Source organism: Jaculus jaculus, chromosome 6 (genome assembly GCF_020740685.1).
Source record: "Jaculus jaculus isolate mJacJac1 chromosome 6, mJacJac1.mat.Y.cur, whole genome shotgun sequence".
Classification (NCBI taxonomy): Eukaryota; Metazoa; Chordata; class Mammalia; order Rodentia; family Dipodidae; genus Jaculus; species Jaculus jaculus.
The window spans coordinates 15,611,035-15,683,123 of record NC_059107.1 but is presented as its reverse complement, the minus strand read 5'-3'; the positions used below and the strand labels follow the sequence as shown (position 1 = coordinate 15,683,123).

The window sequence follows — 72,089 nt, the reverse complement described above, 5'->3', positions numbered from 1 at the left end:
CATGCTCGCATACTGAGACCCCTCCCTGTGCGCAAAGCAGGCAGAAGGGGCTCATCTGCATTTACCTTCATGCAGGCCTGGGCTCTGCAGAGGAGGCAGAGGGGCATCCTGGCAGCCTGCCCACTACATGGTACACGGCCTCTCCACCAGTGGATGCCGGGGGGGGGGGGCTATGGGCCACAGGGCTCCACAGCTGCTAGCTCCCTCTCTCCCTTCATGAGGAGCATAGACCTCTCCCTTCTCCCCAGCCCACCTGGCACCTTCCCCAGGTGCTGGCAGAAGTTGCATAACCAGATCACCAAAGGAAACAGGCACTGGGGAACTAAGTGTTCTGCCGGTGGCCTTGGATTTAGAGGAGAAGGAAAGTCAGAGGGCAAATTATGTGCAAGCCATGGTATTCAGTGAGCCTTCTCCTTTCTACACCCAATGCATGCAGGTAAAATGCATGAAGCTAAAATGGCTGTGAGTGAGCTGGAGGGATGAGTTAGTGGTTAAGGTGCTTGCCTGCAAAGCCTAAGGACCCAGGTTTGATTCACAAGGTAGTGCATATGTCTAGTGTTTGTTTACAGTAGTTAGAAGCCCTTGTTTACCCATTCTCTCTCTCTCTCTCTCTCTCTCTTTATTTTTTTAAATTTTGTTTATTTTTATTTCTTTGACACAGAGAGAGAGAGAGAGAGAGAGAGAGAATGGGCGCGCCAGGGCCTCCAGCCACTGCAAATGAACTCCAGATGCCTGCGCCCCCTTGTGCTTCTGGCTAATGTGGGTCCTGGGGAATCGAGCCTTGAATGGGGGTTCCTAGGCTTCACAGACAAGGGCTTAACCGCTAAGCCATCTCTCCAGCTCTCTCTCTCTCTCTCTATCTCTCTCTCTCTCTCTCTCTCTTATCTCAAAAATAAATAAATAAAATAATGGGCTGGAGAGATGGCTTAGCGGTTAAGCCCTTGTCTGTGAAGCCTAAGGACCCCAGTTTGAGGCTCAATTCCCCAGGACCCACGTTAGCCAGATGCACAAGGGGGCGCACGCATCTGGAGTTCATTTGCAGTGGCTGGAGGCCCTGGCACGCCCATCCTCTCTCTCTCTCTATCTGCCTCTTTCTCTCTATGCCTGTCACTCTCAAATAAATAAATAAATAAAAATAAACAAAAATTTTTAAAAAAAAATAAATTAAATAAAATAAGATCAAATAAAAATGGAGAAGAATGCAACCTCCTGGGAAGGGCCCAGCAGTCAATATGCGTACTTGGTCTTGACACAAGGAGACCTGGCTGCCATCTTTCCATCTGAAGCTGGGCTTAGTTCTTGGAAGCCTAAGGTAGGAGGATGGTCATAAGTTCAAGGTCAGTCTGAACTACAGAATGTGTTTCTAGTCAACCTGGTGTAGGGTGAGATCTCACCTCAAAACTAAATAAGTCTTTCCACCCTGAAGTAGTCTCATAATCACTTTGTGCCTCAGTTTCCTCATCTCAAACAATTATGCAGAGTGCCACTGCCTGCCAGGGATCCTCTGATAGACAAGATAAGGCTCACAGTACCCAGGACAAGCAGAATGAATGTTCATTGTGGTTGATGTTTCTCGAGGCTCAGGCCAAATAAACCCATCTCTTCTTCCCTCCTGCCAGTCCTGACTCGAAGCCATGGTTTGTCATCTTCCAGGCACGCAGCAGTAACAGCTCTCTGAAAAGACAGCCCCCAGAGCAATGCCTGATTTCAGAGACGCATGGGATAACAGTCTTCAGAACCCTGTAGAAAATTCTCTCCATGTGTGCTGCTCCTTCCCCACCTCACTTCTCTCTCATTATTAGAGGCTAACTATCAGTAGTCCTGACTATTTTGAGCTTTGAAGCAGAGACCGTTTGCCCAAATGGAAATCTTAACTAAAGTCTCAACATACACAGGGGTGAGGGAGAAGGTATGCAAAGGAGCCTTAGTTGTATCTAATGACCTAGTTCTTTACAAACAGAACATATATAATATAGTATAACAGTGTAATTCCTGCATGCTTAGAAAATGAGTTGTAAAGTCCCATGTGAGAAGCAGACAAAATCAGGACTTCTCTGGCTAAAGCATTCTACCCACTCTTTTCCCTTTTCACGACCAAGAGCCTCTCAACAACCCCAAAGCACTGCAAAGTAGTTCAAGAGCTTCTAGTTTTATGGATGAGGAATATGAAGGCAGAATTTAGTGCCTTCCCAAGCACTCAGAACCTCAATAATGTCATGGCTCAGCCTTGAATCTAGGCTCCCAATTAGTCCATTCCTTTTATATTGGGTCATAATTCCCAGAATTTTGTCATTAAAATGACCAGACTAGGGCTGGAGAGATGGCTCAGCAGTTAAGGTGCTTGCCTGGAAAACCTAAGGACCCTGGTTCAATTCCCTAGTACCCACATAGAACCAGAAGCACAAAGTAGTGCATGTGTCTGGAATTTGTTTGAAGTATTTAGAGGCCCTGGTATGCCCATCCCCTCTTTCTTTATCTCCTTGCAAATAAATAAATAAAATATTAAAAATATTTTATTAATACTTATTCATAAAATATTTAAAATATTTTATTTATTTGCAAGAGACAGAAAGAGGGGGGGGGAATGGAGGGAGAGAATGGGGCATGCCAGGGCCTCCAGCCACTGAAAATGAACTCCAGACACATGTGCCACCTTGTGCATCTGGCTTTATGTGGGTCCTGGGGAATTGAACCTGGGTCCTTTTTCTTTGTAGGCAAGTTCCTTAACTGCTAAGCCATCTATCCAGCCCCATAAAATATTTTTTAAATGACCAGTCTATCACTCAAGTTGGATAGCACATTGCAGTGTAATATCACCCATAAGCACCTTAGTACCAGCTAGTTGCTCATATTGTTGTTCATTTCCTTGGATCCTGGTATTTAGAACCTAGAAAGCATGCCCTGCTGCACACTGTGGGAGGGTGGAAAAGAACCAGCAGGTACATGACCCTGCAAGCCTCGGAGAGTCGGGGTGTGAGCTGTCACCATTCAACTACAAGTCTTCCAGTGACTTTGGGTTAATTAGATAAAGTTATACCTGCTACAGGCAGGCACAACCCCAAGCCAGGGCCTGTGGCTTGGTGACAGAACAGCATGCTAGAAAAAACAAAAAGCCTCTTTCTGTCTCAGTGCAAAGAAATAAATGCAATTTTTAAAAATTAGAAGAAAAAAAAAAAGCTTGAACAACAAGGCATCATGATGGTGCTGGCAGGAAGTTTTTGCAGAACAGATCAATCCAGCAAGTCAATTCAGTAACATCATCCAGATCCTCGATTCTTTTCAACTTCCTTCTCCAGCAGCCTTCATAGGTTGACTTTTGCCCCACAAGGGGACTGTTGCACCTCCAAACAGCACACCCTTGTATCACCATGCACAAAGATTGGAAAGGCAGCTTTCTCCTAAAATTGATTATTTTTTAGACCAGAGAAGATAGTTTTTCCCAGCATTTTGTGGGACAGGTCCATGAGAGGGAGTACATCCCTGATACTGAAAACCTAAAACAGGGGTAGTCATGAGCCCTAGGGGTGTAACATCTGCTGCTGTCTGGCTAAATGTATATACTATGCTCATCAAACTGCCCAGTAAGCACTTCTCTTTTTTTTTTGTTTTTTGTTTTTTTGTTTTTTTGTTTTTTTGTTTTTTGAGGTAGGGTCTCACTCTAGCCGAGGCTGACCTGGAATTCACTATGGAGTCTCAGGGTGGCCTTGAACTCACGGCGATCCTCCTACCTCCACCTCCTGAGTGCTGGGATTAAAGGCGTGCACCACTACACCCGACTAGTAAGCACTTCTCTTAATGTTCATACCTATATATTAATGCTACTCTCACTTTTGGTAGAGAATCTTCTCTTTTCAGATGGCAGTGACCTTGGGATGACTCAGAAGACACCATGGTGCTGGAAAGAAGTGACAGAGGAATGCTCAGCACTGCAATATCTCTATCACACCTTCCAAGGCTCAGGGTCCATTGCAGAAGAGGTGGCGGAAAGAACATAAGAGCCAAAGGAAGGGAAGGACTCCTCACAACGTGCTCCTCCAGACCCAAAATGGCCTGGATATCCATGACCTCACCGTGCCTGACACTACCTACACGAGACCATCATAATGGGAGGAAAAGATGATGACATCAAAATAAAAGAGAGACTGATGGAAAGGAGCAGGGGGTATGATAGAGAATGGAGTTTCAAAGGGGAAGGTTGGGGGAGGGAGGGCATTACCATGGGATATTGTTTATAATCGTGGAAGTTGTTCAAAAAATAATAATTATAAAAAATAAGGCAAGAGTAGGGGGCAAGGATGGTCTAGGGGGGTGGGGTCGTATCATTTTGGACTAGAAAATGCTGGTGGGGACAGAAACAAGTGGACTATTTTGAAGTAGAGTAACAGGATTGACAAGGCATGAGGGATGATGGTGAATAACCAAGAATGAAGTGAAGCCAGGCGTGGTGGCCCACGCCTTTAATCCCAGCGCTCAGGAGGCTGAGGTAGGAGGATCCTGAGAGCTCGAGGCCACCATGAGACTACAGAGTGAATTCTAGGTCAACCTGGACTGGAGTGAGACCCTACCTAGAAAACCAAAAAAAAGAATGAAATTCATTCATTAAACTTGACTGTTAGCACTCACCAAGGACTGAGCTAGACACTAACATTTCCTCGGCCAAAACAGCAATATCCCCATTGATAAGAAACTTAGAGACTTCTGACATGGTCAGTAAGGCCATTGGTGGTACCATACGTTGCAAGAAGACAAGCAGGCTTGAGGGGAGAAGGGAACAGAGATGAGAGAACAGATGATGAGCTCTGCTTTGTATCTGTGGATAGATTTCTAGAGAAACCAATGCTAAGATGCTCCCAGAATGGGATATATGGGTCCAGAGATTGGGAATGAGGTTTGGACTAGTGGTAGGGACAGGGGATCGCCAGAATATACAAGAAAATGACCCGTGAGTCAGGTGATACCTGTGGGACAGGAGTTGGATATGGGATGCTGCGAGTAGCGTCCAATGGTAGAGTGCACTCTCAGCATGCACGAGAACACACCCTGAGTGAGAGGCTGACTGAAAACGGACTGTCTTCTCCAAGTCATACTGGTACCCAGAAGCCCTCGGGGTGCTCAATAAAGCTAATTGAATGATGGAATGATACAAGAAGACAAATGAACAAAACCCAGTGGACAATCCTCGCTGACTGCCTGTTATAACAGGGAGGAAAGGTTTGCCCTCCTTTTCTGAAGGATTCCAATGCCTGTGACTCACCCCTAATTTTCCCTTGGGTCAGTTGCTATATTTCAAAGTGGGTCCACTCCCTGAATAACTAACGCGCTTCCTTGAGAGGGCCCGCGAGTCGGAGGGTTGGCATTTCCAAACTAGCGGACTGTGTATTTCCCAACTCTGTAGGCGAATGGTCAGTAACAGAACAGGATAGAGCAGCCACACACGTGCAGCTGACATGTCTCCATTCCCGGAAACGATGTCTGGGGCATGGAGAGAAATTCATCACAGGCAACCATTTTCAAATCCCATAAGAACTCTTGGGAATTGGCAGCCAAGAGGCATAAGCTGTTGAGCGCTGGCTGGGAATATGCTGATGTGAGACTGTAGAGGCTCCGCGCGCTCCGCCCTCTAATGGCTGCGCGACATAAGGTGAGTTACTTTCCTGCTTCACCCCATCAATTCTCTCGTCTGTGAATTGAAAGCAATAACAACACTTACTGTAAACGGCTGGGATCAAGAGATAACACAGCGCCTTGAGAGCTATAAGTTCATCTTACATGTGACCCTTGTATTTGTTTCCTATGGGCTCCTCGTATTGTCTTGAACAATAAAAGTGCACCATCTCCCAGTTTAGGGAGCAGAAATCTGAGGTCAAAATGTCTGCCAGGCTGGACCCTTAGGAGGGCTGAGGGCAAAGCTGCGTCGTCCCTCTCCCTTTTTTCTTGAGATTTTGTTGGCAGTCCCCATGTGCCTCAGCTTCTCTTGCATCACTCCTCTCTCAGCCTCCATCTTCGTACACATCTCCCCAGGCAACTCCCTAGGCATGATTCCCACTTCTAATGAAGACAGTGGTGATACTGGACTAAGGGCACACCCTGCTGACTTAAAATCCCACCTTTTTAAAATTTTATTTTATTTAATTATACATGTTAGAGACAGAGAAAGGCAGATAGAGGGAATGGGTGCACCAGGGCTTCCAGCCACTGCAAATGAACTCCAGATGCATGCGCTACCATCTGGCTTTACATGGGTGCTAGAGAATGAAACTTGGGTCCTTTGGCTTTGCAGACAAGTGCGCCAATCACTAAGCTATCTCTCAGGCCTTAGAAACTCATCTTCACCAATTACATCTGTGGTAACCCTATTTTCAGAACATTTGGAAATACTGGATGGTGCAAATTTCAACTTCTGAATTTTAAGAGGATGCATCCCAATCCATATGACTATAACTTTTTTTTTCTTTAAGCTAGGGTCTTGCTCTAGCCAAAGCTGACCTGGAATTCACTATGTAGTCTCAAGGGGGCCTTGAACTCACAGCAATCCTCCTACTTCTGCCTCCCTAGGGCTGGGATTAAAGGCATGTGCCACAATGCCTGGTGAGTGTGACTTTTTTTTAAATAAAATTTAAGAAAAATGACAATCAGATTTATTTGATAATACCAGTATAGGGCTGGAGAGATGGCTTAGTGGTTAAGGCACTTGCCTACAAAGAAAAAGGACCCAGGTTCAATTCCCCAGAACCAATGTAAGCCAGATGCACAAGGTGGCACATGCATCTGGAGTTCATTTGCAGTGGCTGGAGACCCTGGAATGCTCATTCGCTCATAAATAAATAAAAAATACAATAATTCCAGTATACATTTTATTTTTTAAGTGTTTTTTAAATTTTTTGTTTATTTTTATTTATTAACTTGAGAATGACAGATAGAGAAAGAGGCAGATAGAGAGAGAGAAAGAGAATGGGTGCGCCAGGGCCTCCAGCCTCTGCAAACAAACTCCAGATGTGTGCGCCCCCTTGTGCATCTGGCTTACTTGGGTCCTGGGGAATTGAGCCACCAACCAGGGTCCTTAGGCTTCACAGGCAAGTGCTTAACCACTAAGCCATCTCTCCAGCCCTACCTATACATTTTAAATAACCCATTGATTTGAGACATCTCTTGTAAATAAATTCCATGAAATACATTTTTAAAAGGTATAAGCCTATGAATACAGGCAAAACATGACAACCGTTTTTTTGGGACTCATCTTTACCAATACCTCTAAAACACCTGTAAAAGATGTTATTAAGTGTAGCTAGGGTAGATTTTTATTGTCTTGAGGCAAGTTAGCCTGGAACTCAGGCCAGCTGCCTCTTCCTTTTAAGTGACAGAACCATGACACTTAACAGGATTTTATTTTCATAATCTCTTAAAATACCTGTCAAATTATGAGCCATCACATCAGGTAGAATTTTGTTATTCCCTATGTAGGTTGAAGTTGACCTACAATATAAACTCAGTAATTATATTTATGATATCATGTAACAAATTATGGTCTGCTCATATAAAATTTCAGCTCACTGTAGGCTTCAGTTAAATCTGACTTTTACAGACAAAAACCAAAAATAACCTTGAAATAAACTGAATGCCAACAAAAAACTTTAGGAGCGATCTGTCGGACTATTTGGATTAGGAAAGCCATACTGTAATTTATCACACATAATAAAGAAGCCAAAAGGATCTATAAATAATATCTTATTTGTTTAAAGTCTAAACAAAAGAGAGAATATCAAGTATAGTTACTAATGAGTTGGTTTTAATCATTAAGTAATTTGGAAAACATCAATTAAAATCATGTACTTATTTTTACCAAGCAGTTTACAAGCCATGTGGTTTTTTAAACGTGGGGTTAGGCTATTTCATTTAAACTTTCCTATTGTGTCACTACACCCTCTGAGGGGCCTATGTTACATATCTGTCATTCAGGTTCCCATAGTACCAAGAAGGCAATGAGTTAAATCAGGAGGAAAGAAAAAAAAAGGCTGAAGTTTTTTTCACTTGCCACAGGCCACACCTACAGGCAAAGCTCCTGACTTGGCAGGTGGCTCACCCTCTGGACTGGAGTGGTGGGCAGTTTCTGACCCTTATCTTTATTGTATTCCCAATGAGTGCGGCTGCAGGCAAATTTGGGGATGGAGCTGAGCCATTCTGACCCCATTTCAAAGCTCCCAACCAAGTGTCTTATAATGGAAAAAAATCCTAGATGCCATTCCACCCAGCCACCTTTGGTTCCAGAGCCTCCATGTGGCCACAAGGCCTCTCGCCCTCAGCTCAACAGAACAAGCTCCCAAGCTCCTAGTTCAGCCTTGCAAAGCTTAGCTGGGGCTTTCAGAAGCTCTACCAAGTGCATGTCCTTACAAGGTGAAGTTCAGGCAGCACACATGTCCACCCGGGCTTGCTATCCCAGCATGGTGGAGAGAAGCAGTAGAAATGACCCCCCACCGGAGTGCTCACAGCAGGAAAACATGCATCCCATTTCCCCCGCATGATAACTCTCTTTCTCGAGATAGTCCCTATATAGGCCACCAATATGTAACAGGGATGCTCAGGGTTCAGGAAAGCCCTTGAACCCTAAATTTGTATCTACTTCTCATCAAAGAATTGACTAAGAAAAGGCTGAAAAGGCCTGGCCTGGTGGCATATGCCTTTAATTCCTCCAGCCAGAGGTAGGAGGATTGCCATGGCCACCCTCAGACTACATGGTGAATTCCAGGTCAGGCGGACTAGAATGAGACCCTTCCTTTAACCCCCCCCTCCAGAAAAGGGCTGGAGAGATAGCTTAGTGGTTAAGCACTTGTCTTTGAAGCCTAAGGACCCCAGTTTGAGGCTCCATTCCCCAGGACCCACGTTAGCCAGATGCACAAGGGGATGCATGTGTCTGGAGTTCGTTTGCAGTGGCTGGAGGCCCTGGCATGCCCATTCTCTCTCTCTCTCTCTCCCTCCCTCTCTCTCTCTTTCTCTCTCTATCTGCCTCTTCCTCTCTCTGTCAGTCATTCTCAAATAAATAAATAAATAATTGAAATGGGGCTGGAAAGATGGCTTAGTGGTTAAGCGCTTGCCTGTAAAGCCTAAGGACCCCTGTTCGAGGCTCGATTCCCCAGGACCCACGTTAGCCAGATGCACAAGGGGGCACACACATCTGGAGTTCATTTGCAGTGGCTGAAGGCCCCATTCTCTCTCTCTCTGCCTCTTTCTCTCTCTGTCTGTTGCTCTCAAATAGATAAAAATAAATAAATAAAATAAATATTTAAAAAAAGAGTACTGGGCTGGAGAGATGGCTTAGCGGTTAAGCGCTTGCCTGTGAAGCCTAAGGACCCTGGTTCAAGGCTCGGTTCCCCAGGTCCCACGTTAGCCAGATGCACAAGGGGGCGCACGCGTCTGGAGTTCGTTTGCAGAGGCTGGAAGCCCTGGCGTGCCCATTCTCTCTCTCCCCCTCTATCTGTCTTTCTCTCTGTGTCTGTCGCTCTCAAATAAATAAATAAATAAATAAATAAAATTTTTTAAAAAAGAGTACTTTAAAAAAAATAAATAGGGCTGGAGAGATGGCTTAGCGGTTAAGCGCTTGCCTGTGAAGCCTAAGGACCCCGGTTCGAGGCTCGGTTCCCCAGGTCCCACGTTAGCCAGATGCACAAGGGGGTGCACGCGTCTGGAGTTCGTTTGCAGAGGCTGGAAGCCCTGGCGCGCCCATTCTCTCTCTCTCCCTCTATCTGTCTTTCTCTCTGTGTCTGTCGCTCTCAAATAAATAAATAAATAAAAATTAAAAAATAAATAAATAAATAAATAAATAGCTGGGCGTGGTGGCGCACGCCTTTAATCCCAGCACTCGGGAGGCAGAGGTAGGAGGATCACCATGAGTTCAAGGCCACCCTGAGACTACAGAGTGAATTCCAGGTCAGCCAGATCCAGAGAGAGACCCTACCTCGAAAAACCAAATAAATAAATGAATAATAAACAAAAAAATTTTTAAAGGCTGAGAAGGATAATTATTATATTTGTTGAGGGAAGTACTGGGCCAAGGAAAGACACCATATGGGTAGAGATCCCACGTGCAGGGCCTGGGAAAACCATCGAAAGAAAAGAGGAAATAAAAGTTCAAAGAGTTCTTGCTCTGTGGGGAACTGGAGGGATAAAGAGTCCACGTGGAGAGTAAGGCCTAAGAGGTTCTCCCCTGGGCTCAGCTCAGCTGAGGGAAAACTCACCACCAGCTGGAAGTTCCCAAGTTATCAGGCAGCTCAAAACCACTTTTTTTAAAACATGTATTTATTTATTTGAGAGAGAGGTGAACAGAAAGAGAGGGAGTGTAGGCATGCCAAAGCCTTCTGCCATGGTAAATGACCTCTAGATGCATACACCACTTTGTGTGCGTGACTTGAGGTGGGGAATCAAACCCAGGTCGTTAAGCTTCACAGGCAAGCTACTTAAGCACTTAGCCATCTCTTCAACCCTGCATCCACTTCTTAAATGCATCCTGCTTTTCGCGTCATAGCACATTCATTCATGTAGCTTAGGTTACCTTCACAAAGGAACAGTAAAAGTGCACAGCACTGTGAGAGAGGCAGGTGAGAGGGAGAGAGGGAGGGAGAGAATGGGCACACAGGGGCCTCCAGCCACTGCAAATGAACTCCAAACGCATAGGCCACCTTGTACAGCTGGCTTTACGTGGGTAGAGGGGAGTCAAACCCTGGTCCTTAGGCTTTTCAAGCAAGTACCCAACTGCTGAGCCATCTCTCCAGCCCTCCTTGCCTTTCTTGATCATGCATAGTCTTGGCACTTTTCAAGAAGAGTGACCAGTTATTTTGCAAACTGTCTCTCAATTAGATTTTCCTGAGGTTCCCTCATGACTACATCCAGTTCTGCTTTTACTGTTTTGTTTAGTTTTGACCAAGAGCCCCATGCCAGTCATCTTGTGCCTTCTTTGTGAACCCTGTCAGACGGTACAAAGCCAGTGCGCGTGGGTACCGGTGATGTTCACTTAGATCATGTGATTTAGCTGGCATCTTCTGGGGTTCTCCACTGTGCCATTACTATTCTTCCCTATGGTGACATACGTTGAGACTAGGATAGACCCTATGACTGTCATGTTTTTGTCACTAGTTTTGGCATGATGTGGACGATACTTGTTTGCAAAACATCATTTGCCTAAGGGCAATTTTCCATTTTCATCATTCTTTCTACATATAGTAATTTGAATTCAAGTGTCTAAAAAAAAGGAATGGTCTATTTTTCTTGTGTTCTTATACTAGACCCTTCTTAACTGTTGATGTTATCAGACCCAATCATGTTGGCACCCCAGGGAACTTTGGTATCCTGATCCTTGAGTCATCCCACTCACGAAGTATCCTCCATGCTCCTACATAAAGGAAAAAATAAAAAACTCCTTTATTTTGCATTTAAACCTCATGAGTTCAGTTCCCATAATAGAATCTTTGAGGCACCAGAGTGCCAAATGCTTCCCAGGGCTAAGAGGATGTTTAAATTATTCAAGAGAACTGTTTTTATACAATTTGGATGTACACATAAAAATTAATGCTAATTAGATACAATTTCCATCTATTCATTAAAACAAATCCCAAGGCATTCCAGATATCCTTAGTTAGCCTAATGTTATTCTAGGCACTTAAAAACAAAATGACTGTTCATATATATATATATATATATATATATATATATATATATATATATATATATATAAAACAGGAGCGGTGTTTTATAAAAACACATATTTGTACTAGCAATAGGTACACCTCACCCCTCTTTTCCAGCTTTTTCCCGGTCCCTCAGGCATTCACTGAGCAACCATTCTACTGTGTGACAGCCCCTTCTCCAAATGCTGGGGCCACAAGAGCAAGCAAGAGACCCAAACCCTTACCCTCTGCAGCTCCCAGTTCCATGGAAGAAGACAGACCCCAAAGAAAAGAACAGATCCTACCCATGGCAGCTGCTCTGGAGGGACCTGAAGGTGAGACAGGGAAGGCCATTACATAGAGCTCAGGCAGGGAGAGCCTCAGATGAAGCACAGGAGGCCACATTGGGAAAAGGAACTGAGAGAAGTGAGGGGAAGTACTGTGGCTCTATTGAGGGAGAACAGGTCAGGAAAATAAAGAGGGGGTCTAAGGTTCTGTTGTAGGGCAGCAAGGGACGGTACTTGCTAGTAAGAAGGGTTGGCTGTGTGTCTGTCCCTCAAATTGCTACCTGTACTGTATAGACACAGCCTTCTTTTGCTAAGCCTGCAGCTTGTAGAGCTTTCTGATCTATCTCTCTTTCTCCATTTGGTTTGTTTGTTTGTTTTGTTTTTTTCGAGGTAGGGTCTTGCTCCAGCCCAGGTTGACCTGGAATTCACTATGTAGTCTCAGGGTAGCCTTGAACTTACAGTATCCTCCTACCTCTGCCTCCCAAGTACCACAATTAAAAGCATAAGCCACCATGCCCAGGTTGATTTGTGTGTGTGTGTGTGTGTGTGTGTGTGTGTGTGTGTGTGTGTGTAGTTTTGAGCATATTTCCTCATCTAAAAAGGCAATAAGTGTATCTTATATAGTTAGAGATAGGTGATGAGAGATAAGTATTAATATTATTATTGTTACATAAATAAAGTCTTCCTTCTTCCCTCCATACTTTTTTCTTGTATATAGGTTCACTGGTGGCTCCAAACAACCTTTTATCCTTCTGCCTCACATTCAGATCTGGACAAGTCTCTAAAAAACTCTAGTGTGCTTTCCTGTGAACCTAATGGTGGGGAAAGATCAACCACATACACCACAGAGGGACTAGGCAGATAGTTTTAGGGTTCAGGTAGTTAGACAGAGAATAGGCCCCTAAGGGAGGAACGTTATGCCATACCTTCACCATGCCTACCCTAGCCTGCCACCTGCCTGAGTTGCAGGACTCAAAGTCTGCTCATCTCATCTAATCAAACCTCCTCTCCCTCTCCCTCTCCCTCTCCCTCTCCCTCTCCCTCTCCCTCTCCCTCTCCCTCTCCCTCTCCCTCTCCCTCTCCCTCTCCCTCTCCCTCTCCCTCTCCCTCTCCCTCTCCCTCTCCCTCTCCCTCTCCCTCTTCCTCTCCCTCTCTCTCTCTAGTTGCACCCCACTCAGGTATGGGTGGACCGCTTCTCTGGATCTAGGCCAATTGGCTGAGACAGCCAAAGCAGGTTGTACCCATCTCAGTATTTTCTAAAGCACTGAGTCCAACTATCTTACTTAGGCTTACAGAGGGAAGCTGCTTCTCCTCACACAGAGCGAAACTGCTTCTCCACACACAGGGAAAACTGCTTCTCCACACACAGGGAAAACTGCTTCTCCTCACACACAGGGAAACTGCTTCTCCTCACACAGGGAAAACTGCTTCTCCTCACACACAGGGAAACTGCTTCTCCTCACACAGGGAAACTGCTTCTCCTCACACAGGGAAAACTGCTTCTCCTCACACAGGGAAAACTGCTTCTCCTCACACAGGGAAAACTGCTTCTCCTCACACAGGGAAAACTGCTTCTCCTCACACAGGGAAAACTGCTTCTCCTCACACAGGGAAAACTGCTTCTCCTCACACAGGAAAACTGCTTCTCCTCACACAGGGAAAACTGCTTCTCCTCACACACAGGGAAAACTGCTTCTCCTCACACAGGGAAAACTGCTTCTCCTCACACAGGGAAAACTCCTTCTCCTCACACAGGGAAAACTGCTTCTCCTCACACAGGGAAACTGCTTCTCCTCACACAGGGAAAACTGCTTCTCCTCACACAGGGAAAACTCCTTCTCCTCACACAGGGAAAACTGCTTCTCCTCACACAGGGAAACTGCTTCTCCTCACACAGGGAAAACTGCTTCTCCTCACACAGGGAAACTGCTTCTCCTCACACAGGGAAAACTGCTTCTCCTCACACAGGGAAACTGCTTCTCCTCACACAGGGAAACTGCTTCTCCTCACACAGAGGAAAACTGCTTCTCCTCACACAGGGAAAACTGCTTCTCCTCACACAGGGAAAACTGCTTCTCCTCACACAGAGGGAAACTGCTTCTGTATCTGGCTCTTGAGCTGCTCACAACTCCATGCCTGGGTTTTCCCGCACCAGTAAGACTATGTCTCTCCCCTTCTAGCGGCCTGGATGCCAGAGTGGGAAAAAAATATTTCTTTCTTTTAATTAATTTTTATTTTATATTAATTATGACAGGTTATTCTCTTTTATTCCCTCAAGTCCTGAAGGGCCTTCTCAGTGGGGCTATAGTATTTACCACAGGGTTATGAAGGCCTCAGTCAGTCAGTGGGGTAGCAGGGAACTATGCCTCAAGATATTCCTACCCTCTCTGGCTCTTACAATCTTCCTCAATGCTACCTGAGCCATGACAGACCTATTGCCAATCTGATTTAGTGTTGAGTTCTCTGTAGCCTCTGGATTTCTGTTTTGATAGGTTTTGATTGATCACCATGTTTGTCACCATCAACCTGGGGCTGGTTGTCAGGATAGCAGTTAGAACAGTGTTCATGTTGTCACTTCCCCTGCAATGTCTCCTGGGCCATGGCAGATGTGGTAGAGGTGGCACATCTCATGGAGGGCAAGTTCACCTAACTTCTTGTCTTATTAGTGGATCTTGGTTCTCCTCCATTTTCTCTGCCATATGTAAAATAAAGCAAATTCCCCAAACAAGAGTGAGAGCAGCTTGAGTTAAGGAGGAAAGGTAATTTGAGGGTTTTGTTGTTGTTGTTGTTGTTGGAGTGTAAGCCCACTCTTCTTCTCCAGAAAGCAGTAGGGGGCTTCTCTCTAAAGTCTATGACTTGTGATTCTGACTTGTGTTCCAGTACCAGATATGAGTTCTCTCCCGCTGCCAGGGGAAAGGGTATTTCTTTGTTACTGTTTCGATGGCCTTTTAATTTCTTTGGAAATGTATGCCTTTTAGGAAAACCCCCTTTCACATTTTTGTTTCCAGGGCCCATGTTTGTTCTCTGACATGTGTTCCTGGACCACAGGGTGAATTCTGCCTCTCCCTAGCCACTTTCCTTACTCTCCTTCTCCCTCTTATTCCTGATATTTTATTTTATTTTATTTTTGGTTTTTCAAGGTAAGGCTTCACTCTTGCAAGCCAAACTGGAATTCAGTATGTAGTCTCTGGATGGTCTTGAACTCATGATAATCCTTATACCTCTGCCTCCCAAGTGCTGGGATTGAAGATGTGTGCCACCATGCCCAGTTTACCCCCAATATTTTTTTTAAAAAAATGTCACTGGTGATTTAAAAATAATTGTCAGTTTGATTCAATTCTTTGGTTAAATAATAGACATGAACTCAGGGTCTGGGGTTCAGGGATTATTCCTGAACCCCAGTTCCCCATAACACACTCCTCTGGGCTGATCCAATAGACAACAGCCACATGCAGCCAATGAGCGCCTGACATGGTAAGTGTGCTATATTAACAAAATAAACTCTGGGTCAGGACAAAAGAATGCAATATATCCCTTTAGTACCTTTTGGTTAGTTACATGTTGGAATTATATCTTGTTTATATTAAAATATATTGTACCTATTTGTTAATTGTATGTACAAGGACAAATTACATATCTCAATATTTGTCATATACTCAATATTTGTCAGTCGTCTTCCTCATTAGACATTAATACATGTTGTTATATATTATATCATGTTAGCATTAATATATACCACAGTCTTAGTAATGATTATGCCAGGCTTTTAAAAATTCCTTTTCTGGCTTCTCTATAATCTTCAACTATGTATTTAAAAGTTTGAAGACAAGCTGGGCGTGGTGGTGCATGTCTTTAATCCCAGCACTTGGGAGGCAGAGATAGGAGGATTGCCATGAGTTCGAGGCCACCCTGAGACCACATAGTGAATTCCAGGTCAGCCTGGACTAGAGCGAAACTCTACCTCAAAAAACCAAAACAAACCCACACACACCCATGCACACCCACACACACACAGCATATATATATAAAAACACTGTAGGAGCTCTTCTTAGCAGAAGTAATGGGCACCATCTGGTCAAAAAGTCCACAAAGAGAAAATATTTTCCAACTAGTCATGATTCTAAAACTGATGCCTGCCTCCTGCAGACTGCTTAATTGACCAGAGGCTGTCTCCATACCTAGAACCTCTAATAATGAGCTGTAACCTATTCTAGGAATGAATACACTCTTCTAACCAGCAGCTGAGCCTTGGCCAATGGCAACACCCAAACTTCAGCCAATCACAGACTACCAACTGATCAGACCATATCTGAATAAGGCAAAGCCCCAGCTGTAGCCAGTCAAGCTCTTTCCCTCCCTCCCTCCCTTTCCTTCCCTGTCCATAAATGTTTCCTGCCCTAGTTGCAGAATGGTCTCCAAACGTCTGCTGGTGCTGAACGGTGCCTGATTAGCAAAATGTTCTTTAAGGTCAATTGACCTCTGTCAGATTTAATTTGTCTCAAGTCTCAACACCACACATACAGAAGCCTTTCTATAAACTGTGGAGGAAATGAGGTATCTGTAGAATTTGCAAAGGTGGCCTGGAGAGATGGCTCAGCTTTAAGGCACTTGCCTCCAAAGCCTAAGGACCCAGGTTTGATTCCCCAGTATTCACAAAAACAGATGCACAAAGTGTCGCATGCATATGGAGTTCATTTGCAGGGGTTTGGAGGCCCTGGTGCACCCACACTCTCTGTCTCATTTCTCCCCTATCTCTCTCTGCTTGCAAATCAATCAACAAATAAAAATTTCAAAAAGAATGTTCCAAGGTGTTGATGTGCCTTAGCCTGTAAGCCCTGACCCTGTAGATCTCATGGGCTGCTGTCATGGGAGACCTCAAGTATGACAACCTTCCGGAGTGTACCTTTACAATGCTCACTTGCCCGAACCCGGGGTCTTTGCTATAAATACAAGCCCTCAGCTTTCTAGATCATTGTCCATAGTCCAGGAGGAACAAGCTGGCGGAGGATCAGTCAGCTGCAAAGAGTAAGGTTTTAGAACAAATTGGACAGGCTTAATCATGCAAAAAGGTTTTTGTATTGAAGAGGTCACAATGAAGACCATGCTTGGCTGATTCAGCAACTGTGTCTTATTGCTACTGAGTTTGATGAGCAGAAAAGAATCTGCCACTGATAGTTAGGCAGTCAGCTCTTCGTATCAAAAGAAGATTAGAAAGTACAAGAAAGTAGAGTGTGTGTAGGAACAGAAATGGGAAAAGATCAAGTGGATTCAAAAGGATTCTTATATAAAAACCACAGAGGAAGACGGGCGTGGTGGTGCACACCTTTAATCCCAGCACTGGAGAGGCAGAGGTAGGAGGATCGCCACCCTGAGACTACATAGTGAATTCCAGGTCAGCCTGGGCTAGAGTGAGACCCTACCTCAAAAAACAAAAATAAATAAATAAATAAAATTAAAATAAATTAAAACCACAGAGACTAGGCATGTGGTGGTGTACAACTTTAATTCTGGCACATGGGAGACAGAAGTAGGAGGATCCCTGTGAGTTCAAGGTCAGCCTGAGACTACAGGATGAGTTCCAATCAGCCTTGGGCTAGAGTAAGACCCTACCTAGACACAAAACAAAACAAAACAAAACAAAAGCCTCACATAGGTCATGGCACTTTTTAGAAAAATGCACTGCTTTCAAATGACTTTACAAATATTTTCCTGACATAATTATATTTTGAAATTTAAGCCTAAATAATTCCTGTTTCACTAGGTAAGAAAAATACTAGGCCTTCAAAGGCAAGTATATACAAGTCAGCAAATCTGCGTGAGTGTATTCAGCCCAATCGTCACAGAATGGAAAATGCTTCACTTCTAAATAACAAAAACATTACTTAAAACATACAAACAAATCTTTATATTTGATTTCATTTTCCTAACCACAAATTGAAGCTTTGAATGGCTACAATTTGAACACCAAATTGTAATTTTTAAATTTTTTTTCAAAAATGTAATTTTTAAAATAACCATAGCAAGATAAATCCTCCTCTCCTTCTCCCTCTCCCTCTTTCTCTCCCTCTCTCTCTCTCTCTCTCTCTCACGGCCTCTTTAAAATGTGTAGTGAGGGCTGGAGAGATGGCTTAGCGGTTAAGCGCTTGCCTGTGAAGCCTAAGGACCCCGGTTCGAGGCTCGGTTCCCCAGGTCCCACGTTAGCCAGATGTACAAGGGGGCGCACGCATCTGGAGTTCGCTTGCAGAGGCTGGAAGCCCTGGCGCGCCCATTCTCTCTCTCTCCCTCTATCTGTCTTTCTCTCTGTGTCTGACGCTCTCAAATAAATAAATAAATAAAAATTAAAAAAAAAATGTGTAGTGAGTTTGATGACTTTTGGTAAATCCACAGTTGGGCAGCCATCACCGTAGTCAATTTTAGAAAATATATTTAAGTATTTTATCTGTTAGGCTGGGCAGATGATTTAGCAGTTAAGGTACTTGCCTATGAATCCTAAGTACCCAGGTTCAATTCCCCAGTACCCACGTAAGTCAGATGCACATGGTGGTGCATGCATCTGGAGTTTGTTTTCAGTGGCTAGAGGCTCTGGCAGGCCCATTCTCTCTCCCTCTCCCATTCTCTCTCTCACTGTCATAAATAAAAATAAAATATTTTAAGTATATATATATATGTGTGTGTGTGTGTGTGTATATATATATATATATATATATATATATATATATATATATATATATATAATTTATTTGAGGGAGAGAAAGAACCAGATAGAGACAGAATGAGAATGGGCATGCCATGGCCTCTAGCCACTGAAAATGAACTCCAGGCACATGTGCCATTTGTATATTTGATTTTACATAGGTAGTAGGGAATTCAACCTGGGACATCAGGCTTTACAAACAAGTGCCTTTAACTTCTGAGCCATCTCTCCAGCCCTAAAAAATTTTTGATACCCCCCAAAAGAAACCCAGACCCCTTAGCAAAGAACTCCTAATTCCCTGCTTCTCCTCCACAGCCCTAAGCAACTACTAACTTGCCCTTTGTCTCTGAAGGCTTCTCTGCACTGGACATTTCATATACATTTTGATGTGTAATAACTGCTCCTTTGTGATTTCTTTCTTTCCTATAGCATGTTTGCAAGGTTCATACATGATATAGTATGTATCACTTCTGATTTTTAAATAAATACTTTTTTATTTTATTTATTTATTTGCTGGCAGAGACAGATGAACAGAGAGAGAATGGGCACACCAAGGCCTCTAGCCACTGCAAACCAACTCCAGATACATGTGCCACTTTGTGCATCTGGCTTTACGTGGGTCCTAGGGAATCGAACTCAGGTCCTTAGGTTTTGCAGGCAACTATCTTAACTACTGAACCATCTCTCCAGTCCTACTTCTTTTATTAATAAATAGTTTACTGTTTACATGCCACACTTTACCCATTTTTCAGTTGGTGAATGCCTGGGTCCTTCCCACTTTGGGCCACTATGAATAATGCTATCCTGAATATTCATGTAAGTATACTTTTAAACTGAAGCAATTCTGGTTTTAAGGCTTAGGATGCATGCAAGGAATGTTATTCTGAAGCAAATTTCTGCAAAGCAAACTTTGCTTTATCAGCAGTTGCACTCTTACATCATGTTTTCCCATGGAAAACATTAGCTAATAGCCTCACTTAGAAATATTGAGAGCTTAAGCTAATACCATTTTCTTCTTACACACACACACACACACACACACACACACACACACACACACACACACACATTAATTGCAGGGCTACGTATAGGAGGAAAATGATTTTTCCTCTATGATTTATGAGCTCTTAGTTGGCACAGAAAATTGTAAGAAAAAAAAATGGATTAGCCACAGAAGACCAAAGAGAAGTTAGTTAAGAGCTCACGTTGGAGATGCCCAGAGAAAATGAGGGACTGGGCTGGAGAGATGGTTTAGCGGTTAAGCGCTTGCCTGTGAAGCCTAAGGACCCCGGTTCGAGGCTCGGTTCCCCAGGTCCCACGTTAGCCAGATGCACAAGGGGGCGCATGCGTCTGGAGTTCGTTTGCAGAGGCTGGAAGCCCTGGCGCGCCCATTCCCTCTCTCTCTCCCTCTATCTGTCTTTCTCTCTGTGTCTGTTGCTCTCAAATAAATAAATAAAAATTAAAAAAGAAAAAAAGAAAATGAGGGACTGTCAGGGACAAACCTCTTAGGTGTGTGTCTCGGTCTGTTGAATGCTGCAGGAGGACACAGACTGGGGAGTTTGGAATGAGCAGAAACGTGACTCATTACTGTGGAGATGGGAAGTCCAAGGGGAAGAGACTGCATGTGCCGAGGGCCAACTTGCTGGGGCATGATCTGGTGGTAGACAGAATGACAGGAGGCTCAACTGGCTTTTATAATTAACCTACTCCCACTGATGAAACCACTTCCTGAAAAAGAGCATTAGTCCACCCATACTGGCAAAGCTCCCACCTCTCAACACTGCAGCATTTGGCATGCACTTTTCAAGATGCACACTTTGAAGGGCACATTTGAACCTGAAGCAGTATGGCTTAGGGTACCATCAGCTGCTGCAACAAAGAAAGTTTGGTTTTGACGTGGTGGCCAGGAAAAACACCTTAGACCAGGGTAGATTTTGTTACAGAAATAATCCAATGTGTTCTCCATTGATATAAAGATATATAGGGCTGGAGAGATGGCTTAGTGGATAAGCACTTGCCTGTGAAGCCTAAGGATCCCAGTTTGAGGCTCAATTCCCCAGGACCCATATTAGCCAGATGCACAAGGGGGCGCATGCGTCTGGCATTCATTTGACCTGGCGTGCCCATTCTCTCTCTCTCTCTCTCTCTCTCTCTCTCTCTCTCTCTCTCTCTCTCTCTCTCTCCCTCTGTCTACCTGCCCCTTTCTCTCTCTGTCATTCTCAAATAAATAAATAAAAATAAACAAAAAAAATTTAAAGATATATATATATGTATATCCAAAAAATAAATAAATAAATAAATATATAAAGACTAACTATATCTGTTTGGTGGCACTGAAGTTGAACTCAGGGCCGCCTGCATACTAGGCTCTATAGACTTTATATCGAGTCTTTCTAGTAGCTGATAGTCACCCTTCTTCCTGGTGCAGAAAGGGAGACATCTTGCAAATGGATCTTTATAGGTACAAATTTCCCTTGAAAGAGGCTAGCCTTACTCTTGTTTTCAGAACTTCTATATCTGTTATTTCTTAAAATGGTCACCTCATAAGCCAAAGATGGCGGCACATGCCTATAATCCCAGGTGGAAGTGGGAGGATCAGAAGTTCAGTGCCATCCTCAGCTACAGAGAAAATTCAAGGCTGAGGCTCCCTGGGACACATGAGACCCTGTCTCTGAAAACAGCAACAGCAATAACAATAGCTCAAAGCAACCCTTTATGCATATTTAGGGATGCTATATTCCAGTCTTCTATGGTCATATTTTAAGGGTACTGTGTTCCTCGGTTTCATTACTAATAAATGCAAATTGCTGTTTGTGTTGGGCAAATAATTCTAAAAATGTTAAACAATTTTCTCCTGCTGTTGTTTTTTTTTTTTTTTTTTTTTTTTTAATTTACAAGCAAAGAGAGGAGAGAGAAGGAGAGATGGAGGGAGAGAGAATGGGCACACCAGGGCATCTTGCTGCTGCAAACAAACTCTAGACTCATGCACTTTGGTGTACATCTGGCTTTACATGGGTACAGGGAAACTGAACCAGGGCTGGCAGGCTTTCAAACAGGCACCATTAGTTGCTGAGCCATCTCCCCAGTCCCTCCTGGTTTGTTTTTTATCTTCGCACTTTGTGGTGCTCGGACTACACACACCCCCATTAAGTCATTTGTTGCCTAAGAGAATGGTCATCTCAGAAGAACAGAGAACAATGTGATTGACTTTCGGCTTTTGAATCTCAGAAGCCAGCAGTGGATTTCACGATATGTGATGAGTTAGAACGAAGCTTCCAATTATTCTGCCACCACTAAATTGAGTTTTTCTAGGATTTAAGGAGGGCAGGAGGGAAAATGAGCCTAGGAAGGGAACCAGAATGTTGTATTAGTCAGCTTTCTGTCGCTGTGGCAAATGCCTGGGATAATTATCATACAAAAAGGAAAGGTTCATGTAGGCTCATACATTTGGAGACTTCAGACCATGACTAATTGGCCCAGTTGCTTTTGGGTCTGTGGTGAGGCAGCACATCATGAAGGCAGTGCATGGTGATCATGTCACCTTGTGCCCACCAGCAAGAAAGAGAGACTAGGGTCTCACTGTCCCCTAAAAAGGCAGAGTCCAAATGACCTAAACACCCCCACTAGACCCTACTTCTTTAAAAAAAAATTTTTTTTTTTTTTTTTGCAAGCAGAAAGAGAGAGAAGAGAGACAGACAGAAAGAATGGGCAAGCCAGGGCCATCAGCCACCGTAAGCAAACTCCATGCATGCGCCTCTTTGTGCATCTGGCTTTATGTGTGTACTGGGGACTTGAACTTGAGTGGTTAAGCTTTGCAGGCAAGAACCTTAACTGCTGAGCCATCTCTCCAGCCCCCCAGTTCTTAAAGTTCCCAGTTCTTAAAGTTCAGAAGCTTACAACACATGGAAATACACAGAAATAGACATATCATGTCTGTTTTTTTAAAATATTTATTAGATGCATGAACCATCCTGTACATCTAGCTTTACATGGGTGCTGGTTAAGGCAAGCCCCTTAACCACTGAGCCAACTCTCCAGCCCCTTCATACCTGATTTTTAGGGGCTAATTGGAGCACAGAGAGCCACAGAAAAGGATACCAATGTATTCTTTTATTTTTCTTGGGGGGGGGGGGGTGTCAAAGCAGGGTCTTGCTCTAGCTCTGGCTGACCTAGGTGGTCTCAGGCTGACCTTGAACTCAGCAATCTTCTGACCTCTGCCTCCTGAGTGCTGGGATTAAAGGCATGAGCCATCAAACCTGATCCATTTTTTTATTTGTAATTTCAATATTTAAAAACAAAATGCTACACATGAAAAACTTACCTCAGTATTTTAAAGTTAAATGCACATATTTAAGAAAAGAATGGAAGCCGGGCGTGGTGGCGCACGCCTTTAATCCCAGCACTCGGGAGGCAGAGGTAGGAGGATCGCTGTGAGTTCAAGGCCATCCTGAGACTCCATAGTGAATTCCAGGTCAGCCTGGGCTACAGTGAGACCCTACCTCAGAAAACCAAAAAAAAAAAAAAAAAAAGAAAAGAATGGAGAGTTTCAGTAAATCTCTAGAAGTTGAGAACACCTAATCTTATGAGTACTTTCTGACACATTAAATTGTAATATATACTCATGTGTAACATAAATATTCTTGACATATTAGGTCAAATATGTACAAATTCTGATTTTCTAAGATTTTGTCCCATAAAAGCAGCAATTTCAGCTTGTTCGGTCTAATAGAAATAGAATTGTCCCATTAGTGTTTATATCTTTCACAACTCAAACTAAATTCTAACATTTATAGTATTATATGTGAGACAAATCATTCCAGGCAATTCAGACAACAAAGCAATAGTCATGGGTAATTCTTATTCATGATAATATCAAGGAACTTTTATTTTGTTGTAAAAATGGTCAATTAATTTGGAAAAAAAGAAGGGATTCATTGGAGGGTGTAGGGGACAGGGAAAAGGGGAGGGTGGTGGAAGGGGATTATGATCATGGTATATTGTCTATATATTTGCAATAAAAAATTTAAAAATAGTTCACTGACTGGATGTAGTGATATTGCTATATTTGCATCAGTAGCTAATGAAGCATAATTCTATATTTTATCTTTGTCTTCAAGTATTATCACAGCCATGTCTCAGATATGGTATAAATGTGAACCCCCAAAGGTTTGGTCCTTGGTGTGGCCATTTTGACAAGTGGGACCTTTAAGAAATGGGGCTTTAGGCTAGAGAGATGGCTTGCTGGTTGAGGTGCTTGCCTGAAAAACCTAAGGACACTGGTTTGACTCCCCAGTGCCCACATAAGCCAGATGCACAGATGGCACATGCATCTGGAGTTTGCATTGGCTAGAGGCCCTGGCTTGCCCATTCTCTCTCCCTCTGCCTCTTTCTTTCTCTCCCTCTCTCTCAAATAAATAAATAAATGGAATATAAAAAAATAAGTGGGCCAGGCATGGTGGCACACGCCTTTAATCCCAGCACTTGGGAGGCAGAGGTAGGAGGATTGCCATGAGTTCGAGGCCACCCTGAGACTCCATAGTGAATTCCAGGTCAGCCTGGGCTAGAGTGAGACCCTACCTTGAAAAAAAACCATGAAAAACAAAACAAAACAAAACAAAACAAAAATAAGTGGGGCTTATGACCCAAGAGATGGCTCAGCAATTAAGGCACTTGCTTGCAAAGCCTGAAAGCCCAGGGTTTGATTACCTAGTACCTAAGTAAAGCCAAATGTACTAGGTGAAGTAGGTATCTGGAGTGTATTTACAGTGTCAAGAGGCTCTGATGTGCCCATTCTCTCTCTTTATCTCCCGCTTTCCGCCCTTTCTCTCCCTGCACATAAATAATAGATTTAAAAAATTGTTTTTTTAAAAAGTTGGTGGGGGGTAGGCCGGGCATGGTGGCGCACACCTTTAACCAGCACTCGGGAGGCAGAGGTAGGAGGATCACCATGAGTTCGAGGCCACCCTGAGATTACATAGTGAATTCCAGATCAGCCTGGGCCAGAGTGAGACCCTACCTCGAAAAACAAAAACTAAAAAGAGTGGGGCTTAGGGGAATTAACTGTGTAATTGTTAGACATGTCTCTCTCTGGCTTCCTGTTGGTCACGTGAGCTTACTCACTCCCCACCTCTCTCCCACAGTCCAACCCCTGCCACCCACCAGCATGTAGCACAGACAAAGAAAGCCCCGGCCACACAGTTGGGACTTCCAGCCTCCCAAACTGTGAGCTGTAAGGCCTCCTCTTCAGATGCAGCCTGCCCTGGGTGTTTTGTTATAGTAAGGGAAAACAGACAAACACAGCCAGTTGTTTAATGACCACTCTATAATCCCAACAATCCCACTGCCTTCTAGCACATTAAATGTTGTGGGTTTTTTGTTGTTGTTAATCAATTTTTGCTGTATGAAATGATCTTTCTCTGCATGTTGCTCTCACTCATATGTAAACTTGTGATCTAGGGAGTCTTGTTTATCCTTGAAGAACGGTGCCTCAGACACTGATGGTATTAATAAATATATGTTAAGCATTGACTGTCTCATTCTGGCAGAGTTTATCCTGAAAAGCTTGTTTGGAAAAAAAAAAAACTTAACATTTGTTTTGGCATATAATCTTTACAAAAAAATAAATAAATAAACCTCATCATTTTTGGATATTTTTCTTAAAAAAAAACATGGACTGGTAAAATTAGCAAGCTTCTGTCTGTGAACAGCTGTTTTCCAAAATTATAAGATTAACATAATGTTAATATTGCACTGTACAAAATGTGTTGTAACACAGTTAGTCTGGGCTGTCTCTACTTAGGGGATAAGAAAGAGGGACAGTGGTCATCTTCCAATGACAGCCATCATTAAATGGCATTGCAGAGTTTTTGGAGACCCACAAAGAAGATATGTAAAAGTGTTTTCACCTGCAACTTTCCCTCTCTGTTGAAAACTCTTAGAAAAACAGATGATAGTTGTAAAGTATATGCATAAGCAATGTTTGTCTTTTACTATTACATTCTTGAAGATTATACTTCACAAATGATGTAGCTTTGGGGCTGGAGAAATGGCTCAGCTGTTGAAGGCACTTGCTTGCAAAGCCTGATGGGCTGAATTCAGTTTTCCAGTTCTCACATAAAGCTAGATGCACAAGGTTGCATGTGCATCTGGACTTCATTTGCAGTGGCTAGGGGTCCTGGTGTGTCCATCCTCTCTCTCTTTCTCTCTCTCAAATAAATAAGTATTAAAACAAAGAAATGAGGTGTAGGACCCAAGAGACTGCTCAGTGGTTAAGGCATTAACAAAGCCTGAAAGCCAGGTGTTTGTTTCCCCAATACCCAAGTAAAGGCAAATGCACAAGGTGGAGTAGGCATCTGGAGTTTTTTTGCGTGTAAAGAAGCCCTGGTGTGCCCATTCTCTCTCTCTCTCTCCTTTCTCTCCTTGCAAATAAGCTTTTGCTGTTGCAAAGGTCTCTGCTGTGCACTGTCTCACTTGACCTTTGCAACAGTTTACAGGAGGGCAGAACAGGTGCTGATTTTCTTTCAGTGCCCTTTGAAGGAAGGAGAAGCTCAGAGTTGAGGCCACTTGCCCAAGGACCTCCCACCAGGTCTGTATAGAGAGATTCTAGCTAAGTGCTTTCCTGACAAACTGCCCACATTTTTGGTGTAAAGCCAGTTCTTGCAGATTGTACAAGAGGTGGGGTGGGGTGAGTAGGCAGCAAAAGTGTGGGAAACAGGAGAGACTTGAATTCAACTAGAAATTGCTTACCTCACCCAATGGTCTATATATTTCTGAAAAGTTATGTTGGCTCTGTAGTATGCCAGGTTACACACACACATACACTGCTTGACAAGTGTTCACTGTAGCCATGTTGACTTATAGAAATATCACTAATGCATTGTTTTGGGTATGTGTAAGACTTGTGTTCTTACTGACTATGAACAGTGGTAGAAGTCATATGTTCCAGGCAGAATAGTGGTACCTGCCAGTAACTCCAGCATCTAAGGGGGCTGAGGCAGAAAGGCTAGCCTAGGCTACATAGCACAACCATGTCTCAAGACAACACAAAACTAAACAACATGGTGGCTGGGGAGATGGCTTGAGATTAAAGGTGCTTACTTGCAAAGCCTGCTGGCAAGAATTCAATTCTTGAGCCACCCACACACAAAAAAGAGGTGCAAGCATCTGGTGTTTGTTTACAGTGGCAATAGGTCCTGGTGCACCCAACACACACAGACACACACACACACACACACACGTGCGCACGCAAATAAAAAATGAAATAGCCGGGCTTGGTGGCGCACGCCTTTAATCCCAGCACTTGGGAGGCAGAGGTAGGAGGATTGCTGTGAGTTCGAGGCCACCCTGAGACTACATAGTGAATTCCAGGTCAGCCTGAGCCAGAGTGAGATCCTCCCTCGAAAAATCAAAATAATAATAATAATAATAATTTTTTAAATAATAGCCATGGGCTCAATTTTTAATGTTTTTTAAAAGGAACCAGCATTTTCATAAATAACAATTTGTACCAGCAATCTCTTACTTAGAATTTAAGCACTTACTTAATTTCAGAGTAAAAAAAGAACTACCAGGGCTGGAGAGATAGCTTAATGGTTAAGGTGTTTGCCTGCAAAGCCAAAGGATCCTGGTTCAATCCTCCAGAACCCATGTAAGCCAGGTGCTCAAGGGGGCACATGCATCTGGAGTTCATTTGCAGTGGCTAGAGACTTTGGCACACCCATTCTCTCCCTCTCTCTCAAATAAATAAATAAAACATATTTTAAGAAACCATCAACAAAAATTTTAAAAATAAATAAATAAAATAAAGAACTACTAGTGTGAAACATTTTGAAGAGGTTCTACATGAATCTCATTACTGTTCTAGCTCGTAGGATGCCTGACACTGATTTGACCCAGTTCTTAGCATGCAGAAGTCTCCTAGAATCTCCAAGGTGTTCTCTTCAAGTTCTAACCACTCAGAATTATCTCACCAGGACCCTCATTGCTTCCCTAAAGCCAACTCCAAAAATGAGATCCTTATGTAAATAGTTAAGCACATAATCTGTACAGGTATCTCTTAGAGTTTTGATGTACAAATAGTTCAGTGGAACCTTCTAACCATCTGCCCCTTGAGACAGTTCTGTTGATGACTTGGTAGGAGATAAGTCTCAAAAAAAGAAAATCTGTGATCCTAATGCATCTGGCTTACGTGAGTCCTGAGGAATTGAGCCTGGGTCCTTTGGCTTTGTAGGCAAATGCCTTAACCACTGAGCTATCTTTCTGGCCCTCCAATAGGTTTATTCACCACTCACAGTTGTGTAAAGTCAGATTTTTGTTGCTGTGATTACATGCATGAGGTAATTTATAAAGAAGAAAAATTTATTTTGGATCCTGGCTTTAGAGGTTTCAGTGACTGGCTGACTGACTCCATTGCCTTTTGGCCTGACAGAGAGGTGCACCTGGTGGGCACAGCTGCTCATGCCAGGGTGGCAGGAAACAGGAAGCTCACTTTCACAGCAAAATGTCACTCCCCCCATCCAGCTCTGGATTCATAAATCGATTAACCCATTCATGAGGTCAGAGTCTCTGTGGGCCAATCACATACCAAAGGCCATACCTCTGAGTACTACCATACTGGAGACCCAAATTTTCATTCAATATAGCTTTGGGGGCATTAGAAACCCAAGCCATAACACATGTCTGCAGGCACACATATGCCCAGGTGCATGTGGAGGCCAAACTGGTATTAGGTGTCTTCCTCAATTGCTCTGCACCTTGTTTAGAAGACAGGGTCGTTCACCAAACCCAGAGCTCACACTCAGCCCTGGGGGTCCTCCGGTCTCCACCTCCAGGTACATGCCACCACGCCCAGCAGTCTACATGGGGGTTGAGAACCCAGACCCAGACCTTTGTGTATTCACAGCAGGTGCTTAACTGAGGGAAGTTCCTGAGAGAGATTCTGTGGGGAATGCTCTCAGCATCTCCAGGGGGAAACACTGAGAAAGGACTGGGTAGAGAAGGAAATTGAACCTCTGACAAATTTTGATCAGATGCCCTGAAGCTGGGATGACTCAGTTGTTTTTCTAGCTTTTTGAGGTAGGGTCTCACTCTAGCCCAGGCTGACCTGGAATTCACCATGTAGTCTCAGGGTGGCCTCAAATTCACGGAGATCCTCCCACTCTGCCTCCCCAATGCTGGGATTAAAGGTGTGTGCCACCACGCCCGGCTTGGGATGACTTTTTAGAGATGTCCCGATGTAGACTAAGGCGCCAGGCCTTTATATCCCCACTCAGACCAGTCGTTCCCAGTGGGTGTTTTAACAGTGATACAGTTTTGAACTACTTTACTAGGGCTTCCGTACAATGTCTGTCTTGGCAGTCTTAAACACCAATTCATTTTCTACTAGCTCTGGAGTCTACAAGTTAAAGGTCAAGATGCCAGGCATCGCCTTGGCCATTCTCTTGCTGCCTCTTCATAGATTTTACTTTCTGCTGTACACCCCTGGTGTCCCTCAGTGTGCCCCCAAACTATTTTTTTAATATATTTTATTTGCAAGCAGAGAGAGAGAGAGAGAGAGAGAAAGTAGGTGCACTAGGGCCTCTAGCCACTGCAGACAACTCCAGATGCATGTGCCACTTTGTGCATCTGACTTTATTTACATGGGTACTGGGGGATCAAACTCAGGCTGTCAGGCTTTGCAGGCAAGTGCCTTAACCTTTGAGCCATCTCTCCGACCCCCAAACTACTCTTCTTATAAAGGCACCAGTCATGTTTGGACACAGTTTCCCCTAATGATCTCATTAAACTCATTTAAATTTTTCTAATTGACATATTCTTATCCATGGGTAAGCAATTGGGCTGAGGAGATAGCTCAGCAGTTAAGTGGACTTCCTACGTAAGCATGAGGGCCCAAGAGCCTCTCCAGCTCTCATGCAAACAGCTGAGTATGGCCACGCAGGCCTGAAGCCCTCCCCTAGGAAGGCAAAGATCAAGGAATTGCCCTGGCTCAGGAAAAGCAGCAAGCCCCAGCTCAAGTAAGAATGGCTATAGGGTGCCACAAGGGCAAATACATGTGCATACACATCACACAAGCAAAAACCCAAGCAGGGCTGGAGAGATGGTTTAGTGGTTAAGGCGTTTGCCTGCAAAGCCTAAGGACCCAGGTTTCATTACCCAGGACCCACGTAAGCCAGATGCTCAAGGGACACATGCATCTGGAGTTTGTTTGCAGTGGTTACAGGCCCTGGTGCACTCTCTCTAAAATAAATAAAATATTTTTAAAAAAACAATCAATAACCCATTTTTTTGTTTATTTTTGAGAGCAAGAGAGAAAGAGGCAGAGAGAGAGAGAGAGAATGGGTGCGCCAGGGTCTCCAGCCACTGCAAAGGAACTCGACTTGTGCGTCCCCTTGTGCATCTAGCTAACATGGGTCTTGGGGAATCGAGCCTCGAACCAGAGTCCTTAGGCTTCACAAGCAAGCGCTTAACCACTAAACCATCCCTCCAGCCCAATAACCCATTTTTTATCCTATCTTTTTCTCAGTCCCTATCTTTGCACGGTTCTACCTGTATGAAAGACAGAAATTTACTTTCCACAAATGAACACATCTAACTGCCTGTTCCTTACCTATGAAACTCAAGAGCTCTGGGGATATCACTGTGTTCAATAACGCAAATCCCAGCGGTTTTCTAGACAATCTCAAAATACCTACTGAATGAAAGCCTCAGTGACGTTCCATAGTTGTTGAGCTAAATGCAGTTTGGGGTACCAATTATTTTAAAGCTTGGAGTCCTGCTTCATAAAGTTAACTTTCTGCTTCACCATCGATTGTATACCTCTGAATTGCCACCACACAGCTCAGTTGTGTTACATAGATGAACCTTTGCAGACATGAAAAAGCAGAAGACATGAAAATACATACTTATACCTGCCCAGTGGATTAAACATATGAGCTAATAAGCTTTGGTTTGGGCACCACCTAATGGCAAGAAATATTTTTAGAACCCTGTTTTGCTAATTTTTTTTATTTTAGCTTATACCAGTTTGGAAAATATTTTCTTACATTGTTTTATGTTCAGTGCTGGAGACTGGACCTAGGCAGGGTCTTAGTACATGCTAGGCAAGCACTCTAACCACCAGCCACATGCACAGGTCTTCCCAACCTATGCTAATGGTGTGTTTTTCAGTGTTCAGTTTACTTGTTTTAAAGTTATTTGTGTGAGTGTGCACACATGGGCGTGCATTTGGGTGTACTGGATCCTCCTGCCTCTGCAAAGGAACTCAGTTTGTGCAAATGGCTTTATGTAGTACAACCTGAGCTGGCAGGCTTTACAAGCAAATACATGTAACTTCCCAGCCAACTCCCCAGCCCCTAAACTACTTCTGTTTAAAGTATCTTATTTATTTGCACAGAGAGATAGAGAATGGGCACACTAAGGCCTCCAGCCACTAGAAATGAACTCCAGATGCATGCACCACTTTGTGCATCTGGCTTCATGTAGGTACTAAGGATCAAACCTGGTTGTTAGTCTATGCAGTCAAACCCCTTACACACTGAGCTCTCTCCAGCCCTAAACTGACTCGTAATTGGGAAATTGTCCTACTAATATGAATATTCTAAAAACTTGTCTAGCAAATATTTAAACTTACAATTAAACATCTTAATTTAGTCGTCAAATTCTTCTACACTGTATGTCCTGAATACATGCTTCTGCAAACAAGGGGCTTATTAACTTGTGGCATAAAATGGCAGCTTCAGCTAGCCTCCAATTCACAACGCCAACTGACGCACCTGTTTGTTACGTGATTTCATAGCGCAGTAAAATATTTGAGATAATCCAGAGCCGACAACCAATGTTTAAGAAAAAGATATTTATTATTTACACCACTGAAAGCCGGTAAGAACAGTATACACCATACTTATTTAAACTTCCTTCAAATGCGACTGTATGAAGCAAAACTGTCAACACAAAACAGTGGTTACCTTACATACCTGCAGGCTTAAGCATTGCAAATAATACATATTTTGAGTTTTATGGCTAGATATTTTTAGTGTTAGCACTTAGACAAGATAGAGCTGGAAAAGAACAACCTTTCGTTCATGCTATTTAAGGTTGAGTCAGTGATGTGCCCCACTTTAAAAGTTATTGCCTTTAACTTTTAATGTGACAACGGTTTCAGGCAGAAGTGCTTCCACTTAGCCAACAAGAAGAAATGTCTTGGGCGTTCTGATGCAGCCTTTCATCCCAGCACTCGGGAGGCAGAGGTGGAAGGATCACTGTAAGTTCAAAGCCAACCTGAGACTACATCATGAATTCCAGGTCAGCCTGACCTACAGCGAGACCCTACCTTGAAAAGCAAAACAAAAATAAAAATAAGCAATCTGTTTCTTAGTGTTATTCGTAAGTCTTATTGTTCCATTTCTTGTGTTAAGAGATGGCGGACCACACTCATGTTCTCCATTCTTTCTTAAAGATCACTGATATATTCAGAGACCAAACTGATAAAGCTTGGGAATCTTGTCTATAACTGAATAAAATATTCTCTTTTGTTGGTAGTTTTAAACATAATAATCTAGGTTAGTCATTCAAAAGTGGTTCATCTCAATGGATTTGGTCTGAGTCTTAGATTTAGGCAGCTGCTAATACAGTAAGACAGAAACACAAGACGTAACTGGTTTCCAAAGTCACAAAATGACTGGTGGGTGATACATTTTCCCCCACCTTTCTTTCTTTTCATTTTACCTTTTTTTTAAGGGAGATAGTGGAAAACATCTCATTGGTCAGAGCTGAAGAAAATTTTTTTTCTCAAAAGTTAAGTGTATGCTAATGTAGGGGGAAGAGAATTTCTTTAGCATATTTTTATGATCTTCAAAAAATATAAAATTAAATTTATGAAGAACTGGAAGACCAAGGATAAGCAGTCTGGATTTTGCTTCAGTGTCCAGCACTATCATGATAATTGCTAGCATCAAAGCAAAAAGTTTGTGGATCTCAAGTATCTCCGGTAAATGCCAGTCTGACTTGGAACTACTGTCCTTGCTTCTTCGACAGATACCTGCAAGAACAGAAAGGAAGTGTCAGAGCTCTATCATACCAGACTCGTGAAAACAATCCAACTCTCTCCCCACAGGGGCTTCCTCCGAGATGAGTGCCATTAATCCTGCTGACTGTGGACTGAGTGCTGCAGCAAGCACGGGTATAGACTAGAACTTCGTCCTGCTTCCCAGACACACAGAGGTTCCTAACACAGTCCCGCCAAGGTTCACAATGCTAGAAAGTGGCAGAGCTCAGATGCAAAATCAGGCTCCAGAGGCCGTCCTCAGTATTCTCACAGTTCCTACCTCTGCCTCCCAAGTGCTGGGATTAAAGGCATGTACCACCATGCCTGGCTGCACTGCGATTTCTAATTAACTCAGACTCCACTTAAAGATCAGGTTTTTCTTTTGAGGATTGTGTGTTGAGGCTATGAAAGCACTCTGATCAAGGATGTTTTAAAAAGGGAGCCGAGGGGCCAGAGATGGCTTAGTGGTTAAGTGCTTGCCTGTGAGGCCTGAGTACCCTGGTTCGAGGCTCAGTTCCCCAGGATCCATGTAAGCCAGATGTAAAAGGTAACACATGCATCTGGGGTTCGTTTGCAGTGGCTGGAGGCCCTGGTGTGCCCATTCTCTCTCTCTCTTTCTCTCTCTCTCTTTCTCTTTGTCACTCTCAAATAAATAAAAATAAACAACAAAAAAATTTAAAAAAATAAAAATAAAAAGGGAGCTGAGGAAGTGGCTCAGAGGGAGAATGAGTACCTGGCCTGCACAAGGCCCTGACACTGGGAGAGAAGGAAAAGTGTACAAGATGCAAAGGCACGGCTTCACCAAGTCACCACCTTTCTGCTCATCATTTAACAGGAATCTATCACTAAGGTAAAACCTTCACCTCTTTCTTGCATTTACGATCATTAGCAGTGTGAGAATAGGGAGAGAGTTCAAAAGACGAGGAAATAAAGATGAGCTCTGGTGGCGTGACATGCCCACTCAGTGGCAGCATGATAAACAATCACTATTGGTGTGACTTGGCCGTATCACCTGCTACTGGAAGCCGAGGATAAAACTGCCTGCTTGGTCTTCCTAGCAGGATCTCAAGACTACTATGAAGCTGTGTGTCAAAGTGATACGAGAGCCCAAAGTGGAATTTGGAAAAAGTACTATTACATGACTAGCTTCTTTTCTTGCTATGTAACTAGAATCAAATTTTTAAAGATCTAATTTCAAAAATAAAAGTTACTTAAGACAAGCATGGTGGCTCATGCCTTTAATCCCAGAACTTGAGAGGCAGAGGTAGGAGGGTAGACATGAGGTTGAAGACTACATAGTGAATTCCAGATCAGCCTGGGTTAGTCGGAGACCATACCTCAAAACAAACAAACAAACAAAAAAAGTTATTTGTAGTACACAGTAATCCCTTCTATTTCTACAGGTAATTTTCTCCGCTTCAAAATCCCAATGTTTTATGCAATTTATATTACACTTGTATAACAAGAGCAGAAGTTCGCTGGGCGTGCTGGTGCACACCTTTAATCCCAACACTCGGGAGGCAGAGGTAGGAGGATAACCAAGAGTTAAGGCATTTGCCTGGAAAGCCAAAGGATCAAAGGTTCAATTCTCCAGGACCCACTTAGGCAGATGCACAAGGGAGCGCATGCATCTGGAGTTCGTTTGCAGTGGCTGAAGGTCCTATCGTGTCCATTCTCTCCCTCTCTCTGCCTCTTTCTCTGTATCAAATAAGTAAATACATAAAACATAATTTAAAAAAAGAAGTGAAAATCATGAGTATTTTAATGGAATAAGGTTTTCTACTTTTGGCATTCTAGTTTTAACACTAGTCAGAAAATCTGTAAACATATTTTATCCTGATGTTATTTTATGGTGATTAAAGCCTCTGTGAACCTGGTATGGTAGCACATGCCTGTAATACCAGCATTTAGGGAGACTGAAGCAGGAGAATTTGGATACTGAGGCCAGCCTGGGCTACAAAGAGAAATCTTATCTGTTTGTTTGGTTTTGAGAGAGAGGGAGAGAGTGGGTGCACCAAGGCCTCCAGCCACTGCAAATAAACTCAAGACGCATGCCACCTCCTTATGTATCTGGTTTACGTGGGCCTGGGGAATCAAACCAGGTGCCTTGGCTTTGCAGGCAAATGCCTTAACCACTAAGCCATCTCTCTGGCCCACAAAAACTTTATCTTTAAAAAAAAAACTGAAAAAAGTTCCTATATGATTTAAGTATGGTTCACTTAGGGTCACAAAACAACTCCCCAAGCTCTCAGGTCTTCTCTACTAGAAGAACTAACAGGATTATAAGAGGTAGGTTTATGAACAAGTTTGTGCCTAACAGGGAAGTACTTTTGGAGGTCATCACTAGATTCAAAGCTACTTTTAGAATTAGGAATAAACTGAAGACTCTGCACAGGCCGGCATCACCAGCAGTTCTCATGGAAACAGAAAAGGACTATGTAACCAACACTCACCTTTCCCAGTATTTGTGATTTAGCTCCAAAAAGTCATCTAATTTTGCTATTTCCTTGAGGTACTGAGTTAGCTTTAAAAGCTCTTTGTCCTTATCTCGGTTGAGGTGCGCTTTCATAAATGGTCTTATCTAGCAGGAAGCAAAAAAAAAAAAGCCAGCACACTGTGGTAAGTTCACAAACCCAAACTCCTCCGTCACTGACTGTGAGTCACTTGTACACAGCCTTGGTTTCACGAGCATTTGGGCCTATGTAACATTCCAGTCCACAGAAGCGACTCTCCCACCTCTCGTATGTGAGGCCTCTTCCCTCTGAAGTAACACCAGCTTTCTCACTGCACTTGAATCCTCCTGGATGTCCTGTAACACCACTTACACTTCTCCATCACCTTATAATAGTTAAGCATTAAAAGTTAACCCAAATACAGGTTCATTCTAACCAGAGTGGGATGACCTGTGTCAGTAATTATCAGTGTGTGTACGGAAGTAAGAGGTCAGCCTTAGGTGTCATTTCTCAGACATGTCTCACCTTTTAAAGAAATATTCTATTTATTTATGGGTGGGGAGAGAATGGGCGCACCAGGGCCTCCAGTAGCTGCAAATGAACTCCAGATATATGGGCCACCTTGTGCATCTGACTCACATGCATCCTGGAGAATCACACCCAGGTCCTTTGGCTCTGAGAACTTTCTTAACCACTAAGCCATCTCTCCAGCCCTTCCCCACCTTTACTGGGACCTGGTCTGTTACTGATCTGGAGCTTGTCAAGGAGGCTACACTGGCCTGTCTCTGCCAACGAACTTTATGACTGAGCGACCTCCAAGCCCCTTATTTCAGTATTTTTCTATGAATGCTTTGCATAGCTCATACACATTTCGCCAGTTTTCTGCCACATTCTGAAATAAGCACTTTTCTCTCTCACTGAATCATCTTGAGATTTCCTCATGATAACTTTGCCTCTGTGTACAAACAAGCATCAACACAAGGTTTGTAGAAATGAAGCTACATCAATTAAATACCTTGCCAACTCATTTCTATATCCTGTACCTGGTGAACCACATACAGGACAAGCATCTCACCCAAAGCCTCAACAGAAATCATCTTTTTCGGGGTGAAATAGCTCCTTTTTCTTTAGGCTTATATAACTGTACTTCTTCCAAGTTAATAGATTCTCTAACTGTGGCCATTCAGGACATAGATTAGCACCCTGCCACTTATCCTACACTCACTGAACACTAGAGAATAAATCCTTACTCTGTAAGGAAGGTTTCAAAAATGTACTTTCTGGACGGGAGAGATGGCTCAGCAGTTAAGGCACTTGCCTGCAAAGCCAGATGACCCAGGTTTGATTCCCCAGTACCCACATCAGACAGTGCGCTTAAGACAAGCCTAGACGTTATTTCATACTATACACCTAAAGCTTGTGATACAGCCTGTTGCTGCCAGAGCACAGTCCTGTACAGCATGTTGTACTGAACACCACAGGCAGTGCAACAAGATGGGAAGAATCGGTGTTTCTACTCAAAGCTGAGGTACAGTAACAATACCAGGTAGCAGGAACTATTTGGCTCCGATAGAAGCTCACAGGAGGACCACTCTCATACTCGTGGTCCGTCATTAACTGAAGTGGCATCATGTGGCACATGACGACAATTCTCCCATTCTACCATACAGTCAAGGCAACATGAGCATAAAGCAAATAAAATTATGCCTTACCTTTAGACCGTTCTGTGGGTTCATTAGAAAGTTTCTTCCTATGTCATCAAACATAATGGTGTTCTTTTTGCTGTAAAACTCGGAAAACTTTCCCCATATAACACCAAGAGGCTTTACCTTAAAATAAAAGTTTAGGTTTAGCTTAAGATTTACCATGAATTTATCCTTTTTCAAAGCAGGCCTACAAGCCAGGCACAATGCTCACATCTGTACTCCCAGCATTCAGGATGAGGTAGGACTACTGTGAGTTTACGGCCAGCCCGGGCAACAGGCCCTGCCTCGACAACAGAAAAAAGCCCAATCCAAGCAACAACACAAAAAGCAGAACTTCCGCAAATGTCCTGCAAAACAATGCCAGGTTCCTTTCCCCCAGACCAGCAATGGCCACTAGAGTTAGCTTGCAATGTTCACATTGTGGAAAGGCCTGGTCATGTCTAACTGAACTAAACCCACTATAATACTTTATGTACTTATAATATAAAGACTCTGGGTCAAAAGTCAAAGAAAGTAGTCATTTAGTTTTAAAAGGATCTGAGGTAAATCTTTAGCCACACAGTAATCACATGCCTCCTTACTTTCCCTCAGATCCTGATTTATAGTGGGTCTGTTTCCAAAACTAGAACATCTTAATGTGGAAAATGGCATGGATGGGCTCTTCTTTGCCTTTGTAATAGGTTTTTGTTATTGTTGTTGATTTTTGTTTTGTTTTGAGGGAGGGGACAGAATCTCACTACATAGCTCAGGGACTGGCTTAGAACCAGCACTGTTCCATTCAGTGCCTTCAGCACTGGGACAACAGACAGGCCCCGTGCCCAGCTGACTTCCTCCTAAATCCAGTGGCATGGGCACAGTGTCTACAGCATCTGATGGCTTCTGTCTGTCTTTATCTCAGAATTCCTAAACCAAGGCTACAATGGACAAATCTCGACAATCATACTGCCGACACCTGCACGGTCTCTTAAGTTTCTAGCTAGGAAGAAACATTTCATTATGAACTAGACTCTGTAGCATGTGTATGTGTGGGGTGTACATGTATGTGCAGCTGCATGAGCCCTGTACAAACACATACAGAGGCTAGATGACAACACTGGGTATACGCCCCTTTCATTTATCTGCTTAGGTCCTTCAACGTCTCTCACAGAACCCAGAGCTGCCCTTGTTAGTCAGAATGGCTGACGAGAGAACACAAGAGATTCTCTAGCCTCTGCTTCCGAAGGACTGGGGTGACAGGCACGTGTTCGTGTGGGTGCTGGGGATTCAGCTCGGGCCCTCAGGCTTGCACAGCACATGCTCTGACCCATGATGCCAGCCTCCTTGCCCCTAAACATTTTTTTTCTTTTGTTTTGTTTTCTGTTTCTTGAGGTAGGGTCTCGCTCTAGCTCAGGCTGACCTGGAATTCACTATGTATTCTCAGGATGGCCTTGAACTCACAACAATCCTCCCGAGTGCTGCGATTAAAGGCATGCGCCACCACGCCCAGCTTTAGACTTTTGTTTTTAAGAATAAGTGTGAATGTATTACATACTCAGATGTCTTAAGTAGATTAATTTTTAAAAGTAGTTATTTCATTTATGGTCATCTGAAATTACACGAGGTTAAACAGTAATAACAACTGCCACAAAAATGTTTTTGCTTTCCTAATGTAAGGTTATTACTTTAATTTTACTAAAAATTTCTCATCTAAGTTTTTTTTTAAATTATTTATTTATTTGAGAGTGACAGACAGAAAGAGAGGCAGGCAGATAGAGATAGACAATGGGCCCCACCAGGGCCTCCAGCCACTGCAAATGAACTCCAGATGTTTGTGCCCCTTTGTGCATCTGGCGAATGTGGGTCTTGGGGAGTCCAGCCTCGAACTGGGGTCCTTAGGCTTCACAGGCAAGTGCTTAACCACTAAGCCATCTCTCCAGCCCCTCATCTAAGTTTTTTTGCTATTTGCTTACTCTGCCAAATGCTTAAAGGCAAGTATACAGGAACTGACACAGCAAGTCATGTTCCAGGGTTTTTTTGTTAAAAAATTCTCAGAAAGTATAACAACAGAGATCATTCTTTTTATATCAAGACTTGGAATCCTAATCTTCTCTTTAAAATGTTGCAACATGGCAATTAAGTCAAGTATTCTTTGTTCCCCAAAATGGATTACTCTGTTTTGAATTGATTATAGAGTGCAAAATAAAATTTCAAGCCATAGGCAATCTAGCCAATACAACAGGCAAAGCAACAACTGGTCTGTAAAAGCTGGGCATGGCGGTGTGATCTGTGTCCCCCATAAACTCAGGTGTTCTGAATGCTGGGTTCCCAGCTGACTGAGATTTGAGAATTAACGCTTCCTGAAGAAACTGCATTGTTGGGGGCAGGCTTATGGGTGTTATAGCCAGCTCCCCCTTGTTAGTATTTGGCACTCTCCTGTTCCTGTGGTCCACCTTACGTTGGACAGGGGTGATGGCCACCCTCTGTTCATGTCATAATTTCCCTGCTATTGTGGAGCTTCCCCTCAAGCCTGTTAGCCAAAATAAACGTCTATTTCCCACAAGTTGCTCTCAGGTGATTTCTACCAGCAATGTGAACCTGACTGCAACAGTGGTGCATGCCTTTAACCCCAGCTCTGGGGGGTAGAGGTAGGAGGATAACTGAGTTCCAGGAGAGCCTGAAACTATCACAGTGAATTCTAGAAAAGCCTAGGCTAGAGTGAAACCCTACCTCAAAAATACCAAAATTATAATAACAGTAAATTACGTATGGCTGAGGAGATAGCTTAGATGTTAAATGTGCTTGCTGGCAGGAATTCCCAAGCCATCCACAAAGGCCTGATGCAATGGCACAAGTTTCTGGTGTTTGTTTGCAGAGGCAAGAGGCCCTTGTGAGCCTACATATGCACAGAGATGTACACATAAATAAAAATATGAAAATACGTGTGTCTGTATTCAGAAGTGGCCTCAGAGAGTTCACAGACTATTAAGATCAGAGGAATCCTAATCCAAACAAAGCTTTAAAAACCTGGGGGAGCTGGAGAGATGGTTCAGTGGCTAAGGCGCTTGCCTGTGAAGCCTAAGGACCCAGGTTTGATTCTCTAGAACCCATGTAAACCAGATGAGAGAAAGAAAAGCAGAAAGAGGGAATATGGGTCAAACAGGCACTTTTAACCACTGAGCCATCTCTCCAGCCCTCCTAAGCTTTAACATTTAGATTTTTAGAAATGTTTTAATTTTAGCAGGCAATGAATTAATTGTATACTCCTCCTGACACAAGCCCTCATGCACCAAGCCCTTCTATTCATGAAGGAGGTCTTTAATACTGTCTCCCCTAAGCTTTTCTAGGATCTAGTTGGTGCTTTCAGAAGGCACAGTCTATACTTCCCTTACCTCCTGACTTTGCTTTGTGGGTAGTTGCTTGAGGCATAAACAAAGTGAAAACCCTAGTACTTTCGGGGCTCGTCTTCTCTGCTAGGTCTCGTTGCTGTTCTTTAGGGCTACATGTCACCCAGTAGAGGTACTAGCTCCATCCAGGGAAGAGTGTTTGGATGGTTTTCAGCCAGTTCCCTGATAATATTCTCACCTCCTGTTTGGCAGCACCTCCAGCACCACCACGGGACAGCTACCTTGACCCCACTGGCTTTCTTGAAGTCCTCCTTCAATATCCTTAACTGGACTACTTTAGTTCAAATATTTTAAACACATTTTTCTTTGTCAAAACTCAACTGTAGCTTTACTATGCGCTCGGATGAAGTTCTAAGAGGAGCTCTTACATCAATCAAGCCCCTCCTGGGCGTGTGCACGGTGATCATGGCAGCGCTGTCCAGCATGAAGGTGATCTTGTAGTTGGCGTTTGTGCTCACTCCCAGCTCCTGTAAACACAGCGTTCATCAGGTTAAAGCCAAGTCACTCAACAGTTCTCAAAATGTCAACTTTCTACACGAATGGCCATACCACATCTTGCTCAACAACTAGCAAGTATTTTAGCTGTGCTTAGCTGTCAGTAAGCGAGAAGAAGGTGCATTTCTAATGGACCATTTTAAAGCATCATCACCTCTCAGTGATACACAGCAAAGCAAAAGGCAGAGAAAGCAGTACTGTAACCTGAGGGAGGAAAGGCGCTCAGCTTGCTCTTGCGGGTAGCTTAGGCATTCTGCACCGTCCACCACTGAACAGACTTTAAACACTGCTCCCAAGGCTGGCATTCATTTGACTACTCCACTAAGAGGGACTCAGTACGGAATTTCTAGTAAGTCAAATGCAGTTTCAAAACATGTTCAAATGCTGATTTCTAGCACTTACTTTCATCTTAGCTTCAATCCACTTCATATTTGTTGCAGCTAAAACATGAGGAATAATACAACACATATGAAAAGTTTCATTTAAGAAAGTCTTCTGAATGAACAAGCTTTTTAAGCAAGATTAAGAGTCTAAGTGCACCACAAATAACCACCCCTAGCATGTGTATGGCAATTTTCATTAAAATATCTATAAAGATAACTTACTTTAGTCTGTCTTCTACAAAGAATGAAACTTAAACTCTCTGGTCACTAAGACAGAGGTAACCATGCTCAAGAAAAAGTATAAATGTAGAAAATTTATAAATTAAGATCCAAACTCCCTTTAAAATCAGCCTGACACTCTTCTGTGTCAATTCCAAACTGAAGTTGGCGTGGCTGGATCTGAAGTTCCTTTCGCATTCACGGTCCCAGGCAAGGCACGGGCACTGGGACACACAGTACGGGACACACACTACCAGCACAATGGGGCATGTCAAACGTGGAAGCAGAGTTTGGTTCAAAGGACAATGCTTTCGTCAGTGTCAGCAAACAATGCGCACAGATCCTCACGGGTTTTAAGAAAGACACATTCATAGTCTATGTACCCGGGCTACATGTCTGCTCCCCGTCAGCCACTCGCCAGAGCTGGAGTGGTTAACACGAAGTGCAGTCCTCATGCGACGGGTCCCCTGCTCTCCACTTACTGCGCTAAAGTATGCAGTTCTACCAAATGAAACAGTTAAGAAGAAAAAGTAGAGTTTCAAGTGAAAGTCTAAACAGATGATATATAACACATAAAAAACCAGAGTCACTTTACATGGAAAATTGGTCAGTTACACTAAAAGTTGACAGACTATTATAATGAAAATTGTGACAGGGAATTTGGTTTATGTAGCACTTCTTTTGTATGTGTAATTTTCAGATGAAAGAGAATAATAGTGAATAAAAATAATTATTCACTATTAAGTAACTATGACAACAGCTTACAATACTGATATTTCTACTCCTACCATTAATCTTCAATATTGCTGTAGTTAGTTTCCTAGGTGGGAAAGCTAGGGTTTGGAGGGAGGAAATAGCCCACCCACTGACATGCAGAAAGGACAGAGCCACACTAAAGCCTCCTTTCTATAGCTCCTCTTTCCACAAACTACCATAAAGTAACATAATTTATAAAAGCAACTTTCATATATGATTGTGAAGGTTCTCTCTAAATACCTAAGTTTAGCTTAATAACATTCAGAAAGATAGTTTGTTTTTCTCAAGTGTCATCTAAGACAACAAGGGTGTTAAACAGGTATCTGCTTCCTACATGAAGTCAGGAAACATTCACACTATAACCATCCTAACAGTTATGAACCCACAATGTTACTGAACAATGGAAACGCTCTTCATTATAAGGACAAGCACAAGAAGCGTACAAATTGCACATCTGGCTTCTCACCACAAGCCTACACCTGACTCTAATACTTCCGCGCCTGAGGAGATTGCTGTTGCTTCACAAAGACCACTCTTCTCCGCAACGGCACTGACAAGAAGCACCCTGAAATGCCCACAGGGAGGCGGGCACCCTCAACACACTGCTTCCTTTTGCAAGTCGAAAAACAAGCAGCAAAGGAACTAAACAGGCCCCTTAGCGATGCAGCAAACTAACGCTTACCTTACAGACCTGGATGTTCTTGAATGGTCCACAGACCACAATTTGAGGAACACTATTTTAGTCTACAAATGTTTCCTAATTACTGTTTTATTTTTATTTTTGTACAGTTAGATCACTGTTTTGAAAAGACTTTTTTCCAAGTATTCTGTAACAATATACTGAAACAGTAGTCTTTTTAGGTCATGTTTTATAGAGTAAAATAATATACAGAGAAACTTTATTTTTATGAAAACTTAAAACAAATGTAGCTTACACCAAATAACAATGTCATAATCTTCATAGGCAGATGTTAGAAATTCATGAAGATACGGCCTCATCAGTTCCACCCCAGTTTCTGCACAAGACCTATGATCTACAAGAAATTGATCACAGACAGCATTATGGACAAGTACTTAGAAGCAATGAAATTATTCTTAAAATTAATATATTATAAAACACAACATAAAAATTCAACTACAAACTGCTTCAGACTGAATTACATTGGCTGACAAGATTTTTCAAAGCACATAATTTCATCTCCTTGTGTCAACTTTGATTTGCTCAATGTATAACAGCAATACTAAAAATTCAGACTTACACTGTACATTATAAAATTTTTTCACTTCTAAGCCAGGCATAGTGGTGCACACCTTTAATCCTAGCACTCAGGAGGCAAAGGTAGGAGAATCACAGTGAGTATGAGGCCAGACTGAGACTATATAGTGAATTCCAGGTCAGCCTAGGTTAGAACAAGACCCTACCACAAAAAAATAAAACATAAAAACAAAGTTTCAGGCTGGAAAGATGGCTTAGTGATTAAGGCACTTGCCCACGAAGCCTAAGGACCCAGGATTGATTCTCCAGGTCCCACATTAACCAGATGCACATCATGACATACACATCTGGAGTCCATTTGGACTGGCTAGAGGCCCTGGAGCATCCATTCTCTCCCCCCAACTTTTGTATCTAATAAATAAACAAATAAAACGATAAAAAACACAAAGTTTCATGATGGTGGAACTTACATAAAATATGCCACTCTGCTCACTTCAGTGACCTCATCACCTTGGGACAAAATCAACCCCCCCCCCAAAAAAAATGGCAAATGCAAAAGAAAAAGTGTACATTAAATTAGGATATATACTTCATGTCTATGCTTAGAGGTAAATCAATTCCAACATCAGGAATTAACTATTTCTTGCCAATACCAGAGGATGAAGTATACATCTTTCTTTTCCAAACAATATAATTTTAAATCCACCAAAAAAAGTGCATGAGTAGGTTTAAAAAACAAGCAAGGAGTAAATTATTTAAAAAGTGGGTTTTTTGGGGGGGGGGCTGGAATGATGAGTTAGTAGTTATGGCAGTTGCCTGCAAAGCCTAAGAACCCAGGCTTGAGTCCCCAGTACCCATGTAAGCCAGAAGCACAAGGTGGTACATGTGTCTAGATTTCATTTTCAGTGGCTAGAGGCCCTGGTGTACCTTTTTCTCTATATATGCCTTCCATTCAAATAAATAAATAAATAAAAAGATACAGAAAATTTTTAAAGAAATGGTTTTAAAAGGTCATTCATTAAAAGATTAAGTGTTATTTGGTACAGACTTGGTTAATTATGACATATCCACAAACCAGAATACCTTATCCCTCCCCCAAATCATTACAACAACATACAACGATTGAGGTGAGGCTCAACCATTCACTACAGAAAAGAAAAAAGGAGGGTGCACACACACACTAGAAGAAGCACATCAAATTCTTCATGTGAACATTAAGCGTGGGTAACAGACAATGAAGAGCAACACTCACTAACTTACCAAATAACGTGTAATCGACATCTAGTACCAGGAGTTTCTTCCCCTCCCGGGGAGGGTTCAGTATTTCCACTTTGTACTCTTTCACACGGCGAGAAATCTTCAGGAGGTTTTCTTCCCTAACAGAAGACACAAATGTGATTAGATGAACGCATTCATTATCCTCTCCCGTGACAACTTCCTAAAGTCACAAGCACTTACCTATTTTCTACTTCAACGACTTCGTCTTCAATGTCAAAGTCATTGACAACATCATCATTGTCCGGCGGTGGACCTAAGACATCTTCCTATTAAGATGCAAAGTTCTGTTTTACCATTCCACCTTTAACATAACAACATATGCATCCCATAAAAATCCAATGAGGTGTAATGCGAGTTGAAGAGCACGCTGCGGGAAAATTTCTACTTCCTACCTAGTCACACGTCTCCTGAGCAAATGGGCTTGTTCAACGTGGCCACTTGGGTTATAGACTATACTTAACTAACTACACACTACAAAGCCCCCATACCTTCCTCAGCTGACTTAATACCACATTCACCATGAAGTTTTTCTGTCTCATTGACCAGCACACCGGAAGTTCTACAATCAAGACTATGGTACAAGTGTGCAGCATAAATCATACCTTCAAAGGGATCAATGGTAACAAAAGTAACATTTACCAAGCTCTCCTCGCGAGTTCCCATCATCATGATTTTAGTATTTGGTTTCAGTTTGAGAGCTCCCAGCTTAACATCATTTTCTGCAGGTCTGCCTACAATACAAGCACATGACCGTGTTCTTACTCCAGTTCAGATGCTGGTTGCGCTATTCCATTACGCAACAGCTCACATTAAAGGGTTCGCTGTAGATGCCACAGCAGTTTTGTTTTCCTGATTATATTAAAAATTGTTGCTGGTGCCGGGCGTGGTGGCGCACGCCTTTAATCCCAGCACTCGGGAGGCAGAGGTAGGAGGATTGCTGTGAGTTCGAGGCCACCCTGAGACTACATAGAGAATTCCAGGTCAGCCTGAGCTAAAGTGAGACCCTACCTCGAAAAAAAAAAATTGTTGCTGGTGCCGGGTGTGGTGGTGCACGCCTTTAATCCCAGCACTTGGGAGGCAGAGGTAGGAGGATCGCCGTGAGTTCGAAGCCACCCTGAGACTACACAGTGAATTCCAGGTCAGCCTGGGATAGAGTGAGACCCTATCTCAAAAAAAAAAATAATTGTTGCTGGGAGTGATGCAGCACACCTTTAAGGTGGAGGCAGAGGAAGAAGGATTGCTGTGAGTTTGAGGCCAGGCTGAGACCACATAGTACATTCCAGGTCAGCCTGGGCTACAGTGAGAGCCTACCTTTAAAAAAAAAACAGTCACACTACTGAATCAGTCATATCTAAAGCAAGTCACAACTAATACAAGGAATATTTTCTCCAAATTCCATCTTAGGAAAAAAGAAAGCACAAGAAACGCATTTTATTTTATCATTCAATATGAAAAATCTTGCAAGCTGAGTACGTGAATAAAACTATAGATGGGCTACTACTCCAAACTCATCTTTCAATAGCATGACTGATGCAAATAAACTGGGTATGAACGCAGCCAGCAAGCTTTAATTATTACCTTCACAGGCCCAAGTTGTAGTGCTCAAACACATGCCAGAGAACATGTGACAGTTTCGCCCAGGGCTGCTGCTTCTACGTCAAAGTCTTAACAAGCAGATGCCAACTCCAGAAGACTTTAAAATGATCTACATCGTAATGGTAATTCCAGATGGCTACTCATATTCTTATTTTTGCCACAAAAACAATTTTAGGACTATCCTCATCAAAGAAAACTCAAAAAGGAAAGAAGGTGTGTGTGTGGGGGGGGGGGAAGCACTAGAAAATGGCTAATACAAAAATTCAAAACCATCAACGCAAACAGCGCAGTGGCGAGAGTTACCTTTCACTTTGAGGCCAAGCAGCTTCTGGCGCTCTGGCAGCACCCCCGTGAGGGTCTTAAGAAACTGTTTCAGATCCAGCACAGTGTCATCTTCTGAGAGTGTGGTCACCGCATACTCCTGTCCACCCCATTTCACAATGATAGGGAGAGCCATTTTGGAAGCATATGAAGGAATGGCCTTCCTTCAGAAAAAAGTACCTAGAGAGGCATATGCAAAGGAAGTTAAAAGCAAGATCAAAACCAAACAATCTTGAGTTTTACAGCGTGCAATAAGATGCACAGATGTCCTCATAGAACCCTGAAAGTACTGGGATTTAAAAGGTTAAAAATTGCCAGGCATGGTAGCACACACCTTTAATCCCAGAACAGGGTAGGCAGAGGTTGGAGGATCGCTGTGACTTTGAGGCCAGCCTGGGACTACAGAGTGAGTTCCAGGTCACCTTGAGCTAGAGTAGGACCCTACCTTGAAGGAAAAAACAAGTTAAAAATTACCCCACTGTTTGGAATTTAAGACTTAGTATTTCCTAACCCCCAGATTCTTCCTCTCATTCAACTAGAAAGGAGCTATGAGCTACCTAGCCCTCCTGCTCAATTTGGCTGGGTTCAAGCTACAGGCAAGTTCCTCCACAACGGATGTCCACACTTTATTTAACAAAGGGTTAGCGTGTTGGCCATCACAAGCCGACTCCTGGGCAGACTGGGTTCACAGGCTAGCTTTTCCACTTACTAGCTATTTGACTGTGGGAAGTAATCTTGCTTGGTACCTAGGTTTCCTTATCTGTAAAGAAGGGAGATACTACCTACATCTTAGGGTTCTTTGGAGAATTAAATGAACATTTATAATGCATGCAGGGCCTAGCACATGTTAAGCACTGTGTAAGTAAGTACTGATTGATTTAAGGCTGAAAGCTTACTATGTTTCAAGCACACTGTTAGCTAATACACCATTCTTTTATTTTCATATGTCACGACTGGATTTACACAATCAATATCATTTAATGAAATTGTCTGATAAGTGTTCCCTTTTCCATGGAGAAAACAGCAGCTCTGAGAAGCTACATCATCTGCTTACGGTCTCTTCCAACAAAATCTCATGTACACTGCAGCTGCAATACCACACCTGCACGTTTTTAATCTACAGATGCAGAACTAATTTGCAAAGTGTCTTCTGTTAACATATTCATTAGAAAGGAGTACCATAGGACTGGAGAGACGACTTAGCACTTAAGGTGCTTGCCTATGGAGCCTAAGGCCCAGGTTTGACTCTCCAGTACCCATGGAAAGCCAAGTGCACAAGGTGGTGCACTCACCTGCAGTTCAACTACAGTGCTTAGAGGCCCTAGCACACCAATTCTCTCTCTCTCATTAAAAAAAAATTAAAGAATACCATAAATTCATATACACATTTGCTCACTAAGTGTTTCACATGAATATTCATACTTACACTTATGTTTGATTATACGTTCCACAGAAAATTTCCACGTGCGCTAATTTTGAGCAACACATGCCATTCAATTTAATTTATTTTGGTTTTTCGAGATAGGGTCTCACTCTAGCCCAGGCTGACTTGGAATTCACTCTGTAGTCCCAGGATGGCTCAAACTCATGGCAATCATCCTACCTCTGCCTTCCATGTGCTGGGATCAAAGGCATTTTCTACCATAGCCCAATATGTCACTTTAGACAGAACTCATTCTAAGAAACAGGATTTTCAATGAAGACATTTGAGTCAAATAGTTTGTTATTATTCTGTAATAGAAGGGAACAGGAATGAACATTTACCAGAGCTAGGAAGGTAGCTGGCATTGACAAGAGTTGGGCCAGATGGGGTCTGGAGTGCTATCATTGCAATGCCAGGACCTTGGGCAAGTCACTTCTCTCCTAAGCTAGTGACTGTCAGCAGCACTGACCTCACTAGGTAACGTGTTAGAAATGCCATCAGAGGTGGAGAGAAAGAACATAGTAACTGCATTCCAATCAGCCTCATCGCGTATCTCTAAGTGTACCAAAATATGATAGAGCCCTTCAATGTTCTAAGCCTAGAAACTGCACTAGGGGCTGGGGAGATGGCTCACTAGTTAAAGGCACTTACTTGCAAAACTTGACAGCTTGAGTTCAATTCCCCATTACTCACTTAAAGCCAGATGCACAAAGTGGCACATGCATCTGAAGTTTGTTTGCAGTGGCAGGAGGCCCTGGCACATCTGTGCTCTCTTGTTCTTTGCTTGCAAATAAAAATATCTTAAAAGGGACAGGCATGGTGGTACACACCTTTAATTCCAGCACTTAAGGGGCAGAGGTAGGAGAGGAGGATCACGATGAGTTTGAGGGCAGCCTGGGACTAGAGTGTGAGTTCCAGGTCAGCCTAGAGTGGTGGTGGGGGGGTACAGTGGATGGCAGGAATTCCATGCGCTTTAACAGCACACAATTTTATAAAGCATTTATACCACCTCAAGTGGTTACTCCACACTGTAAAAGTCTTATAGAACTAAAAATAAGGGGGGGGGACACTATAAAAACTTTTTAATGACTTCTGAAGTTAATGAAGATCATTTCATGACTCCTGAGACCATGCAGGAGATAAGCTACATGCATGCAATTTTAATAGATTTATCACTTCAAACCCCATCAGATGTATTGAGGGGAAAATGACCCGGAGGCCATCAAGCCCAGAAAAACAGGTAGCACACCTTTAAGAGATATCTAAGAACCTCTTTATGTTGGAGTTCTGCCTAACAACAGCATGTCTGTTGATTTTCGCCTTGTTAACCTAACTCTGGCCCTTCAGCCTTCTCAACCGTAAGATGAGGCAGTTCATACTTAGTTTAAGTAACCGGTAACCCCTGTCACAAACACTTTCTGGGCTGCAAAGAGCAATCGGAGTGCTCAGCAACGTTGGGGGGGGGGGGCGGGGGTAACATGTTAAGCAATGTAAATTATCTCACCCATCTTGACAACCCTTGCGCAACAATTACCGTAACAAATCGGAAAACCTGAAAAATGAAGCGGCCCCGCACAACTCCAAGCAACTGAAAGGCGGCAATTTCAAAAGTCACACTTGGAACCGACGGCACGGGAGGTAAGGTGTAAGTTGTCAACAAGCCTGGCATAAGTGACGGCGAGGGGCGGTCAGCTCCTGGGCCAGGGCAGCCCCGCCGCGGGCACCAACTGCGGAGCGATGCGGTGGGGGGCGGGGGTGTCTGGGATGGCATCAGCAGGCAGGTGGACATGCCAACCGGGCAGGGACGTCTTCAGGAAGCATGCTGGGGGTCAAGCCCGGGAAGAGGCAGAAAGGGACTCTCTCGAAACAGAGGCCCGGGAGGCCGGAGACGACGGCGGAGGCCAACAGCACCACCGGCGCGCGCGGGACGCGGGGCCTGGACGTCGTACCGCGCGGGACCCACACCACCCACCCCAACCGGCCCGCGGCCGAGTGTCACGAGCCACGAGACGGTCGCATCCTCCCGAAGGCCGCGTCGCCTGCACGGGCTGCGTGCCACCGCGTCCCCTCACCTGCAACGCCGAGGAACGCCAGCGACAGCAGCAACAGCAGCACCAGCAGCAGCAGCAGCAGCAGCAGCAGCAGCGGACGCAGAAAGCGGCCACAGAGCGGAACCAAAGGAGACCGGAAGTGTGCGGTGGGGGTGGGACCGGAACCGGACGACGCACCGGAAGCGGCTGGTTTCAAACGGAAACGCGCTCAGGATGCGGCCACGCCGCTTCCCCTGTTTTCACGACACAGGCCAGAATTACGTGGCGGCTGGCACGAGTTCCCAAGCGGCGACGGGAAAACCGAGCTTCTCTTCGAGACGGTGACTTACTCTCCCTGCGCGGATGTCCCGGGGTCCTGGGTGGCCATCGCTGGGCCCGCGCATGCGCCGCGGCGGGCTGGGCGCTCCCCCCCGCGGTGACGTGGGCGTGGGGGGTGTGTCTGCGAAGTGGAGCTGGCCGGACGAGGGTGCAGCGGGGATGCTCCCGGGACTGCGGGGAAGCGACTCGAGTGGCGGGAAAGGTGACCTTCGAGAGCCGGACACTCTGAGGCCCTTTCTGCAGCCGCAGGGGGACACCTGGACGCCTACGTTCTGGGCCTTGGGAAAGTGAGGAGCAAGGGTCAGCGTGAGCTGCCGTGTCGAAGCCTGTATTCATTCGCATCCTGTCCGTACTTCGGTTCCGTCTTCCTAATGCCATGCAAGGAAAGCGAATTGCCCTGACACTGTGAATCTCAAGCGAGGGCTACAGAGATCTGGCTTAGCGACTAAGGTGCGTGCCTGCGAAGCCAGAGGACCCAGGTTCGATTCCCCAGGACCCACGTCAGCCAGAGGCACAGAGAGGCCCTTACGTCTGGAGTGCGTGTGAAGTGCCTACAGGGCTTGGCGCGCCTGTTCTGTCTGCCTCTTTCTCTCGCAAATAAATAAACTTTTTAAAAAAATTGAAAAAGGAAGGGAAAGGTCGGAAATAAGATAGGCCACAGATGCGCTCCAATTTGTAAACTACTTGTGTCTCCTTTTTCTGTTTTGTTTTGTTTTTGTTTTCGAAGTATGGTCTCACTGTAGCCCAGCCTGACCTGGAATTCACTCTGTATTCTCAGGGTGGCCTCGAACTCACAGAGATCCTCCTTCCTCTGCCGCCTGAGTGCTGGAATTAAAGGCGTGCACCACCATGCCCTGCATGTCATTCCGTTTAATTTGGTTTTGTTCCCTTATTGACAATGAGGAAGTAAAGAACTGAAACTTCGCGATTTTTTTACATGCTCCTTTCCCCCTTGCTAATATTTTCCTGCAGTAGTAATATGTGAATATCTGTTCATTCAAAACCTTAAACGTTTTCCCTCTACTTAAAAATGAGGTTTTAGGGCTGGAGAGATGGCTTAGCGGTTAAGGCGTTTGCCTGCAAAGCCAAAGGATCCCTGTTCTACTCTCCAGGACCCATGTAAGCCAGATGCACAAGGGGGCACACACATCTGGGGTTCGTTTGCAGTGGCTAGAGGCCCTGGTGCACCCTCTCTTTCTCTCTCAAATAAAAAAGATTTTTTTTAAAAAAGTGTTTCTAAAGATTCACACATTAGCTTAACATAGCCTGAAAGACTATCAAATGACAAGGTGGCAGGAAAAAATCATATTTTTAAAATATGTATGTATTAGAGAAAGTGGGCATACCAGGGCTGCAAATGAACTCCAGACACATGCACCACTTATTGCTACATGTGGGTGCTGGGGAGTAGAACCTGGAAAGGCATGCTTTGCAAGCGAGGGACTTTAACCTCTGAGCCATCTCTCCATCCCCTAATTATAATTTTTAACTCCATTCTTTCTTCCTTGATTTTGTATACCTGTCAACTAGTTACTTATCCACTTCATATTTTCACCAGTGTGATTAGAGAAGCTTGTGCTAATCACCATGGTCAGCTGAAACACTTCACTAGTGTTGGCATTGCAACACTTCTTACAGAAGTTCTTGTTTTTAATGGTAGAAAAGCCATGTTACACGAAGTCTAACTTAATACATAGTAGCAAAAAGTAACAGTTACCAGTGTTCACTAGTATTTCTCAAAGAATTAGGGTAACAGAATAGTTCTAGCAGATAGCCCATCAACAAGATGATTTCAGTTCACCGGATCAAACCCAGACCGTTGCGCATGCGAGTCAAACATTCTTCCATGGAGTTCCAGTCTCATCCTTCACTTTTGTTTTGTTTCAGACAGGGTGTCATTGTGTACATCACTCTGGCTAGAACACTTGGCATTCTGTCTCAGCCTCCTGAATGCTGGGGTTACGGGTTGTTGCAGTCAGGTTTGCATTGCTGGCAGAAAACACCCAACCAAGAGCAGCTTGTGGAGGATGGAGTTTATTTTGGCTTACAGACTTGATGGGAAGCTGCATAATGGCAGGGGGAAACGATGCCATGAGCACAGGATGGACATCACCTGGCCAACATCAGTTGAACAACAGCAACAGGAGAATGTGCCAAACACTGGCAAGAGGAGGCTGGCCATAACAGCTGTAAGCCGACCCCACTGCCTCCAGTAGGCTTTAATTCTCAAATTGCTACCAGCTGGAGATCTAGCATTCGAAACACCTAAGTTTGTAGGGGACACCTGAATCAAACCACCACACAGTTGTTTCCCACCATGGTTGGTCTTTCAATCCCATTTGTATTTAGCAAAACATAAAGTGAAAAAACAAAAATAGGTAGTATTTGTTATTCTTTTGTTTGAATAATAGAATTGAACACTTGGTAACTGGAAATGACTACAGGATGGACCTAGAAAAGCCACTCACAACTGCCAGTAAGAGAGAAACTATCTCCCACTCCTACCTGGATGGAAGCCTCCTTCTAATGCATAAAGAATGGCATACTTTTTTGCTGTAGGATCTTTAAGGCAATAAAGATGCCACGAAGTCCTGGTAGGTAGGGTAGTTGCCAGATCTAAGAGAGTAAAAGAAAGGCCGTTTTGCTGGGTGTTGGTGGTACACCCTTTGAATCCCAGCATGTGAAATACAGAGGTAAAAAGATCACTGTGAGTTTGAGGCCTGTCTACACAGTGAATTTCAGGTCAGTCTAGACTAGAGTGAGACCCTACCTCCAATAACAAAAAGCCAGATTCACAAAAATCAGATGATAACTTACAGGCATCACTATGACCATGATTATTTTGGAAGACAAAAAGGACATTTCTTTTGGATCTCAAACCCACTGTTACTAAGTTTTTTAATCTTCCTCTTCCCAAAGATCTATTTATTCTCTTTTGTCTCTCCGGTCAGTTTTCTTCCTCCAGTGATTGCTTGCCCCATTCAAATCTACTTTTCTCATAAAACTTTGAAAGATCGTTTTCGGGCTGGAGAGATGGCTTAGCAGGTAGCTGCTTGCTTGTGAAGCCTAAGGACCCCAGTTCTAGTCTTGATTCTCCAGGACCCATGTTAGCCAGATGCACAAGGGGGTGCATGCGTCTGGAGTTCATTTGCAGTGGCTGGAGGCCCTGGCGTGCCCATTCTCTCTCTCTCTCCCTCTTTCTCTCTCTGTCGCTCTCAAATAAATAAATAAAAATTAAAAAAAAACTTTTAAAAAAAGAAAGATTATCTTCATTATATATTTGTTTTATTTACTTATTTGAGAGAGATACACAGAAATAGGCAGATAGAGAGAGAATGGGGGCGTCAGGGCCTCCACACACTGCAAACAAATTCCAGATGTGTTTGCCCCGTAGTGCATCTGGCTTAAATGGGTCTTGGGGAATTGAGCCTGGGTCATTTGGCTTTGCAGGCAAGCACCTTAACCTCCAAGCCATATCTCTCCAGCCCCGTTTTTGGTTTTGTTTTTTAATTTAGCTCACTGTAGCATTTTTCTCACTACTAATACCTACTCCCTTGCCTTTTTGTTGCTTGCAATCAAGGAGCTAAAAATGGTTCAAATGCGCCCCACAGGAGAGATTCCAAGGGCTCTTAACTAAACCCAGCAAATTACTACTCTTCTCCATGAGCTTGCTTTCCCTCAAACAACTGCTGAAAGCTTCCTTCCTCTCTCTTAACTTCAGACCTCCAATTACGTCCTTGCTCTAGGCAGATGAACTTACCTGCGTTTTTGCAGTTTCTCTTCAAATCTGAACTCTGGTGTGTCTGCACCCAGCCTCAATTTCTTTGTTGCTCTTTGAGTTGAGAGTTTCCTTCTGGCTGAAGCCAATTCTCTTGCTTGTGTTCTGGCTCCCTCCTTCCAGGAAATTTTCTATAAATCCTGTTTTCCCTTCTCTCACTCTTCCATTTTTAACTTCTTCCTACTGTCACTGTCCCTTCAGTAATAAACATGTTTTGATATCTTGTCATTATAAGTTATCATCCTTTTCACAGATTGGTATTTTAAAACATTTTTCATACTGAATGTAACTGCATCTCTTTAACATTGGAGCAGCAATCCTTCCCATTGATGCTCTGTGTTTTATGAGGACAGATCACATGTCATATTTAGCCACCAATGTATTCTCAGACCGTAGTATAATGTTGGTTAAAGTTGAAGTTCAATAAAAGATGCTGAATGAACAGATAATAAATATTTAAATTAAACAAGGGCTGGAAAGAGAGAGCTCAGTTTTAGTCAAAGGCTCCTGCTTGCAAAACCTGGTGGCCAGAGTTCAAATCCACAGTACCAATATAAAGACACGTACAAAGTGGCTTATGAATCTTGAGTTTGTTTGCAGCAGGTCTTGGTACACCAATTCCCCCTCATTTTCAAAAAAAGAAAAATAGAAAAATCAATTTCAGGGCTGGAGAGATGGCTTAATGGTTAAGGTGTTTGCCTGCAAAGCCAAAGGACCCAGGCTCCATTCCCCAGGACCCATATTAGCCAGATGCACAAGGGGGCGTACCTGTCCGGAGTTTGTTTGCAGTGGCTAGAGGCCTTGGCATGCCCATTCATTCTCTCTCTCCCTCCCTGTTTCTTTGTCAAATAAATAAAATATTTAAAAAAATATCAAAATTTCAGCTGGGCGTGGTGGCACATGCCTTCAATTCCAGCAGTTGGGAGGCTGAGGTAGAAGGACCTCTGTGAGTTCAAGGCCAGCCTGAGACTACATAGGGAATTCCAGACCAGCCTGGGCTAGAGCAAGACCCTACCTCAGAAAAAAAAAAAAGAATACTATATAACAGTACATAATAATGTAATAATACATATCAATAAATAAATGGAATTTGTATGAGATTCCTTATTCTAAAACATAAAATGTACACATTACAATGTTGGTAGGTGCTAGCAGCATAATATGTACACAGTAAATACTCATTAAATCACTGAATTCTTTTTTTGGTATCATATAGCAAGTGGTTTTCACCTTATATATTTCTGTACTTTTCTGTATTTTTTTAATATTTTGAATTTATCTATCTGACAGAAAAAGAGGGAGGGAGGAAAGAGAGAGAATGGGCATGCCAGGGTCTCCAACCATGGCAAATGAGCTCCAACTGCATGTGCCCCTGGTACACCTGCCTAACGTAGGTCTTGGGGAATTGAGCCTGGGTCCTTTGGCTTTGCAGGCAAACACCTTAACCATTAAGCCATCCCTCCAGCCCACATTTTTCCATTATTTTTATTTTTTTAATTTATTCATTTTTATTTTGATTTAGTTATTTAGTTATTTATTTTGGTTTTTCGAGGTAGGGTCTCACTCTAGCCCAGTGCTGGGATTAAAGGCATGCACCACCGCACCTGGCTCATTTTTCTGTATTTTATAAATATTTTTGTTTGTTTATGTTTATTTGAGATTGGGAGAGAATGGGCACATCAGAGACTCCAGCCACTGCAAATGAACTCCAGATGTATGCACCTCCTGTGCATGTGGATATGTGGGACCTGGAGACTCAAACCTGAGTCCTTAGGCTTCACAGGTAAGCACCTTAACTGCTAAGCCATCTCTCCACCCATTTTTCTATATTTTTAAGTCACTTTTTATGTAAGGACTTCCTAAAGGGATTTGTTTTAGTCAACTTTCCCTGACAAACAAAACACCTGAGACAATGAACTTGAACCGAGGAAGAATTCATGTAGCTCATAGCTTCTGAAGTTCAGTTCGTAATTGTCGAGCCCCATTGCTTTGGTCCCATGGAAGCACAGTATTAGCTGGTGGGGCAAGTGGCCAAGGAAGTGAAGAAGTGAACATGACTGGTATGAGCAGGGATCCTAACATTCCTGTCAGGAGTGCATCCTAACTTCCCTTCATGAGGCCTCATCTCCTAAACACCCTGCCACCTTCCACTAGCCCCAGAGACTGGGGAAAAACCCTCCATATGTGCTTTTGTGTTGGTATTCCAGATCCAACTGGCATTATTTCTCTTTGAAATACTCAAACTGAGCTGGAAAGATGACTTAGCAGTTAAGGTGCTTGCCTGCAAAGTCAAAGGATGCAGTTTTTGATTTCCTAGGACCCATGTAAGTCAGATACACAAGGTGGCAAATGCATATGGAGTTCGTTTACACAAGCAGGAGTCTCTGGTGCACCCATTCTCTCTTTCTCTCAAATAATTTTTTAAGAAATTTTCAAACTGCACAGATATAACCTCACTACTCTTAGTATTTAGTGATTTCAAAACATTTTATCCATGTCATATATAATATATACATATACATTTAAATGTGATTTTATTATTATGATTATCTTGGATTTTTTTTTCTTGGTTTTCGAGGTAGGGTCTCACTCTAGCTCAGGCTGACCAGGAATTCACTATGTAGTCTCAGGGTGGCCTTGAACTCATGGCGATCCTCCTACCTCTGCCTCCCGACTGCTAGGATTAAAGGCATGTGCCACCACGCCCGGCTATTTTGGATTTTTTGAGGTAGGCTTTTGCTCTAGCCCAGGCTGACCTGAAATTCTGAAATTCACTATATAGTCTCAGGGTGGCCTCAAACTCACAGCAGTCTTCCTACATCTGCCTCCCAAGTGGTGGGATTAAAGGTGTGCACCACTGTGCCTGGCATGATCTTTTAAAATATATATTTATTTATTTATGAGAGAGAGAGGTAGATAAAGAAAAAGTGGGCATGCCAGGGCCTCTAGCCACTGAAAACAAACAGCAGTTGCATGTGCCACCTTGTGCATCTGGCTTACGTGGATCCTGGTGAATCGAACCTGGATCCTTAAGCTTCATAGGCCTTAACTTCTAAGTCATCTCTCTAGCCCCTTAAATGTGAGTTTTTCTTTATAGCCTTAGTTTGGTCTGGAACTCCTGGCTTTCCTGCCCAAATGCTGCTATCACAGTCTTGTGCCACCACACCTGAGCAAACTCGATAGATGATGGACAAATGGAAGTCACACAAAGTTACGTGCACTTTCCTAATGATTGTTTCTTCCATAAATGTCATAAAATTAATATTTGTGCATACAGCTTTACGTTGTTTGTCATATAAGGTTCATAGAGCCACAACCGAGCCAAGATGCAGAGCAGCTCCGTCATCACAGACATGAGCCACTCTGTCCCTTTATACTCACCATTACCCCTGTTTCTTCCTGACCATTGTTTCCTACCTCTATTAGTTCATGCTTTCCAGAAGATTGTGTGAATGGAAACATACAATACAGGCATTTAGAGACTGGCCTTTTCACTCAGCGCAAGGCCCCTAGGATCCACGCAGCCAGTGTGTGTGTCAGATGTCTGCTCCCTTTCATGGCTGAGCGTGAGTCCTGAGATAGATGTGCCACAGTCAGACCATTAATATATTGGAGATTTTGGTGGTTTTCAGTGTTCTGGCTTTTAGAAAGTAGAACATTTGGGTGTTAAGGCTTTAGTGTTCATCTTATTTTTGTTATTGTTTTCTGTATTTTCTGGTTTTGATTTTTCTATTTGTCTTCTTTCTGTTGGTTATTTGAATATTATTTTAGAATTCCATTTTAATTTGTAGTGGTCTTGATTCTCTGTAGACATTTTCATTGTTTATAAATTTTTGTAGTGTTTGCTAACATACATACACCACAGTGTACTGGTGATGGCATCTCACTAGTTCAGTTAAGTCTAGAAGCCTTAGCTCTGCTTAAGTATCTTTATTCTCCCCAGTTTGTAATTGTCTGAAATAATTCCTCTGGACAAGGAGAGCTAGGAGACAATGTTAATTTTTACTTGCATCGTCAAACACAAGCTAGAGAGTTCAAGAGACGGAAGGTCTGTTAGATCTGCCAGTACTTTTCCTCTCTGTTGCTGTTGCTTCCTGATGTTCAAAGATTCCTTATATCGTTTTCTGGTCCAGTACTTCGGTAGCCATTTCTTTTAGGTAGTTCTAGCAGCAAGAGTTTTAGCTTTCCTTCATTTAAGAATGTCTTGAAAGTTGAGCATGGTGGTGCACGCCTTTAATCTCAGCACTCGGGGAGGCAGAGGTAGGAGGATCACCATGAGTTCGAGGCCATCCTGAGAATACAGAGTGAATTCCAGGTCAGCCTAGACTAGAGAGAAAAACTAAACAAACAAAAAGAATGTCTTGATTCCCCTTCATTAGTATAGCATATTTTTAGCTGGTATAAATTTCTAAGTTGGCAATTATATAGTCTCTGAGCATTTGAAAAATGTGCTTCTTGGTTCTGATCTCCATGGTTTAGGTGAGAAATCCATTCAACTTGCTTCCCCCCAAGTTGAAAGCTATAGCTGTCTTTGGCTGATTTCACATTTCCCTTTTCTTTAGATTTCCGAAGTTTGACTAAGTGTCTTGGTGGAGATTTCCTTTTCTAAATCTTTTTGAGTGTGTGACTGTGTGTGTGTGTGTGAGAGAGAGAGAGAGAGTGCATACGGTGGAAGTCGGAAGGCAATCTTGGGTACTGGTCCTCACTTTCCACCTGTTCAAGGCATGGTGTCCTGTTCGCCTCTGCGGACACCAGGCTGCCTGGCCAGTGAACCCCTGGTGATTCCTCTGCCTCCAGGGAGGATTGATTTGGGCTCATGGTCTGAGAGGTTTCAGCCCACAGTGTCTGACCCTGTTGATCTGGGGCCAGTGGTGAAGCAGAGCCGCAAGGCAGGGGAGTACATTGGAGGAAGCTACCCAGATGGCAGACAGGAAGCAGGGAGAAGAGACTGGAACCTCTTTATTACAGCTAGGCCCCACCTCGTAGTTTCAGAAACCTCCCCAAACAGCACCCCTAGCTGGGGACCTACCATTAAACACATGAGCCTGTGAGGAATATTTCATACTTCAACCATAATACTTATGGGGGAGTCACACAAGAAGTACTTTATTTCTCCAACACTGAGCTGTCACGAGGAAAGTGAGGCATGTCTACCAGGGAAGTCCCTGAGAAACTTGGTATCCAGAGTTTTCTGAGGGGATTTTTCAGGTAGGTACAACTACCTACCACATACCAAAAGTCCCAAATGCCAGAAGAAACACAGGTCACAGTGCAAGTCGTATTGTTTGCGAAGTCTAGGTAGAGTGAATCACTATCACCATTGAAGGAAAATTTCATATCCACGTAGGAAGTTCTCAGGTGGCAACAAAGACCATCTGTGCATGCAGAAATTTCCAAGACAGCAGGCTGGGGCTTCGTGCCTAACTCATCTGCAAAGATAATGAAATGTCTTCTCCCTTGATGCACTGTAAAGTTCTTGGTCCTCTGTCTAAAATGAACATTTTGGGGCTGGAGAGATTGCTGAGTGATTAAGGCCTGCAAAGCCAAAGGACCCAGTTACAATTCCCCAGGACCCACATAAGCCAGATGCCCAAGGTGGCACATGCGACTGGAGTTCGTTTGCAGTGGCTGGAGGACTTGGCGTGCCCAATCTCTCTATCTGTCACACACATACTCTCTCTTTTAAATAAATATTTAAAAAAATAAAATGAACATTTCATGGGCTGCCTGCATCTCCAGCACCCATATTTCAGTCTGGGATATGTGAAGCACTAAGAAAGCCCCCATGGTCATGTCTTGGAAGACAACAAGCCAGTCTGCCTTATCCCTGCCTTTCAGAGAGGATCCGCTTATGGTTGGCTATGCTATGTGGGGCTCCAGCTGTGCTGAGCTGAAGCTGGAGGAGCACAGCTATTCCCTCTTGTCCCAGAACTTGAGGGTTCTGCATTACTTTCATGTTTATAATTAAGGGGGAAAGTAGTGGCTATTTTCATTTGAAAATAAAAATTATATGCTATATATAAATACACATACAAGTATAGGCTCAAAACTTACAAGAATTGTGTGTGGTGGCACACACTTTTAATCCTATCACCTGGGAGGCAGAGGCAGGAGGATTACCATGAGTTCTAGGCCACTCTGAGACTACATAGAGAATTCTAGGTCAGCCTGAGCTAGTATAAGACTGTACCTCAAAGGAAAAAATTACTAACAAAAGCCGGTGTGGTGGTGCACACCTTAATCCTAGCACTCAGGAGACAGAGGTAGGAGGATCATTATGAGTTCAAGGCCACCCTGAGACTACATAGTGAATTCCAGGTTACCCTGGGCTACAGTGAGACCCTACCTTGAAAAACTAAAAAAAAAAAAAAAAAAAAAAAAAAAAAAACTAACAAATGAGAAATATAATGATTGCATTGTACTTATACTAATGAAGTACATTTCCTTAATTCTAACAATAGCATTTAATCATTATAAAAAATAGTTCCACTTTTCTTTGACTTGGATTAACTTTATAGTTTTCTTTTGTTTTTAAAGGTTTTGGTGGGGGGTTCTTTGTTTGTTTGTTTGTTTTGTTTTTTTGAGGTAGGGTCTCCCTCAAGCCTAGGTTGACCTGGAATTTACAATATAGTCTCAGGATGGCCTCGAACTCAACAGTGATCCTCCTACCTCTGCCTCCTAAGTGCTGGGATTAAAGGTGTGTGCCACCATGCCTGGCTCTTAAAAAATATTGTTTTTAAATTTGTTTGCAAGCAGGGAGAGAAAGGGAATGGGCACATCAGGGTCACCTGCCACCACAAACTCCAAATGCATGTGCCACTTTGTGCATCTGGCTTTATGTGGGTACTGGGGAATAAAATCTGGGCTGTCAGACTTTGCAAGCAAGCAGCTTAACTCCTGAGTCATCTCTCCTCCTTCTAACCTGGTAGCTTTCTTTGTTTGGTAAATGGAATGAAAATTTCAAAGTTAAAAATGAGTGTAGGGCTGGGCATCATGGTACACACCTTTAATCCCAGCACTTAGGAAGCAGAAGTAGGAGGATTGCTGTGAGTTTGAGGCCAACATGAAACTACAGAGAAAATTCCAGGTCAGCCTGGACTAGAGTGAGACCCTACCTTGAAAAAGAAGAGGAAGAGAGAGAGAGACAGAGAAAAGATTGTAGGGTTGTAGAAGATCTAGATTCATTAACCTCACCATTATTATATTGCTTATTGTATATCAAGAAGAGGAAAGTATCCTAGAATCGAAGTTTAGATGCAGAATAGGCCTTCTTGAAGCAGCTTCCCACCCACAGTGTTGGTAAGAACAGGAAAAACTGTGGTTTTGTTTATATCCAAAGTCATGTGTGTAGGAGACAGTATCTTCTTAATCACAGGCATGATGAAATATCCCTAACCACAAATCCAGACTAATGAGACCGAGGTGAAATGTTAGCATAATGTATTGCTGCCTAATCAATATTCAGTTTGAAATCTTGAACATCAAATTGTTATCACATTGCAGTATTTCACATTATAAGAGCAATTGCATTTCTTTGTCTTTTTTATATCCACAGTGACTCATAAATTGGTAAATTAATCTCTCCCATGCTTCAACAAATAATGAAATGTCTAGACATTACAGTCTAAACATTTATGACATGACAAAGCAAGTTTGATCGACAGTAAGCATCAGTAATGAATAGGCTCCCATTGTTTCATTTCTTATACGACCAAATCTTCAGGAGATTAGCAACATGTTTATTTCCAAAGAGCGCTCCAAACAGAGTTCTAGAAGCAGTATTGTCTAAAATTATCCTCCTGACTTCAATAAAATCAATTCCCTTTGACCTCAATGTGCTTGTTTGTAAAAATGAACTTATTGAGAAACAAACAATCATAAAACACATTCTGTATTTCAGAACCCTCTTATTGAATTTAGTTGTTCCCATAAGATAGGCTGTGAACTTGGGCTGGCCTTTGATAGTTTCTATCAATTTTTTTTACTGGCACAATGAGAACTGTAATCATGAGGTAAGTTGTTCCTAAGTCAAATGTACAGATCGTGAGGTAGTTTGCTCCTAAGCCAGACATGCAAAATGGGCTCTTCCTCCTTATTGGAAGCTGGTTTTATATCTCTGAGGTCCATATCTAGCTCTCTTGGAATGTCCAGGGATGTGTTGTTCATACTAAAATACACTGCATGAGGATTTAGATTTCATACTTAGAATTTTATTGATAATATCAAAGGGATGAATTTTTCCTTGATATTGTATAAATATTATATCACATGAGTTTTTAAAATCAAAAATGAACTCTGAGCCTGGCATGGTGCTACAGATCTGTAATCCCAGGACTTGGAAGGAAGAGGTAGGAGGATCAGAATTTTAAGACCAGCTTAAGTTACTTAGCAAGTTCAAGGCCAGCCTGAGCTATTTTAGACCTTACCCCCAAAACAAAATTCTAGAATAAAAAAAAAAAAAAAAAAAAACCACTCACACTCTAGCACGATTTCTATTTTCAGTAAATATATTAATTTGCACATGTGTGTTTTCATGGGCATGCCCAAGTTTCTAGCCACTGCAAATGAATGTCAGATGCATGTACCACTTTTTGTGGCTTTATGTGGATGCTAGGGAATCAAACCTGGATCCATAGGATTTGTAAGAAAGTTTCTTTCACTGCTGAGCCATCTCCCCAGTCCCTGGTGTGGTTTCTTAAAGAACACCTTGATGTGGTTGACATTTCACTAGTCTGTTCTGGAATAAGTCTGTTGGTGTCAGAATCTCCTGGATCAGTGACAGTCATACAGAACTGGGCAGAGTGTGTGTGTACTCTGAGGTACTTCTCACACACTCTGCCCAATTCTATATGATTGGCACAGTGATGGACACAATTTGATTACCATGGCATAGTACTCTATTTCAAATTTTCTCAGACTCGACCAATTTACAGGATAGATTCATTTTTCCACCTTGCCCTGCCTCTCAGAGTGTGCTTATACTCTGCGTGTACTTTTCACCTTAAAAATATGTTTATTGGCACTCGGAAGGCAGAGGTAGGAGGATCACCATGAGTTCCAGGCCACCCTGAGACTACATAGTAGATTCCAGGTCAGCCTGGGCTAATGTGAGACTCTACCTTGAAAAACCAATAATAATAATAATAATATGTTTATTGGAGATGGACGTGGTAGCACATGTCTTTAATGCCAGCATTCAGGAGGCAGAGGTAGGAGGATTGCATGAGTTCAAGGCCACCTTGTGACTACATAGTGAATTCCAGGTCAGTCAGGGCCAGAGTGAGACCCTACCTCAAAAAACAAAAATAGGGGGGGAGGGTATTACCATGGGATATTTTTTTTTAATTTTATTTATTTATTTGAGAGCGACAGACACAGAGAGAAAGACAGATAGAGGAAGAGAGAGAGAATGGGCGCGCCAGGGCTTCCAGCCTCTGCAAACGAACTCCAGACGCGTGCGCCCCCTTTTGCATCTGGCTAACGTGGGACCTGGGGAACCGAGCCTCGAACCGGGGTCCTTAGGCTTCACAGGCAAGCGCTTAACTGCTAAGCCATCTCTCCAGCCCGGGATATTTTTTATAATCATGGAAAATGTTAATAAAACTTGTGAAAAGATAAAAAATAAAATTTTAAAAAAGCGAAAATATATGGTGTGTGTGTGTGTTTATTATTTATTTGCAAGGGGAGAGAGAAAGTATGGGCACACCAGGGCCTCTTGCCACTGCAAATGAATTCCAGTTGCCTGTGCCACTTTGTGCATCTGGCTTTACGTGGGTACTGAGGAAGCAAGTTCTGGATGTCAGGTTTGGCAAGCAAGTACATTTACCTTCCCAACCATCTCCCCAACCCACCACCTTTTTGTTTTTTGAGACAGAGTTTTACCTCCAACCTGAGATCCTCCTGCCTCAGCCTCAAGAACCACTATGGCCTGCCTTATTTTCTGCTTTACACAACACAATGGAGCTTAGAATTCACCAAATCTAGCAAATCATTTCTGTCTTCTCTGTGGTCACCATCTTCCTGCCTTAGGTACAAGACCCGGCCCCCTCCCAACCATGAGCAATTGTCAAGATGGCCCAGGAGGGGCTGGAGAGATGGTTTAGCGGTTAAAGGCAAATGCCTGCGAAGTCAAGACCCAGGTTTGATTCTCCAGGTCCCACATAAACCAGATGCACATGGTGGTGCATGCGTCTGGAATTGGTTTACAGTTGCTGGAGGCCCTGGCATACCCATTCTCACTCTCTCTCTCCCTCTTTGTCTCTAATAAATAAATCTTAAAGAAAAAAAACAAAAGATGGCCCAGGAGCAAGAAAGGGAGCAAAGCTTTTCACAGCAGAGCCACAATGCCAGAACCCTCACATCTGAAATGCTATTTCAAGTTGTAAATAACAGAAACAGTCCGGCTAGCTTGTGCCCAAGAAGTCATCCCAGCAGTCCTGTCTCAAAATGGCAGATGGCAGGCTGGAGAAGGGGCTTAGCAGTTAAGGTGCCTGCCTGCGAAGCCTAAGGACCCATGCTCAACACCCCAGAACACACGGAAGCCAGACGTACAAGGTTGCATGCATAAAGTTGCACATGTGCACAAGGTGATGCACACATCTAGAGTTCAGTTGCAGTGGCTGGAGGCTGTGGACCTATTCTCTCTCTCTCTCTCTCTCTCTCTCATATGAAAAAGGACAATCTTTTGGGCTTGCCTCCAAAAAAAAAAAAAAAACCCAGCAGATGGCATTCGTAAGGATGACTCACAAGCTTATCTTCTAGGCCCACACCTGTTTGTGCACCCACATATGCATGTACACCCTCATATACACATGCAAAAGTGAGACAAAATCAGAATTCATTGCCTCAGACATTGGTTTGGCCTAGTTCCTGCCCCTTCAATAACAGCCATAGGTGCCTCACTGGAGGTCTCTCTGCCCCTGCTTTGTAAATTCATCAGTTAGCTTCATCACTAGGATAGGATAACAGGAAGAAAAGGCATCTATTGAGAACAAGGTTGGCAGGTCCAATGGCATGGCCCCTGCATGGGCTCAGTCCAGGTTTAGTCCCACTGAGCCGAACAGCACTGTGTCAGACAGCAATCGTGGAAGCGTTATTAGGAGGGAGTGATTATATCACAGTGCTGGTGGGAAACCAGGAGGAGACTTGGATGTCCCACCCCTGAAGGGCAAGCTCCTCACACTGGGCCCCACCTCTTTGGGACCCACCACCTCCACAGTGAGAACCAAGACTACTAACAAATCAAAGCCACATCATACATAGATCCACTGGTTCTTCATTTCTAATTGAATGCCACGGGCTGGAGAAATGGCTTAGCAAGTTAAGGCATTTGCCTGCAAAGCCTAAGAACACCGGTTCAATTCCCCAGGACCCACGTAAGCCAGATACACAGGGGCTGCATGTGTCTGGAGTTCTTAATGCAGTGGTCTGGTGTGCCCATCCTATCTCTCTCTCTCTCTCAAATAAATAATAAAATATTAAAATTTAAAAAATCTAATCGAAGGCCACTACATGTGATATCTGGTTTTATTCTCCCCAGATCTTCTGTGTGGCAATGACCATGGCCATGATACTTTCATGAGCATGAAAAAGCAACTTTCTCTCTTTCTCTCCAATTCCGTGTTCTCTGTGAATGAGCTCACTCTGGTTACCTTGCTGGGGTTACTAATTCTAACACTTGCCAAGATCAATGTATGTCTAAGAAATGCTTTTCACAAATATCATTACAATCACTGCCCAGATAAAGACACTGAGATAAGGTGATGTTAAGTAATTAAGTCATCTTAAGTTAGTGAAGGATTTTAAACTCCAATTTGAGTTTACAGTAGCATCTTGTTTCCCAACAGATAGGTAAGATATATGAGTTTAAATTTTCTGGTAGGCCCCTTGAAAAAGAAAGAAAAGGATACATTACCTTTAACAACATTTTAATACATTTTTTAAATTTATTTATATTTTGGTTTTTTGAGGTAGGGATTAAAGGTGTGCACCACCACGCCCAGCTAACTTTTATTTATCTTCAAGCAGAGAAAGAAAAGAGAGAAAAATGGGTATACCAGTAGGCAAGTAGATACACAAACTGTTATATCAGACACTGAGGTATCAGTATTGCTTTTTTTAAAAAAGTTACCAAGCCCTGAAAGACATAGGGGGTGGGGGGAAGACCCTTGAATGTGTATCCTGAAGTACAGGAAGTTTATCTTAAAATGCTACTTGTAGCCGGGTGTGGTGGTGCATGCCTTTAATCCCAGCACTCGGGAGGCAGAGGTAGGATCACGGTGAGTTCAAGGCCACCCAGAGACTACATAGTGAATTCCAGGTCAGCCTGGACTAGAGTGAAACCCTACCTCAAAAAACAAAAACGAAACAAAAACAACAACAACAAAATTAAAAGTATATGACAGGCTGGAGAAATGGCTTAGCTGTTAAGGCGCTTGCCTACAGAGCCAGGACCCAGGTTTGACTCCCCAAGACCCATGTAAGCCAGATGCACAAGGGGGCACATGCATCTGGAGTTCGTTTGCTGTGGTGGGAAGCCCTGGCTCATCCATTCTCTGTCTGTCTGTCTCTCTCTCTCTCTCTCTCTCTCTCTCTCTCTCTCTCTCTCTCTCTCTACCTGCCTATTTCTGTATCTCTCTCTATCTCTCAAATAAATAAATACATTCTGGAGAAGGCAAAATAAAGAGAAAGTTGAAAAATGCCCATGGGCACCAAGTCAGAGGGAGAAAAGAGAATCTGGGGCCAGTGAAAATATGCTGCATACTATAATGGTGGCTATATTTTTAATATACTTTTTTTTAATTTATAGATAGAGGGAGAGGGAGAGAATGGATGCACCAGGGCTTCCAGCTGCTGCAAACTCCAGATACATGTGCCACTTTGTGCATCTGGCTTTGCATGGGTACTGGGGAATTGAACTCCAGTCCTTCAGTTTTTTAGGCAAGCGCATTAACCACTAAGCCATCTCTCCAGCCTTGTTTTGCTTTGTTTTTGATGTAGGGTCTCATTCTATGTCAGCCTGACCTGGAATTCACTATGTTGTCTCAGGCTAGCCTCAAACTTACGGTAATCTCCTACCTCTGCCTCCCAGGTTCTGGGAGAGAGAGAATGGGCATGGCAGGCCCTCTAGTCCTTGCAAAAAGTCCAGGTGCATGCACCACTTTGTGCATCTGGCTTTACATGGGTCCTGGAGAGTCAAACTCTGGTTGTTAGGCTTTGCAGGCAAGTGCCTTAACCTCTGAGCCATCTCTCCAATATGTCCCAACCTATAGACTGCACATTTTTAAAAAATTTTTATTCTTTTATTTATTTGAGGGGGAGGGAAGAGGCAGACACAGAGGGAGAGAGAGAGAGAGAGAGAGAGAGAGAGAGAGAGAGAGAGAGAGAGAGAATGGGTGCACCAGGGACTCCAGCCACTGTAAACGAACTCCAGACACATGTGCCACCTTGTGCATCTGGCTTACGTGGGTCCTGGGGAATCGAACCTGTTGGGAGCTGCAGCTGCTCTTTGACCTTGGGAACTAAGGGTGTTCTCTTATCTCTTAATACAAAGGAGATCTCGTGATCTGCAGCTGCTCTTTGATCGTGGGAGCTAGGGTGATCTCTAATCTCCTAATCTCTTGATCCTAAAGCATTGTTTAGTATACAGCCTAAAGTAAGCTCCTGATTCTAAGGCATTGTTTAGTATATAGCCTAGGTGGAGTGGGCGCCTGATAGAGGGATTAACATACGACCCTGGTGAAACTGACCTTAGGCATGTAAGCATTGTCAAAAAAGTTCTGTCTTCTATATATAAGCTATGTCTGCCTGAATAAATCTCGAGGCCTTGACAAACACCTAGCATGGTCTCCTTCTTGTGTCTGTTTGCCTTCTCCCATTCAGGTTAGCTTCCCCTCGGGTCCTTTTTCAACTCCCCGCTGGCCGGGGCAGAACCAAGGTCCTTTGGCTTTGCAGGCAAACACCTTAACCGCTAAACCATCTCTCCAATGATTGCAACATTTTGAGTGAACTAAAGGAAACCCCTGGATGGTAAGGTATCAGTATAAGTTCATTCATTGTAATAAATGCTTCATTCTGTGGGGGACCTAGAAGCTATGCATGCATTTACCCAGCATGGAAGCAGGGAGCTCTTTGTATCTTCTTTTCAACTTTATGGTGAACCTAAAACTGTCCTAAAATAGTATTTGAAAATTCTGTCTCCAACTCTGTTTCTAGAGAAGATGGCTCCAAAAAAAAATAAGTAAATAAGGTGGAAACCTGGGTGTGGTGGTGCATGCCTTTAATCCTAGCACACAGAAGGTTCACTTCTCCCTCTCTTTCTCTCTCCCTCCCTCTCTGTCAAATAAATAAACACATATTTAAAATAATAATACTTTGAAGATAGAAAGCAATGACAGTGGCAAGACATTGTGAACATACTAAGGCACAGGTTCATACACTTTAAAATAGTTAAAATGAGCTGGGCACAGTGGTACATGTCTTTAATCCCAGCATTTGAGAAGCAAAGGTAGGAGTATCGCTATGAATTTAAGGCCAGCCTGGGACTACAGAGTGAGTTCAAGGTCAGCCTGGGCTAGAGTGAAACCCTGCCTTGCAACAACAACAACAAAAAGTTATGAATTTGTGTTGTATTAGTTTCACCTTAATAAAATCTCCATTTCATTAGTGTTCTACATTATCTTCCTTTATTTGTGCATATTTCTAATTTCCATATCCTTTTTATGTTTTCTTTACAAAGAATAGTAGTATAATATTTTTCTCATTGCCTGAAGTTTTCAGCTATTTTTTCAGGTTACTCTTTCTATCTTTCCTTTAGCTTCTTATGAAAGTAGGCCTGTGCTTTGGTGAAGATAAACTTTTGGTCAAACTACCTTTTCTTACCACCATATGGTTTGTTCATTTATCTTTTATATTTTAAGGCTATTTTGGTTGTAATTCCCTCAGTTTGATTTTCCATGTTGTTGTTGTTTTGTTTTTTTGAGGTAGGGTCTTGCTCTAGCCCAGGCTGACCTGGAATTCACTATGTAATCTCAGGGTGGTTTCAAACTCACAGAAGTCCTCCTACCTCTGCCTCCTGAGTGCTGGGATCAAAGGTGTGTGCCACCCTGCCTGGGTCCCATGTGTTTTTTTTAAAGATGTAGGCTCTCTTGTACTATCAACAGTCAGCTCAGTGGGTTCCAAATACTTACATAGATATCTTTTCAAAATCTGTCTTTGAAGCCTGGAATAAAGAGTAGGATTTTGGGGGCTGGATTGCTGGTTTAGCAGTAAGAAGCACTTGTTCGAAAAGGCCAACAGCCTGGATTCAAATCCCCAGTACCCATGTAAAGCAAGATACACAAAGTGGAGCATATGTCTAGAATTTGCAGTGGCAAGAGGTCCTGATGCGCCCATTCCCTCTTTCATTCTCATATTCCTTCTCTCTATCTCTCTGTTTCTCTCTGCTTGCAAATAATTAAATATATATTTTTTAAAGAATAGGATTTCTAGCCCGAAGTGGTGGTGCATTCTAGGTCAGCCTGAGCTAGAGTGAGACCCTACTTTGAAAAACCAAAAAAAAAAAAAAGAATAGGATTTTTGGCCTGATGATATATTTCAGTAATAGAGTGTTTTTCTAGCAAGTGCAAAGCCCAAGGCTTGATCCCTAGTCCTGTAAAAGTGAGTATCTTTTTAAAAAATTAAGAATAGGATATTTTCAAACCACTGTTAATGATCACCATTTTGTGTATTTATGATCAGTTGTTCCCAAGCTGTCTTTCATTAAGGAAGAGTGAGGGTTATGGCAATAGCTCAATGGCTAAAGACGCTTGTTTGTAAAGGGGAACAGCTTGAGCTCAATTACTTCCCCAGCACCCAAGTAAAGTCAGATGCGCAGAGTGGCACATGCATCTGGATCCATATGCACTGGCAAGAGGCCCTGAAATGTCCATTCTCTCTCTCTCTCTCTTCCTCCTTCCCTCCCTCCCTTCATCCCTCTCTCTCATTCTCCCCCCTCCTTGCAAACAAATAGATGATAGACAGATGCTAGGTAAGTAGGTAGGTAGGAAGATAGATAGATAGATAGATAGATAGATAGATAGATAGATAGATAGATAGATAGATAGATAGATAGAAAGAAAGAAAGAAAGATAGATAGATAGATAGATAGATAGATAGATAGATAGATAGATAGATAGAAAGAAAGAAAGATAGATAGATAGATAGATAGATAGATAGATAGATAGATAGATAGATAGATAAAATGTTCTAAACGAACCTGGAAATTAAGAACTAAAAAAAAAAAAAAACCTGAAACATTCCACATTCTTTCGAGGCTAGACTTGCAAAAATAAAATAAATGCTCTTCTTTTCCTCCAGGAAAGCAGAAACTGCACTGGCCAGCCCTCTGTATTTATTTGTGCGGAGCGGTTTGGGTAGTCAGACACCTTGGTGTGATGGAGCGTACCTCTGAACCCATAGCAGATGCTGAGGCATCTTGAACGCTTGAGAAGCATGGTCCTAAGCAATCCTGCTTCATGTTTCAGACATCAGATGAAGTGCTCCTTCCTGGGGTCACCTCAAACTGGGTCCTTCATTATCACGTCCAGGGAAGCCCCTCCCTTTCTTTTTTTTTTTTTTTTAATTAAAAGATTAAGTTTCCTGCTGGGGGTGGTAGCACACACCTATTTTTTTTTTTTAATTTTTATTCATTTATTTGAGAGAGTGAGAGAGAGAAAGAGGCAGAGAGAGAGAATGGGCAGGCCATGGCCTCCAGCCACTGCAAACAAAGTCCAGACACATGCACCACCTTGTGCATCTGACTTACATGGGTCCTGGGGAATTGAACCAAGGTCCTTTGGCTTTGCAGGCAAACACCTTAACTGCTAAGCCATCTCTCCAGCCCGCCCCTCCCTTTCTTTTAAAGGCTTACTACAGTTTGTAATAACAAGCATGTCGTCACCCAGAGGTAGCCATTATCTGGAATTAGCATTTATATCTCTGTTTTCTCTGGTAACCACCCAACATAGTATATCATTTGTTTTTTGTCTGTTTTTTTTTTAAATTGCATCAATTAAATCATATCACATGAACTTTTCTATGACTTCTTCCCCTGCATGTTTTGAGATTTATGCTTTTCTTTTTAATTTGTGAAGTTGTAGAATTTCATTTTCACATCTGTGTAACATTTCATGGGACAGAGAACACAATCTAATCTATTTTTTAATATTTCATTTTTATTTATTTATTTGATAGAGAAAAAAGAAGCAGAGAGAGACATAAAGAGAGAGGCAGAAAATGGGTGCAGCAGGGCATCCAGCCACAACAAATGAACTCCAGATGCATGTGCCACCTTGTACATCTGGCTTACATGGGTTCTGGAAAACTTAGGTCCCTTGGCTTTGCAGGCAAGTGTTTTAACTGCTAAGCCATCTCTCCAGCCCCACAATCTAATCTATTTTAATGTACATAGAAATCTCACTAGTGTTAATGCTTTCTTTTTTTTCTGTTAGGAACTATTATGGACAATGGAATGACATATTTCTTGTAAGTATATAGGGTTTCACATGAGCCAAGAATTTTTTATTTATATATTTTTAAATATTTTATTTATTTATTTATTTAGGAGAGAGGGGGAGAAAGAATTAATGGGTACACCAGGACCTCCAGCCACTGCAAATGAACTCCAGATGCATGCACCACCTAGTGCATCTGGCTTATGTCGGTACTGGGGAATGGAACCTGAGCCCTTAGGCTTCTCAAGCAAGCACCTTAACTGCTGAACCATCACTCCAATCCCCAAATTTTTATAGTTAAACTTTAGAAGGACTTGATTAGCATTTGTTAAGTGCTTATTTGACTTTACTAAGGCGGCACGGCCCATTTCTTGGTACTATTAGAAAACAGCACAGACTGAAAAATTTATAAATGATAGAAGCTTATTAGTTTCACAGTTACGGAGGCTGGGAAGTCTTAGGTGAGAGACTTTAGGCTGTGCTATAACATGGCAGGATCAAATGGCCACTCATCAGATAGAGGATAGGGCTGAACTTCAAAAGAA

At 43.0% G+C, this 72,089-nt stretch overlaps 1 protein-coding gene across 1 annotated transcript; it reads right to left on the bottom strand.

Annotated features, from left to right (window-relative positions):
* Positions 1–31,470: 31,470 nt before the first annotated feature.
* On the bottom strand, positions 31,471–50,253 carry Ublcp1 (ubiquitin like domain containing CTD phosphatase 1). Its single transcript, XM_004657483.2, has 11 exons — positions 49,978–50,253; positions 46,465–46,662; positions 45,205–45,296; positions 44,746–44,831; positions 44,548–44,663; positions 43,007–43,105; positions 41,116–41,153; positions 40,587–40,685; positions 36,842–36,958; positions 35,130–35,257; positions 31,471–32,670 (listed from the first exon to the last, which is right to left on the bottom strand). The coding sequence occupies exons 2-11, from the start codon at positions 46,616–46,618 to the stop codon at positions 32,643–32,645; spliced, it is 957 nt and encodes a 318-aa protein (XP_004657540.1). The 5' UTR covers positions 46,619–46,662; positions 49,978–50,253; the 3' UTR covers positions 31,471–32,642.
* Between the last annotated feature and the right edge of the window lie 21,836 nt (positions 50,254–72,089).

Excerpts from the sequence above, each read along its gene's own strand:
- Ublcp1 (XM_004657483.2), bottom strand. The coding sequence starts at position 46,618 with ATGGCTCTCCCTATCATTGTGAAATGGGGTGGACAGGAGTATGCGGTG. Across the intron at positions 44,664-44,745 it reads GTCGTTGAAGTAGAAAATAG|GGAAGAAAACCTCCTGAAGA; the intron begins GTAAGTGCTTGT and ends GTCTTCTGTTAG. Across the intron at positions 41,154-43,006 it reads TTATGACATTGTTATTTGGT|CTGCAACAAATATGAAGTGG; the intron begins GTAAGCTACATT and ends CTCATGTTTTAG.